Here is a 72089-nt window from a genome sequence, read left to right on the forward strand (position 1 = left end):
AGGTAACAAGCAATACAATACCTGGAATATTCAGTGGACCAAATTTTACGGAGGTAGTCAAAAAGACATCTCCCTGTAGGATGTGGGTGAAGTAACCCTCCTAGGAGGCAATGAGCCAGGTGCAGGAGGAACAGGAATGGTAATCGGTGGAAAGAAGGAGCCAGAAGGATTGAGAGGTGTTACTCAAGTGTTAATCTCTTTGAAAACCTGCAAAATCTTCCAGGTTTCCTCCTCTTACCACACTTCTCCCACCAAGATGAGGTCCAAAAAGGTACATTCATCATGCAGAATGGGACAATTTAGAGCAAAACAATATGGAAGTGATCACAACAATGCCCACAGCACCTACATTGGCACTAGTTATGTTTTTTTTCCATAGCAAGAAAAACACAACTATAAGATGCATCAAAATACAAAAATATATGGCCAAGGCACAGGGTCAAGGATAAGGTATTAGGAAATAATGGCAGCAAGCTACTCATCCAAATCCCAATTAGGGTACAGGAGGAGACAGCAGAAGCATCCTCTCTTGATGGGCACTTTGCTACAGAGATTCAACAGCCATTCCAGTTCTCACTGAAGGATACATATAGTATATGAAAGGTGATGGTTGTGTCCTCATAGGAACAAATGCAGCTTACCTTTATTCGCAAATGAAGTAAAGATGTGATTTTGCCAGTTTCACACATTACTTGTGCCCATTCAAAAATGTTTTGCAGCATGAACTTATTCACTTCTGCAATTACAGCTACAACCTTCAGCTTATAGTTAGTGATATACTTTCTTAAGACCCTCTCCATTGCATGAAAGATGAATATATATATTTTTTTTCCACTTATGGAAGTCACCAATGAGAATTTGCAAGTTTTTAACCAAATGGTAACTGTGGTGTGTCAAACTTAAAAGTAAGACATTGCAAGTTTTTAACCAAATGGTAACTGTGGCAAGTCAAACTTAAAAGTAAGACGGTTACAGTAACTAACATTGGCAAACACCCGCTTCTTGATGAGATTGTGTATGTCAGTACTTGCTGTTGCTTATGCTAGAGCTTTGTATGAAATAGTAAGTGGTTGTTAATTATAAGAAATAGTAAAGAATTACTAAACAAGCCTTAAGAGTATTTATGTGTTTTTGATGCAATAGAAATGACTGATTAAGGGGTGCTACCCATACCCCATGGGGAAGCAAGCTTCAGTCCCAAAATAAAAAAAAAAAAAAATGAAAACTTGAACACAGCTGGCACCAAGGCTTTTGGATAAGAGACTGTCAATCTGTAGTCTATTCTTTCAACTTACAGTGCACAGCACCTTTATTATAAGGTTTATTTTTCAAAGTGATGTACTAAGTTCATAGCCAGTACACTGACTTAACTGGGTTATGTCATGTCACATGCAAGTTTCCAATGTATATTAATGTGAAGACCATTTCACATCAGCAGTCATTTCATTTGCTGTTAATCAATGTTTTCAGGTAAACCTCATAAACTCACATGTGGACTCTATTATATATGGATATTTTATATTAGTTTTATATTGTGAGAAATGAAACAATAAGAATTTTCTGTAACCCAGTCATTATCAATGTTACATCTGAAATTCCCTAAATGTGGCTAAATTATTTCTTGAATCCTTTCTAGCTTGTGGAATATCTGACTACAGCCTGTGCAAAAAAATATTCCTGTTAGACTGACAAGAACTTCAGTCGTTGGCCTGTGCAACTTCACTCTCACTCCTGATGCTAGTCTGAACAGGCAGAGGGTAGCTGTACAAAATTATACTAATTCTAGTCTGAACAGGCCCGAAGGTAGCTGTACAAAATTATACTAATTCTAGTCTGAACAGGCCCAAGAGTAGCTGTACAAAATTATACTAATTCTAGTCTGAACAGGCCAGAGGGTAGCTGTACAAAATTATACTAATTCTAGTCTGAACAGGTCAGAGGGTGGCTTTATAAAATATAATTTTGTGTAAAGATCTAGGTTATTACTGATCTCTTATGAGGAGTTTCAATGATCAAAGCCCATGTACAATTTGGTTTACAAAATAAATATAATAATATAGTTATACTAAATCATTCTTATAAAAAAGGTTAATAATGTTCAAAATTTAGTACTTATGGTGTTTACAATTTCCATACAGCAAGGAATTCTCTAAAAATGTCTAATCAAGTCTTGATTAGGATAAAATTGCATTACCAGAAAATTTCCAAAATCAAGTTCCATACATAATGCTGAAGAAATTAAAACCTAAGCAAGAACAAAAGTCAACAATAAAAAAATATCATGTTGTAAGTTCTTTTCAAAGCAAGTAAATATGATAGGGATAAAGATATTCATACTTCAGATATACCCTCCCTAATGATATTTCCACAAACTGATCCATAACTCAACTAGAAGAGATTCTACTTTTAAATAAAGTACTACAGTATACACACACAGGTTATCAAACATTTTCAATAGGCAATTTTCAAAATACTATGGAGGGTGACCTGATTAGCTTAAAGGATTCCTGATAACCCAAAACAATGCCTACTTCATCTGCAAAATTTCCAAATACTGTATTAGTTCCTAGGCATAAATTAATACGTAATAGAAAGTACACAAGGATTTGATGTGATATGGGTTAAAAAAAGTTATTACAATGAAATTTATACTGGTAGAATTCATTATTTTAACAGAATTTTACTTGTTTTTGCAACTGGATTTCATGCAGATATACTACTATACACAGTAATCAACTCAACCATTATTCATATTTTCAACTTTACCACTACATGATGTGCAACCCTCTACTTGATGCAATGGCTGTATACCTGTATATAATCTTTAGAGGGCAAAAAGCCAGGTTTTCTTACCACATATTAAAGATCAAACAAGCTTCTGTTTTTTTCAAAATGATAACTTGCCTGTAATATCGACAACACTGAAACCTGAAAAAATTATCCTAGATGCTGAAGGCCAATGATCTTTGAGCCTTGATATATATAAAGTATTCTTGTACAGTATTGTATTCACTAAATGAATGCTATTATATTCACTGAATGAATGCTCACTTCTAATTTCAACCAATGCCTTAATTACTTTTCATAAGAATTTATTGTACATATTATGATGCCCAATTATTTGCATTTTACTAGAAGGAGACCCAACGGAAGAGCCAGGATGTTTAACTGGCCTAGGCAGTGGTGTTGACCGAAGATTTGAGTGGCTTCCATGGTAAGGAGGAGAAACATAAGATGGATATTGGCACTGCTTTGCCTCAGGCAGTTGTTGGCCATAAGGCATGAGTGTCATCCTACCAACAGAATTTGCAACAGCTCTGTTGGAAAAAATATAATTATAAAATAAAACATTTGACTTTTCCAGAGGCATGCAACCCCTTTCATTTCATGTCATTTATTAAGCATCCATTGCATTATTGTAATTTATATAAAAAAACTGCTAGATTTTTCATACTGTCAACAAAAAAAATATCAACTGGGCTCTGCTGTATTTAATTCTTCCTTCAAGGCATAAGAAAACTCTTCCTGAGGAAATTAATGAAATTCAATGAACAAAAATTGCCAGAAAAAAATTCTATATAAATCAAGAATAGTTCACTGCATCAAAGAATCACCTATCAAGGGTTTAAAATGAACTTACCCTGTTGGGGAAGGGGTAGAGCTTGGAGCAACACTACTGCTTCGGTAACAACCAGCTCCTGTAAAAATTATGCATAACAGCATACACAGATGGAAAACAAACTAATAAACCCTGAGATGATAAAACAAAGAAACTCCAAGTACCAAAATATTAATATACAGGCAGTCACCGGTTTATGACGGGTCCGGCTTATGACATTCCGAGGTTACGACGCTTTTCAAATATATTCATCAGAAATTATTTTACGGTTTACGACGCATGTTCCGGGATTACAGAAGAAATATGGCTCCAAAACCGCAGATAATCAAAATTTGGAGGTTTTTTGATGAAAAACTCAATAAAAATGCAGTTTACATCGTTTTCAATACACCCAATTCATTAAAAGTAAGGTTTTCTTACGATTTTTGACAACTTTTCGGTTTATGACGATTTTCAGTTTACAACGCGGAGTAAAAACTGAACCCTGTCTTAAACTGGAGACTGCCTGTAATAGAAACTGTGTATGAAGAAAATTATCAAAATAAAAAACCCTTGACCAACACATCAATAAAAGGGCATTGGATACCTGTCCTTTCCTTTCCTTTTATTTAATATCTTAAAAAAAAACTTTACTTTTGACGATTATTAACATTAAATTTACTGTACATACTGTATTTCTTTTCAAATTACATTTTTTACAAAATACATCATACATAATAAGTGAATCTGCCAAGGCCAGGATTCAAACCTGGGTCTTTGGTTTAGATACAGTTATATACAGTCAACCTGACCTTTGTTTATATATAGCCATAAAACTAACAAAGCAAACATAAACAATTATAAGGTCAAAGAGGCAATTAAACGGTTGTTAAGTCATAGATAAATTGCTAGTCAGGTACAAAAATTTGGTAATGGCCAAATCCTAATTCTCAACAAGCTCTGAAGGGGTAGATGATCATTTGGGTGTTGATCTTCATAACTATCCTGTTGAATATGAGCAAGTCTCTGGTCATCATGAGTGCCCAAATCAGGATTCTGCTGCAAATTAACCTCATCCTGAGCCTGTGGATGAGAGATACTGTACAGGAAACCTCAGTACAGTATTTGTAATATGACACAGAATATCACCCCTCTTCATTAAATATTCAGTATTACTGAAGGTCTCTAAACAAATGGGTTAAGCCCCTGTCACTACTCTCCTCCTATAAGTATTGGACTTGCTACAGGCAGTCCCCGGTTAACAGCGGCCTTGGTTAATGGCGATCCGGTTTTATGGGGCTTGTCTAGTGACAAAAATCAGCGCTGATAATTGGGTACTGGCGCCATTAAATACCTAACAGAGGTGCCAATAACCGAAAATCAGTGCTTTTGCCGATAAGCCCGAAAATCACTGAAAAAACGCAGTAAACTGCCGATTTTCGGTTATCATCACACCCTTAGAACAGAACCCCCGCCGATAACCGGGGACTGCCAGTATATACTACTACTGTGCTATTTTTAAAATTCTAGCATTATAACTTAGCATTAAGAATACAGGTAGTGCTCGAGTTATGATAATTCGCTTTTACGATGGGGTTAGCAATTAATATCGATATGACAATATTTTGAAAATACGTATTTTTAAATTTAGATGGGTGACTGGCGCGAGCAACAATGTACAATCAGGCAGCGTCACGATGTATGCGATACCTTGGCCCGAGAGGCTGGAATAGGTACATTAATTCAATGAGCCGACCTCACTTGCTCGTTGTGTCGGAAGTTAAAATGGGTCAGTGTTCATTTGCAATGTTTGTGCATTTGTAAATACAGGTAGTGCACGACGATGGCGATAATTGGTCTCACGATAATTCGAGTTTCTGATGGAGTTAGCAATTAATACCAGTGCAACGATATTTAGAAAATATTTTTAAAATTTCAAGCGGGCACAGGCAACAGCGCACAGTTAAAAAAGTAAGAGAATGATAAAAGTATTGTTAGTAACCTTATACTCTTGCGAAAATGTGTACAGTCATAAACAACCAAGTGAGAAACTGTTGTTTTGCAAATAACGGGATAACAACTGTTTTGCTTGTATTTCAACCATCGTACGGTTAAACAATTACCGTAGTTATATTAAAAATGACGTTAAGTACTGATACATTTTTACACTATACCCTTATCCGCTTTGGAGAAAAGATCGGCAAGGAAATATACTGCTACAGTAAATTTAAGCTGCAAGTTGTAGTGGAAGCTGAGAAAAGAATGTTCAAGCTGCTACTGACTATAAATTATTGTGCATTGGCAACATGGATGAAACTCGACCGCTAGTAAAATTGGAAAGTATTTTAATCAAAACTACTGGGCAAGAAAGAACACATATTACTGCTGTTTTCCCGCCGATAAAAGATAAATAAGAAAAGCTCGTAGTATGATGATGAAATCAAGAGAAAATAGCGAACGGAATCTTGATTTTTTTTTACACAAAACAAACATCCCAAACAGCCAGCCGCCAACGTCATCTATTAACGAAAAAAAAATAGCTAAATTAATTTCACAATGAGCCATTTAAGCTATATTTCGACTTAAAAACACTTCGTATAACGAAAAAATATATATGTCCCTTATAAATAAAGTATCTAGAGATTCATTTACGCTAACTAGAAGCAAGAAATGCCCTCTGAACTGAGTTAAGTTAAATAAGTATATCTTAAATAGACCACTCGCTGATTAACAGCTTCCCAAACCAAAACATTTGATTTATTTTGATCTAGAACCAATAATGCAAAAGCAATATACCTATATTTACAATTGGATATCAGTGTAGTAAAGCATAAATTTCTAAAAGATGCAAATTCATTGTTTTGATGTTTGTATACGACCAACAGAGTGTTATTATGGAACCCGCTCAATACTGAACTCTGAACATGTTAATCTGACCACGTGATTGAACCAAAACATTTGCATAATCGAATTTATAATGCAAACAATATAATTATTTACCATTGGATATAGTGTATAAAGCATAACTTTTAAAAGATCCATGGTGATGCATTATTTTGATGTTTGTATAATGTTGTTATTAGGTGAAAATAGAATAGGTGTATAATGATTACCATAGTGATATACGGCTAGGCCATATTGTTTGTTATTCAATTTTTTTTATACAACAAAATCTGCATGAACCTTTGGAACCTAACTGGCACTAACAATTACTCTAATATATGTATAAAGTATACTGTATGTTGCTACACCATATACTGTTAGAAGATCAACACAGGCTCTTCTATATTCATCTTCGAACAAACATTCAAACAAACTACCAGTTTTTTAACTTATATCTCATTAAAGTTCTGGCACAAAATTATATAAACTTTATCTTTCATTATTGGTCTGTTTACAGCTTAAAACATTTTGAATTTAAAATCAACATATTTCCTAAGGTTACTTAATAGTGTGGGATGTGTGCAAGCTAGCATTTTTTAGAGTCTGTTTCTAATTTTTCCATAGAGCAATAAAATCCTTTCAGCGTTTGGCTGAGCACTTTCAACAAAAAAATTAATTAGGGTGGCCTAACTTTAAGAAAACTTTTAAAATGTTTGATTTATGCATCTATAAATTCCGTGTCAAATTTTAAGTTCTGCTGCACAGTTGCTGTTAAGATTGAGTTTGTTTTAAACTTAAGGAAAAGTTGTGTAGTATGTTTCTGTACTGGTATTTTTTGTGATATACACTAAAAATTTGGTATTTACTTGTCAATCATTGCATCCAAAAAGGCTATTTTACTGTTAGTCTTCCATTTCAATCATAAATTTAAAATAATTGATTACTATAGTGATTTTAACATTTTCTTTTACTATACAGCACAACACATGGTTTTTTATTCTTCTATACAGTACCTATTTTAGAATTTATTACCTTGTTAAAACTGTATAAATTCCACTTTATTCATGTTTTTTGGCAAACATTACCTTAAAAATTTTGCAGAGCAATGGACGTACCATCAATTAATTCCACATTTTGGACCAAGGTTCTGGGATAACATGTGGATGATATTTTTATTATTTACAAGCATGATAATATTTGCCTATGTGCATTTTTAAGATTTTTAGTAAATTCATACACAGCGATAAATTTACAACTGAAATGGAAGAAAACAGTACAGTAATACTATAGTCTTTTTAGATACTGTATAAAGGTCCACCAGGTAAGTACAAAATTTAATTTTCATTTTACCACTTATCACAAAATAACAATATAGAAACTTCTACACTACACAACTCTATTCAAATCAGGTTAAAACACAATGCTACATGTAACTGATTCAGCAGAGATTTTAAAATCTATAACAGTGAACTTACACATTCCTAATTCTAGAGCATAAACTACCTGTTAGAAATAGCAAAATAATATATAGGAAGTCCAATGCCAATAATAAGAGGTTTTAATTAATCTGTTCAAGAGACCCACAGTAAGAAGAGGCTTTAATTAATCTATTGAGAGACTTTCGGGAATACAAAAATGGGATGATACTTTTCTAGTCATTTTATTGCAAATTTGATTTCAAAGCTTGATAAAGATTTAAATACCATTGTGGTCTGCAACAGATTCCTGATGAGGGCACCAATGTTGACCAAGGACTTACACAAATATTCAACTGAACAACAACCAATACCCAAATGACCATCCACCCCTTCCAAGATTGCTGAAGATTTGGAATCAACAGTTACAAATTTCTGTAACTGACCTAGCAACTCATCCATGATGTAACAACCTCTGAATTGTCCTTTTGAACTGTTAACTATTTACATTTTTCATCAATTTTTATGCTTTTGCTTTCTTGACTTATGGCTACTTTACATACTTACAATTTACAGCTGAAGAGGCATTTTTATGGCACTTGGCTAATAATGTCATTTACAAGATTTTTGGTACCGGTAAGCAATTTTCGGCACCGGTAAGCAGTTTATCGGGGTCGGTAGACGGTTTATCAGCATAGATAAGCAATTTTCGGCACCAGTAAGCAGTTTATCAATGCCAGTAAGCCGTTCATCAGCGTTGATAAGTGGTTTATTGGCGCTGACTGGTGCTTATGGCGACATAAATGCCATTTGTTACCACAATTACTGTGATGTTCCGGTTATCGACAATTTTCAGTCATCCGTGCTCAGCCAGGAACGGAACGCACCCCCTTGACTGGGGACTGCCTTACATGTACATAATGTATACACACAGCTGTGGAGCTTCACTTTTAACTCCCCCCCAACACACACACACACACACACACACACAGGAACTGCACTACCACCTCCTGACTGATCACAAGTCTGACGGGAAAACTCCCACCGCTACTGCATCTATGAGCATGCCTAGGTACTTCAACTGCTGACTGGGCATGAGATCTAGCTTCTTCTTGTTTACCATGAACCCCAACTCATGCAAAATATGAGGCAGACCCATCCTAAAGCAACTGCACCTCAGAAGATGCCAGAACTAACCAGTCATCCTAGTTATGCAGCTCTGTATACCTTGCAAATGGGCCCAAGCCAAACCCAAGGTGAAAATCCAGTTGAGCACCTGTGGGAGTGTCACCTAGTCAAAGCAGAGCCTTGACCTGGTAGACAGTCCCACTGTAGAACAGTGGAGGTATTTCCGAGAGTTCTGATGGATGGATACTTGGAAGTATGTCCTTCAGATCTACTGAAAGCATGAGATAGCCCTCTCTGATGGAATATAATTTAGTATAAACCATGCTGTTTACATCTCAAAGCAAGTTTGCAACACAGGCTTGTTCAGAGGCAGGAAGTTGATGACTGGTCTCCAGCCCCGACTGACTCCTCCAAGATCAAGAGGTGACTGAAAAACCCCAAGGACCAATTCTCTATGACTTCTAGAGTGCCCTTCTCCATTATCACCTCCATTTCTGCCAACATGACTAAAGATCTTATACAATCTAGGGGTACAATCATAGCAGGGTTTGAGTAAGGCATGGAGGGTAGAAATGCTTGAAAGGAATACGGTAGCCATCCACAAGAACTGAGGTCTTCGCTCCTGCAGATTTGAGGGCCACTGCATGGTGAATTAGAATGTCAAAGGGTTCTGATCTTCTCCTCTCCAACACTACCTCTACATTACTCTGAGGACAGGGTAATGGGGAACTCAAAGCCAAACTGTTCCTTAGAGCGAGATAACTCAAAATCACACCATGAAGCAGTATTAAAATTTCTCCCTATATATTGAGAAGCTGTTGAATTTATCAGCCCTTGGTGGGGTCTCTGTTGAATGCACAATACATTTTGAGTGTAAACTCCCATGGACCTAGGGGAGTGAGTAGTACCCACAGGAGACAGTGGGACATGAATAGTAGGATCAGTGAGGAATGAACCAGCCAGGCTTGACAGTATCAATGCAGTCATGTTATCCCCAAATGAGGCTGGTATATATTTCAGTTCATACCCTAATTCCTCTTCCTGGTAAACATCTCCATTGAGCATAAGACCAACCAGCTCACTACTTGCAGGGGAAAATACAGGTGAATGATTTCCCCTACAGAAAGATCAATACTTGTGTGAGTCAATGCTTATGGGAGACATGAAGCGCCCACAAGGGTGTCCATGTCACTCACACCGTCTCTGCTCTTTCTTTCTTCTTCACTGCTAAACAGAACAACAAATCAAATCAAACATGCATTAAAAAAACAAATACACAAACTCATCTACATCCAAGACTCAAAGATAGCAGGAATGATCCCCACTCACCCTCCATAGACACCTGTTAACTACCTTGTTGCCAAGTTTAAGGACCATCCTCCAGCTTGCCCTTAACGCTAGTCCTATGTAAAAGACAATGGTTTCTATTTTGTAGAAACAAAAGAAAGCTAAAAATAAAAGAATAAGACATCATCACAGAGCAAATAAGACAAACAACTGCTAAACAGAAGATGCTCAGGCAAATATAATGATGTGTTAGTAATCAAGAACAGATAGATGACGTCCTGCCTGCGATTTTGAAGAAGAATAATATATTTCAAGGTATTAATGTAAGTCCAGATGATATGAAACTAGTATCAACTAGAGAAGCTAAAGATGGTAAATCGTATAATTATACTTTTAAATGTACACCTATCATTAGACGCAGGATATATGAAAATGGAGATATACTTTTCACCAACTTTGGTCGACATAAGGTATGGGATAGTTATCATGTTATAATATGTAACTACTGTCAAGGATATGGTCATTTTGAGTCTAAATGTAGAGTCAAGGCTTCAAATGGATCTCGGATATATGGACGCTGTAACGGAACTGACCATGAGACAAGGCAGTGTCAGTCTGAAAGTTTGAAATGTCATCATTGTGCGCGAATGAACCTCTCCGATAATGAACATGCTGTTTTGACTGGAATTGTCCATCGAATGTTGCTGAGAGGAAGCAAATTGCTCAACAGACTGATCATGGATTCCAGTAATAGAAGAATAAATGTGCCTTACTGAATGCGCAGTCAGTACGCAACAAGACAACAGAATTAAGAGAATTAATCTGGGAACAAGGAATAGATGTGTTTGCTATAACAGAAACATGGCTAAGTGCTACTGATAATTTGAAAATTAATGAACTATTGCTGGACACTCATAAACTTTTTCACGCACCACGTAATTTTGGTCAGGGGAGGTGGGGTTGGCATTGTTTTATCCAAAACATTTACAAACGTTAGAATTAGGGTTGTTGGAGCATTTGTGAGTTTTGAGTATTTAGCCTTGAGTTTAAGGCCTATAATGTACAGTTTTTATTTTTAGTAGTATATCGTCCTCCTCAGCTAAGCAGGGCTACGTTTTTAGAAGACTTTTCTGTATTGTTGGATTGTTTTGAAAAAATGAAAATGTAATGTATATATATGTGAGATTTTAATACGTGGTTAGAGGATTATAGAGATACAAATGTAAAGAAGTTTATTGATATAATGAACAATATGAATTTTTTGTTAATAAGGTGAATGTATCTACCTCTAGGTCAGATCATATTTTAGATGCTGTGTTTTGTTGTGCGGGTGATAATTACTTTTTGAATTTAATAGTGGAGCCAGATTTTTCTATCTCTTTTTACCACAGGCTTATTATGTTTGATATTTTAGTCTTATTACCAAGTAAACTTAGGACTAAAATAACATTTAGGAACAAACAGTTATTGGACTCTACTGTACTGATAGATGTGGGTGTTACTATTGAAAGAAAAATATAATGAACCCTGTGGATGTACTGACTTAAATAGTAGCAGAAATATTTCGGTAGGTGAATGTGTGGTCTGTCTTGTTGCTTTGTATTTTTCTGTATTTTCTAAAGAATATGATAAAATGTGCCCTGTGGTAGAGAAAGATATTGTTATTAAAGACAGCTCCCCATGGTTCAATGCTGCAATTAGGGAAGCTAGGAAAAAACTGAGGTTGGCAGAGTCACGTTGGCATAAGCATAAAACAAAGAGAAATCGAATGTTATATGTGGAAGCTAGGAATGAGGTAAATAGATTATTAACCCCTTCGCCACCGGGACGTACACATGTACGTCTTTTACGGTACAGTAATAAAAGACCGCGACGTACGCCTATACGTCTTTCATCCCTCCTCGAAAAGCAAAGCTGTTTTCTTCAGCTTGGATGGGTTTCAGGCATAGTATTGTGTACGAGAGAGGTGCAGAAGCTCCACCCACTATTCATTCTAGCCAATGAGGTTCCGATGGTCGTCGTGACGTCATATTCATATGGGATATTATAAGGGGTATCGTCCAGCAGCACTTGCCAGTGCGCCTCAAGCTGTTATGAATGAAACATTGTCACGATCTTGTGAGTGAACCATTTGGATTCGAATGCTAAACTTTTTTCCCTTTTGATTGCAGTTATTTTACAGGTTTTTTTATTTTTGAGTATCATGATGTCGGATGATAGTATTTCAGATTCTGGGTCTGAATACCTGCCAGATCTGTCAGATGATTATAGTGATAGTGGTTATAGTTGCTTAGAGGATGACAGCGACACCGAGTATTTAGAAGACATTGAACCCATTGTCGATAAAGGTTGGCGGTTCATAACAGATCCATTTTGCAGACGTGGCGTGGACCCACCTCCCCCCGATTTCACGGAGGGTGACAATGGGATCTCTGTTTGCACACCACTTCACCTGCCCACAAGATGCATTTTGTTTCTTTTTTTGTGATGATGATATTGACAGGCTGTGTGAATGGATGAATGCTCGGGCAGAGGAGTATTTTCGGTCAACAGGAAAGTGTTCTATGTTTTTTGAAAACTTCTTTCATTTTTTTTACACTAACATGTAATTTTTATTATCATTATTTTTTCTACTACAAGTTGTAGTGGTAGTGGTATTACTGTTGAATTTTTTTATTATTATTATTATGATTATTATTATTATTATTATTATTACCAATGCCATAAACATTTATTGATGCATACGCTGTTTCCGCATGAACCTAGACTAACTGTTTCCGTAAGAAAACTAGTATATACTGCTATTACTACTAGTACTATTTTACTAATACTTTACTACTTTTTCTACTACTTTATTTCTATTTCTTTACTGCTATTTCTATTTCTGCAATGACTTTTTCCACTAAATATTCCTCTTTTTTTCTATATATATATATATATATATATATATATATATATATATATATATATATATATATATATATATATATATATATATATATATATATATATATATATATATATATATATATATATATATATATATATATATATATATATATATATATATATATATATATATATATATATATATAGTATATATATATATATATATATATATATATATATATATATATATATATATATATATATATATATATATATATATATATATATATATATATATATATATATATATATATATATATATATATATATATATATATATATATATATATATATATATATATATATATATATATATATATATATATATATATATATATATATATATATATATATATATATATATATATATATATATATATATATATATATATATATATATATATATATATATATATATATATATATATATATATATATATATATATATATATATATATATATATATATATATATATATATATATATATATATATATATATATATATATATATATATATATATATATATATATATATATATATATATATATATATATATATATATATATATATATATATATATATATATATATATATATATATATATATATATATATATATATATATATATATATATATATATATATATATATATATATATATATATATATATATATATATATATATATATATATATATATATATATATATATATATATATATATATATATATATATATATATATATATATATATATATATATGTATATATATATATATATATATATATATATATATATATATATATATATATATATATATATATATATATATATATATATATATATATATATATATATATATATATATATATATATATATATATATATATATATATATATATATATATATATATATATATATATATATATATATATATATATATATATATATATATATATATATATATATATATATATATATATATATATATATATATATATATATATATATATATATATATATATATATATATATACACACATACATATATATACATATATATGTATAATGCCAATGTGGTAAAAAATATTCATTGGTATGTACACAATGTTTTCACATAAGAATATAAACGAAAAATATAAATAACAGAAAGTTTAGTGGGAGCAAATGATGACTGATATACCGCGGTCGACGGGGTCTCATGCGTATGCAAGCGTTATCGGCAGTGCAACAGGCCGGTTAGCGAAGGGTTAAAAAATGTAAAGAAGACATATTATAGTGAAAAAGTAACTGAGGTTGGGTCCAATATCAAAAGGCTGTATTCTGTGTTTGATGAACTTTTAGGAAAATTAAGAGGCATGTTTTACCAGACGGGAGGTCTGAGCTTGAATTGGCAAATGAATTTGCTGAATTCTTTGAGTCAAAGGTTGCCTGTTTACTTTGTAACTTCACAACTGATGTTTCTTGCCCCTATCCTTACTTTCCTGATTTTCCTTTCAAAGTTTTGCAGTTTGAGCCAATTTCACTCGATGCTTACAAAACTATGTTCATTAGTTCTGGCGCTCTTGTTGCAGTAATGATCCTTTTCAATAAATGAGGTCATTGATGCCCCGAACATAGATAGGTTATTGTAAATTGCAGCTTCGAATAGTCAACTTGAGTATTACTAAGAGCTTAGTCCTGTCCTCTGAAAAAAGTTGCTATCATTAAACCATCTCTTAAAGGATCCTTGATCATCAAGAATTGAAATCTTACCGACCAATTTCTAACTTGTCTTTTTGTCAAAATGATCGAGACCTCCGTTTTAGATCAACTCAGTCAGCACTTGAAAGTAATTGGAGCTATTCCTGAAGATCAGGCAACTTATCGGAAATTCCATTCTAATGAAACAGCTCTTTGTGCCGTAATTAATGATTTGTTAGGTTTCTCTGATGACGGTAAATGTACCTTGCTTATTCTCCTAGATCTTAGCGCTGCTTTTGATACAGTGGTTCATGAAGTGTTAATAGAGGATATGACTGCTATTGGGATCAATGGGGATGCTCTTAAATGGTTTAATAACTATTTATCGAACAGATCTTTCAAGGTGAAGGTTAAAGATAGATATTCTGAAAGTAGAAAGCTCACCACGGGTGTTCCACAAGGAAGCGTACTTGGCCCGGTTCTTTTTAGTATTTATACAATCGAGTTGTCTTGGATATTTAAATTACATGGTGTTCAATGTAAAATTTTTGCTGATGACACCCAGTTCTATTTAATAGTGGATGACATGACTGAAGATCAAGCTGTTATTGATAGACTCATGGCAGATGTTTCGAAATGGATGCAAAAGAAAAAGCTGAAACTAAATGAAAATAAAACTGAATGTATTCTAATTGGCACTAAATATAACTTAAGAAGGTTTGATAACGTTAATAGCATCTCCATCAATAAGGAGAATATTTTGTTAACTGATAAAGTCAGAGATCTCGGGGTAGTAGTTGATGGTTCTTTGACATTTGATGAACATATTAGCAATGTGGTTAGGACCGCAAATTATCATCTGAGGAATATCGCACCCATTAGAAAATATCTTAACGAAGATGCCACTAAGCTGCTAATTAATAGTTTGGTAGTTAGTAGAGTAGACTATTGTAACTCATTGTATTACAACTTACCTAATTATCGACTTGAAGAAACTTCAAATGATTTTGAATAGAGCTGCTAGACTAATTGTTGGTATATCCTCATGAGAACATATTACTCCCACCTTAATTAAATTACACTGGTTACCAGTCAAAGCAAAGATTATTTTTAAACTTTGCGTCTTAACATATCAAGCTATTAGCACGGGAGAACCATTGTATCTTAAGGTTGCCTGAAAAGATACGTAGTTGGGCCTGGTGTTCATACACGCCTTTCCATGATGATTTCAGACTTGATGAGCCTCGTGCAACGCCCACTCTGGGTACGAGAACTTTTAAGCACTGTGCTCTAGACTGTATAATCAACTTCCGGTATCAATTAAATGTGCTGAAAATATCTTTCAGTTCAAAAAGCTATTGAAAACCCATTTATTTTCACTCAGCTATAATACTGAGACAAATGCAATTAACCCTCTTTACATTACATAGACTTTTAAACTTTTGTAATTTTAACTAAAAATATAAGTGATTTGGAAATCCCGTCTGAACGCTTAATAGCGAAAGAAGGGATACTGATAAACCGTCAGACATAGACATAGACATAGAAAGCAACTTTGTAAGAGGACTTTGGATTACAGTCAATAAATCTGTAGAGACCAGCATTTTCCACTGGCTGGGGATACTTTCAAGCCCAGATGTACAAACAGGAAGTGTGGATTCTTCTTTTTGCGAGGCAGGTCTGGAAATGTAAACTGACATACATTTAGGCAGTTATACAGTTATAGTTTTTTGAAAAAACAGTGACAGATTTCTTCTTAAAAATAAGAACTTTACACCAATCAGTTCACTAAAGCCATGGACCTCCCATTTTATCCATTACTAGATGACAATTTTCTTACCAGCATAAGCAACATTAAATCTGGTACCTTTCAAGACTTCTTACTGCATGTAAAATAATATCAATGGTGGATGAAGGGAAGTTTAGCACTAAGATCATGTCTTTTCTTTCATTCATTGCAATCAAAAGGGTAACACACTTTCATGCTCTCTTACATTTTTCTGTTCCCTAAGGACAAATCTCAATAAAAGATGCAGAAAATAAACTGAAATAGAGCATAGATCCTCATGGACAAAATTCAAGCCTAAGACAGGTGGTTACTGAGCGTAGTTCCTAGCTGCTCAGGCTGTGTGCTGCATCTGTAATGGCATACTGTACTGCAAAACATGTGCTGAATACTGCTTTTGCCCTTTTCCTTTTTCATTAGTGTAAAAATCACCTCCAGATTCTTTGTTACCAAAGTATCTGAAGATAATTTTCTAGCAAGACAGAAATTCAGAATATAAATGAAATATAAGGATCAAAGAGTGGAACTGGGAGAAAACTCCAGCTGCACCACGAAGTGATGGTTGGATAGCTGGATTGAACATAGGAAGCAGGAGGAGGTTAAGTAAAAGGGTGAAAAGGGGTGTAACAAGGGTCCAATGGGTAGCTGCAAACACCCTTTAGTAATGCCTCCAGTGCACCACATGAATAAGTCTTCTACAAAAGCAAAATGACCTAAGGGAAACTTCTGTAAAGGCCTTCATTTTACAATTAGTTTAATTTTAGAATGTTTTAATATTTGTAGCTGCAGAAGAAGGATCAGGTAAAACAGTTCACCTCCAGTTCTTTCATCTTCTCCTTCACCCAAGAAAAACACAAATCACAAATGCAGTGCCAGCACAGAAATAATGAAAACCAAACTTGAATACGCTTTACTTATCCAGCCCAAGAACAGTTGAAATCTTTGCCTCAGAGGCTTGCTACTATCTTAATTAATTTCCTATCTACAATAAATATTAATCACCTTTACTTCCTTTCACTTCAAATCCTTACTATTCCATGAAGTACAACACTTAATCTCTTTGCTTTTAATATGTGGAAGTCCCTCATGATCTCTATCAAATTCTTAATATTTTAAATACAAATCAGATAAAATGGATTTCAAAGTTTCATTTATATAAACACACGACAATGGAAACAATGGAGCTGAGAGCAATGAAATACTATTTGCACATTTATTTCACACAAGAATTTAACTAGAACTGGCATCTTTGAAACATGAATCACCTATTGCAACAGAAGTGTTAAATCCAATCATACCTGGTGGTGCAGGAGAACACTGTTGAGAGGCATAACCAGAATGAGACTGAACCTGTGGGGGTGTAAAGTAAGTCCCTTGTGTAGTATGAATTAGGTTACCAGACATCCTGGTTTGACCTAGTGTGGAATTAACACCTGATTGAGAGGCCTTCATATTCACTGGACTTTGGACACACCTGGTTCCTTGCCCTGTTTTAACAAGTGTTAGTCTTCCTGGGCTGATTCTTGTACCATCTTTTGATGAAGGACCTTGAATCTGTGATAAAGAGAGGCAGAAGCTGCATTTGGAAAAATGTTCTAATTAGGTATTATACTCTTTTCAAGTTGAAAAGGATGCTATATTCCTACTATGCTTGCCAATTCCTGAACTTTCTGTGCCTGCATAGACAGTGTGTAATATTTGGAAATCCTAAACACTGCAACTTGACAATAATTTAAATATCTCACCTACAGTCTCTACATTGACAGTGCATACTGAAACCTTACAATTTAACTATGTCAAACTGCATAAAATAAAAGTTATTCAGCGTGTCTTCAAACCTCCAAAAATAATGTAAGCTTGTTAATTATTTAAAAATTTGAGATTAATTTTTTTGCCATGGGCCATAATTTTCTAAGTTTGGTAACAATGTAAACCCAATTATGTAGCACCTTTCTTCTCATAGTTCTAAAGATGGCTGTAATGTGGTGCCCCATACCAGTCACAGAGACTTAAACCAAATCAAACCAATCATATGCCCAGTTGACCTATGTCACACCCCACGCCTATTATTTGTTTTAAATCTAACTAATCAGGATGAATCAGAATGATATGATTCATGTAGCCCACATAAAATGCATACTGATCTAGTTTCAGTCTTTCTTTCTATTCCAGCCCCCAAAATGGAAGCACATGACATAAAACCTTTTTCACTGTTTCAATTTCTGATGAATTCAACAGAACTGAAATTCCTATAAACCACCACCTACTTACCTGTAAATTTTACTGTTTGGAATCAGTATATAAAAGAGGTTCTGTGTAAAACTTTGGAGTCTCTGGAAATCAAGAGCAGCCCAATGTCACCTACCGAACATTGTTATCCCGACAAAATAAAACATGACCCACACATAGCATTTCCTTGATCAACTCCTAACACCCAAAGATTTAAAAAAAGTTGGAGCCTGCCGATTTTAGCATCAGCAATTTCATACAGTCAACTGCCCTGTATTCACTGGGTTTAGGGACACAACCACTCACGAATACCAAAAATCTGCTGGGAGTTGGTACCCCCGCCTCTAAAAATGCTTATAAGTAACTGCTTATTTTAATAGTTCAAACACCAAATACTGTAACCTGTATATCTTAAACTAAAATGCTTATAAATGCATATTTTAATCATTCAAACACCAAATATACCTTAAACTATCATCCTAAAACACTATGATATTTCAAAGTCATCTTACAACATTACCCTCAAAAATATATGGCTTACAGCTACGTATGAAAACTAATCAAGTTATCCCTGAGAGAGAGAGAGAGAGAGAGAGAGAGAGAGAGAGAGAGAGAGAGAGAGAGAGAGAGAGAACAAAAATATATATGCCCATTAAAAATATTTAATACACTACTGATTCAAAATGAAGCACGGTTTTTCAAACAACTTTTTTATCAAAGCATGGATAAAGCTGAAATTGGCAAGTGTAAATTTATAACCCTACCTAATTTTTGCAAATTATTTATAGCAAAGTTCGATAGTTTTGATATTTATAGTAAATGATTCAAACTGCGGGACGAGAAAATCACAGACAAGGATTCTAAAACAATTCGTGACGTAAACATATGGCGTCATAGGCTCCCTTCATCCACCAGGTGGCGGTGAATGGATATGTCAAATGAATGATTTAGACAGCTTACAAATTCGATAATGGCCAGCAGGATATGGAATTGTCCCGTGGTTGCAAGACTTTGCAGTGCTGACACCCACTTTGTATTGAAGCAAAGACCTGTGGCAAGATTTACTCTAATGTAATAGGTAATTATTTCTATGGTGATAATTTTTTGGCCGCTGTTTAAAGTGCGGGCAGGAGCTGTTAATAACAATCATTTTGAGGAAATTAGTAAATCGGACATTATCCATGAAACCAGTCATTATTGATCTAAACGAAAATAAAATGAAAATAGTGGATGATGACCTCCTCCTCAAAAAAATCCAAGACATTTTTGTAAATTAATTATGTATAGTGTTAGATGTTTTATTTGTACCTCTAAAAATATCTATTAAAACACAGTGATTATAACAATATGTTCCTCATTCAAACTGATTTCAATATATTTTTCTTTCCATGCATATCAATATAAATCGTGTTACATTTGATTGATATTGAAGCCAAATAATAGTTGAGCTTGCCCTCAAAATCTTGACTCCTACCAGTACCTTTTATTTGCAGCGAGTATAAGGCTGTTTAGGTGTTATATGATATAAATAAAAACCAGAAAAATAACAATGGGTTACATTAACTGAAATAAAACAATGGCGTTGACTTTACAACTCTAACAATTGAGGTGTAATGAGGCATCATTGCTTTTCATTTAAATTCTACTTCTAGTGACCGCTCTGACATGCTGCAAACAGAAGGCTATAGTGTCAAAACCTGAGATAAACAAAATGGATTGTCTTTTTGTATTCCCGCCCTGAATAGATGTAGATCTAACAAATGAGCTATAGACTGGTTCATTATGTGGATGAACTACTTCCACTGAATTATTTGTAAAGTAGAAACAATACGAATATCAAGAAAAATGGAAGGTTCAATCCAAGCTAACAACTTAGTCCTAACAACTGCTGTGGAAGTTGCAATGAAACCTCCACAAAATAATAATAATAATAATAATAATAATAATAATAATAATAATAATAATAATAATAATAATAATAATAAAATTATGAAGAATGATAATGCTATCAAGGGACCCTGACAAACCTGCTCGCCATCATTGAAACTGAAGCCTTGTATGGGTAATAAACAAAACCAAGAGAACAAAAACAATTGGATGTCGTTGCCTCCTGCCTGGAGTAACTGGGCGATGACATAAAAGGTACATGCTCATTGCGGCAATTCACCTGCTGATGCAATGAGGAAGTAGACAAGCTCCACCTACATGGGATATTTGGGGAAAGTGAGCAAACCTTCCCTTTCTCTTGGTCTTGGCTAATATCAATTAGTGAATATGCCATCGCCAAGTGGGCAGAGCCACAGTGAAGAGACGTTTTCCCCATATGTAAACTTCTCTTCACTGTGGGTGGATTTCCATGACGTCATACGTCATTATTGTGTTCAAACCCTTACCTGCGATTTTGATGGCTCTGGCATAGGAAACCCACTTTTACTCTGGTAAGTACCAGAACTATTGAACTTAGGTAATAAATGAAAAAATGGTAAGGTTATAAAATATACATCTTGCCAACTTTCACCTTTATCCGATGCTTTGATAAAAAAAAAGTTGCCGAAAAAACCGTGTTTCATCAGCTCTGAATCCTTAGTGACAGTATGTATTCAATGGTAAATAAAGATTAATTCACAAAACCAGGTTATACAAATATACAGTATCAGTAAACATTAAACTAAAACCAGAGAACAGAGAGTTAAATAAAAAGAGAGAGAGAGAGAGAGAGAGAGAGAGAGAGAGAGACTTTACTTTGCTCAGGTGCTGACCCCTTCACACTGTCAATATGTCAAGATGACTGACAGTTAGGCCTACATCCCTCCCCCTATGTGGAAGACTTTGTAACAGTAAAAGATTGGGAAAAGCAAAGAATTGTGCTAAAATCTTACCTAATTTACTATACTTTCCTTAGTGATATTTTACTGTTTATATATTAATATCAATATTTGAAAATTAGTAAATAATTTTTTATCAAAAAATGTATATTTAGTCACGAAAATAAAATGAAAATAGAGTAATTAGTGAATACTGCTCCACAAAAAAAAATCCACGAATTAGTGAATTTTCACATATTATTGGAGATAGGTTCCACACAAAAATCTGCAATTAGCTGAAGCTTCGAATACTGCACTTCAATATAGCGAGGGTCGACTGTATTATAAAATTAACAAAAGTTTCCTGGTAGAAAGCCACCCTAGAAGTTGAGGAAGAACTAGACAAGCAGAAGATACAGGAGGAAGGAAGAGTAAGTGCTTGTGCTTCCTCTCCAGCCTGTTTTACTCTACTCTGAGGGTGTAACCTTAGTTAATGTAACTGGGGTATCTTCCACAGGAAGGACAACCACAGCAGGAAGCTCAATTGCACTGAGCTCCTGGAGGTTGTATCGACAGCAGACAGCAGCAGTCGACACAGCATCTCTGCCAAGGTAGGGATGTACTCAGGGGAAGAGTAGGGAGTGGTTCGGCATCCAGGAGGTAGTGGCAGACACCTCCTCTAAAAAACTAAACTGCAGTTAAATTTGTTTTTCTTTGTACTAATGGCAGGGATCCATCTAAATGAAGGCAATGAAGGTTCACTAAGCTGGCTAGCGCCCTTCACACTTACATTATCCATGCAAACTCTTTGTAAAATAAACAAAACAATCAGAACAAAAACATAAATGCTTTTCTGACAATGGCTCTAAAAATAATGCTGGGTCCACAGGTGAGTGAGGGTATACCCAACAAACAACAATTATCAATTAACTACCTAGCAGCCTAGTTTCAGCAACTGATGCCACCTTGCACTGCGGAATACCCCTTAGTGATACGCACTGGTCTGCATTTCCATGTGACATACTCATTACTGTATATGCTATTAACTGAGATATATCTACATTAATTATCTAAGAAAAAAAAATATTATGTAATCTTGAAAAAAGATGAAAGATGAATTCATCACCATTGAACGAACTGGTCAAAAAAATGGGTTACATTTCACATCATCATCAAAGTGATACTTAAATATAGGTTTTTAACAAACTTATGATAAGTACATCAAACCATATGCATTAAAACCATTAACATACGTTAAATAAAAAAATTTACTGTAAGAATGACTGACAAATGTGGAGCCAATATATATTTCATTACCAACACAAACACCATCCAAACATTGACCTATAATTTGCAAACTTTACAATGATTGTTAATATAACTTTATAACATATAAAATACAATATATATTATAACTCATTTATGAATTTCACAATAAATAACAAGAAATTCAGGAATTTTATTACCAAAATACACATTAATGTTAATATTAATTAACCCTTTAACGCCGAAGTCCTATTTACAAAAACATCTCCCGTAAACGTTGAATATTTGGTGAGTTAGCGCCGAAGCGGAAAAAGTTTTTCAAAAAATCACAGCACGCTTAGTTTTTAAGATTAAGAGTTCATTTTTAGCTCATTTTTTTGTCATTGACTGAAGTTTAGTATGCAACCATCAGAAATGGGAAAAAATATCATTATCATATATAAATATTGAAATATATGACAGCGCAAAAAATTTTTCATATATAATTTTATACAAATTGCGAGCAAAATTAAAACTAACGGGTTATTTTGTTTTTCTTTTGTATTGTACACTAAATTGCAATGATTTTGGTATATAACAAATTGTAAAACGATCAAAGCAACACAGACAAAATATTATCACAAAATGATGCATGAATTACGTAACCCCCGGACATAAAAAATGTTTTTCAAAAATTCACCATAAATCGAAATATTGTGCTAGAGACTTCCCGTTTGTTGAAAAATGAAGGTAATTGATTGAATATTACTAGACTGTAAGTGTTTTAGCTTTTAATTGCAGTTTTTTTACCATTTCGGTCGAGTTAAAGTTGACCGAAGGTCGAATTTTTTCTATTTATCGTGAATTATATGAAAATATTTCAAAACTGATAAAAGCTACAACCATGGATTATTTTCTGTTGTATTGTACATGACATTGCGCACATTTTCATATATAAAACTTTATGTAACGACTAATATAAAACTGTGCACAAATATTACGACAACGTGACGAAAGAATTTCTGAGATGTTCGGCCGAGTTACCAGCGCGACGTAAGGAAAATGTTTTTTTCAAAAATTCACCATAAATCGAAATATTGTGCTAGAGACTTCCAACTGGTTGCAAAATGAAGGTACATGATTGAATATTACTATAATGTAAGAGTTTTAGCTTACAATTGCATTTTCAACCATTTCGGTCAAGTCAAAGTTGACCAAAGGTTGAAATTTTTTTAACGACGTCGGCAGTGCGTCCACTTGGCACCCAACAGACAATTTTAGTCGACGTTTTGTGATACGTCAGTAGGCGTTTAAGGGTTAAGTTATATTTCGACTTAAAAACACTTCATATAACGAAAAATAACCTTGCCCCATACAAGCAAGAAAAGTGCTCTGAACTGAGTTAAATATGGCGAAATAAACTTACTGCATAATCGATTTCCCAACCAAAACAGTGATCACAATTTCTAATACGAAAACAATATAAGTATATACATTATACAATATTATTGGATACAGTGAAGTAAAGCAGAACATTTTAAAAAATCTATGGAAAAGATGCATAATCATTATGTTGATGTTTGTATAAGATAATATTAATATGTGAATATAGAGTACAGTATAATGTAGGCTAGGCTACCATATATGTATACGATATACCATAGTATAGGCTAAGCTAACTCTTGTTTGTTATTTAATTTCTCTTATATTGAATTATCATAAGCCACTCTGCATGAACCTCCAGAGTTAGCTGATATTAATAATTACTATACTGTGTGTATGTACAGAGTATACTTCATAGTGTAGGCTAGGCTACCATATATGTATGCATGATACTGAATACCCTAGTGTAAGCTAGGCTATATTCGAGGTACGTTTTTTCCAACAAACTATGGGGTTTTTGGAACCTAACCCCATCGTAAGTAGGATAATACCTGTATACGCATTTTAAGTTTTTTTTGTGTTTGAACTATCAAAATAGGCAGTCCTAAGTGTTTTTACAAGGGTTTTTAAGTATTCGTGGATTTTAGCTATTCGCAGAGGGGTGTGGTACACATCCCCCGTGAATACGGGGGGTTTGCTGTATCTCTAAGGCTGAAGACATGATCTTCGCAGATGAGAAGGCAAACCTATGGGCTGAGTCAACAAGACTGGAGAAGTCCCCCTGGAGGAGGCAGCCACTCCAAGGAAGGAGCTTCTCCAGTTGCGTATGACCGAAATCTTCTGGAAGATAAGCAAGAAGGCGGAATACTGAAGGAAGCCTTGCCTTGTCGCCTCTTCTCTGACAACCAGCTGTCTACTTTATACAAGGCCTTCTTAGACGAAGACAAGAGAACCATCTTAGGGAGTCTGTTTGACCTGACTGGCTGATCACTCATCATAAACAAGGAAGCCAGAGAAGCAGGAGGTGCTGGAGCCAAAAAATCTGAAAAATTCTGCAACAAATACCTAAGCAAAGAAGCGCAGGCCGATGGAACTTCATCTTCTCTTCATCCAAAGAAATTAGGGAAAGCGAAGGATCCGCAGGAGCTGCTACTGACAAAAGACAAGCCTTCTGGAGGAGCCCCAAATTGTTGTCCAATTGTCCCTGGAAAAGAGCCTATGAAGGGTCTAGTTCCTTTGAAGTGGGTGGGCCCACAACAACAGACAGGCTAGAAGGGGCCAAGCTACACATAGTCTGTGCCGAGTGCTTGGAGTAAGTTGCCAAACACAACAGGAACTGGCGCCTGGCGATCCGATGCAACTGGGGGTTCAAATGAGGAAGGGAGCTTGGGCGCCAAAGGACTCTAGACAGCTACCTATCAGACACCCAACGTTGTTTAGAAGCCACTGGGCACTCGAACATTACCTGATGCCTAGGTATGCCTGGCCGTTCGGCTACTACTGGGTGCTCTGCAACTACTGGGTGCTCAGCTACTACTGGGTGCTCAGCCACCAATGGGCGCTCGCTCTCTAAAGAGCATCCTGCAAAAGTATGTGGGTGCTCTCGTGAAGAGGCATGCTTAGACAAGAAAGAAGCATGCTTATAAGTCACGGACAGAGTCCAGGCGCCACCAATTGGCACTCCAACTGAGAAAAGTGCTCGGGACTGTCCCAAGCACTGCACAATGGCTGGGGGCTACAGGAAGGCTCTCTATGCCTTTTGCTGGTAGTGGAGGGGACTGATCCTTGAACATGGAACGTCTTTTCAGAGGGCGTTACTTGTCCAAGAAATGCCACTGGCGCCCCATACTAGGACTTGAGTCTCTGGAGCTCGATGAATGATGATGAACCTCCAAGACGCATTTCCAATGGCTGTCTTTTGTTGCCGCCTGGGACACAACAGGTCTGACTGAGGGGGCAACTACCTGTGGGCAGACCCAACCGACCTCCCTTGGGCTTCCGGTACGCCTCCTACCAGGGTTGGGGAGTATGGCAGTGACCTTGGCCTAGGGGAGTCGGTGGGATGGGCAGCCACCTCCTCCACTATCACTCAACTTGCACTTGTTTTCACTAAATTTTACCATGAGGAAACACACTGATTCCCCCATTTGGGACACTGTGTTAGCAAGTATACCAAACTTCTGGTCAAACTTTAACTCAAGGCTGGCGCAGCGGTCCAGATCGGAAGTGTGGGAGCTGAGCAAAGGAGTAGGTGGAATTGGAGGAAGGCTGGAAATGGGAGAGATTAATTTAGCAGGACAAGAGACAACAGGGATGTCAACATTACTAGACGTAAGATTCATACCCTGGCAAGCTAAAGATTTTACTTCAGCTCTATAAGCCACTTTCCTTTTATGGTCTCTCTCTTAACTTTTCTCATCCAACTCTTTACGCTCCTCGCACATCAAATCAATGGAACATACCTGTCCTCTATATGCAGTGCACAAGGTATGCAAGTCATAGCTAGCTTTTGTCAATCAAGGCTGCAATACCAAAAACCGTAAGAGCTAGAGTCTGACATAGTCAGACTAGCAGCACAGTCCAACCTCTTAAATCCAGGGACCTTGGGACCAGGCCACTGCCGAACCACAAAAAATCCCGGAATATAGAATACATCCCTAAAAAATGAAGTCCCTTTGTTAACATAGTCTTGCAAGCTAATTCCACATACAAATAGCCTAGTTGCTGACTTAGCCTACTAGTTGGCTAAGTTCTAACACTGCTTTTTATTATTTTATTACTCATATTTTTTCTCTTGATCATTTATCATTTCATTATTCACACTTTTTCTCTTGATCATTTTATAACTTCATACTGTATAATTTTTAAAAATATGTAGTGTACTTTACTTAACACATTTAGCCTCCACTCCCAAGTTAGCCTAACTGTAAGTCAACTACAGTACTTAACTTTTCTCAGAATCTGCAGAATATTATTGGTGACTTTCATCTCCTAAATTTACTATCCTCATAATTATCAGTACAGTATTAGTTTCTTTGTCATTTATTCTGATTGTAGCGGGTAATGAAATGACAAAAATAAAGAATGAATTTCACCAATCACTCACTGCATTTGAACGTTAAACAAAGCACACCACCATCTATTAAGGAAAATGAACACTAAACATTTGCCGACGGGTGAAACATTTTCTAGCATAGATAAAAATTTATGTTTGTGCTTCTTACCTCTAGCATCATCTGATCTCATGGGTAAACATACAGCTATATGAAAGAAATTATCAAAACCATATCAACTATAAAAACATACACTGCATATAAGAAATTATCAAAACCATATCAACTATAAGTCTTTCAAGCACTCTAAGAGTAAGGAATTTGTGTTGCCAAATGTCTCATTGTTTTGAATAAAAGTTTGATTTGGTAGAGCCTTCTCAAGTAGAATCTTTAAAAAAAATATATTTATTTATTTAAAGTTAATACTGAAAACAAATTTGACTTCACTTATTTCATTACTAACAATTACTGTCATAGAAGCAAAGATATGGCAAATTTTTGCTGTCTGGAAGTTGTGAACGATAAGTGGCACTGCCCTCATGGCCGTGCAATGAACTAATGGTGGCTGATTCAAAATCAAGAAGAACCACGGGAGTTCCCTGACCACAGAATGCCAGTTTTAAGAGGTTCAACTGTACAAGTCAAAATTAGAAGGTCTCCTAAGAGAACTAAAGTCACTATAATGGTTTCACTGAAAACCTATTTAAATAATCAATGCTGACGGCTACCGTATCAAAAATACTTCACTAAAAGGGAAGATCTCAAACAGAATTCAAATTCAGCTGCTATTCTTAACACCGTATGCGGTCTAAGCTGGCAAAAACAAACTGAGCTCTTGGTTGAGTTGTTCCTCTCTTACCCTGAGAGTGGGCGGGGCTAGTCACCTACATAAACAAAAGTGTGTCACTACCGCGAATTTCGAAATTTAAACTGCCACTGAGTAGACAATCTTAGCTAAGTAATTACTGGGTAAGTTACTTATATAAAAATACTATTTCCACTGCAATATTATTCACTCTATACAAACATACATACACAACCACAGATGACACCATGAACTCACCTGAGAAGGACTTTTATGAGTGAGTCCAGCATAAGCATCAGGAACGGGAGAAGAATAGCTGCTGGATGGTAAGCCACCACCACCACCTAAACTGACTTGGTTATTAATTATGTTGCGTAGTTTACTGTTCTCCCTAAAAAGTAACTGAAGTCATTACTAACACTAAAAATGGGGCATTAAAAGATCTTTCCACAATTATCTAATAACACTACACAATAAAAACGGGTAAGGACTATAAGTATGAAAATAAAGTTACTAAGGTGATATTCATCTTGCTTGAAACTTTAGATGATTTCCAGTATTGAAGTGCTGTTAATCTTTATCCTCAAATGTACAGACTGTAGCACTTAACTAACAAATGGCAGAAAAGATAACTAAAAACACTCCACCTAGTATCTGCCTCAAAGAGAATGGACATCTACTGAAAGGCTTCCAATACAGCATCTAAAAAATTACTTTTAAATACTAAGTAGCTATACTAATTACATATTTCATATTTAATTTACCAGAAGCGTATATACTATACTTAGTTAAAATATTAAATATACAGTATAAAAGTCATAGAAAATGTGTAATCTTGAAGATTTATTCTCCCATCAGCAGACTACAATAGACTAGTCAATACACGAATAACAAAATGATGTACATTAATATTATGGTATTTTCATTCTCTTCAAATGACCCTGTCTTTAAGGGAACACTACTAGCTGACAAAAGTACAATTGCAGTATGCTGAAAAAGTTTACCAGTAAATCTTCCTACGTACTGTATAGCAAGACGATTGTAATCAAACACATTTATATTATGCTCGTGATAATTTTATAACATTCGGTGGTAACAATGTACATAATATTTTCACATTTTGAAAATTTGAATGTTTTATCTTATTTATATTATCTGTATTGTATGGATTTTAAGCTTTATTTTGTTTTTACTGTTTTATTTGGGATATGTTTGTGTAGCATTTAAAAAAATGTAACTACAATTTAAAAAAATGTAACTACAATAAAATGTTATTCAATATTTCTTATACAGTATTTCTATTGTACTGTTTTGGTTTCCTTTGTCATTACAATAACCAATATGTTGTATTGGCTGTAGCCAAGTATTTCAGCACTTCAATGCACTGAGACAGTCAAATGTAAGCAGTACCCCTACCATAAAATTATTTTGTTATTTTGCTAATCAAAACTGGGGTGAGGCTTCATGGTCAGAATGTGTTTAACATCACTGAACACAGTAAATATAATGATGGTTCTATAAATCAAAAGCTCAGGAGCATTTGTATCAATTAACTACAGTATTGTATACTTAATTATGCTAAAATTCTCAGCGAAACTTACTTGACCCAATATCTTATCAACACTCGGAAAAAAGCCTGGTGAGGGTGGGGAACTGCCACACTTTTCAACTGTTAACTAAATTTTAGTTATTTGGCAATTTTTTCGAGTACTGTATCAGTGGGCTCAATGGCTCTGACTTTGATTGAGTGCAGAACAATCACATATTTACAGTGTTTGGAGAACAGCAACAGTGTATGCAATATAAGAAGCTGCTGTGACATATGAGCACCCACAACATTATAAATTTCTTTTTTCTCTTTCTTTCTTTACCTTCTCCTTGGTGAGAGCCCCGTAAGTGTTGAGCTTTTCACTGCTGAACCCAGGTTTAACAACCAGGTTCAGCAGCCAATCATGGAGCAGCTTCCTGTCACCTGTTTTTATGTTACACATGTACATCACTTGACCTCAGGTCTCGGTCATACACATCACCATCCTACCTGCAACTGTATTCCCAGCTGCATGGCATATCAAAAGCAAGCTTAAGCCCCCCAAAAAATCAGTTTACAGAACCTTGGTCTGATGCTATGTTCCTACAGCTGAGACCTGCTCTCTCAACCCTCACTTATATTACCATCATGTTTAATAGTACTGACTGAATAGTTTCATTATAAGTACTTTAATCACAATACAGAAGAATAACTAAACATTAAACCATTTCAACAAAATTGTTCCACATTCTTGTATGGTACTTTGGATGAGTGAACTCCAGCTCATATACCTATCAGAAACATTCATTAAAGTAAAACTGAAGTGCATATACTAAAACAATAAATAAAAGCTAATGATGCTATCAAAATATCAAAAAAACAAGTGACTACCTGGTATATCACACACTAAAGTGAAAAAGTGTAAGCAATGAAAATGAATTACAGAAATTGATTATCTGCTGACCATTTACGATTTTCCAAAATAAGGCAAAAGTGGGAAAGCTGCCAATCTACAAAAGAGCTGCCTCACAATCAGTTATCCAATATTATCTAACATGCTACAACCAACAAAAATAATGTGCAAATACTGTATACTGTATTTGCAATGCAGAGGCGTAACAATAGGGTGGCAGAGGTGGCAAACTGCCACGGCCCAGGGCCTATAATGATTAAAGGGCCCATGGACGTAGAGTCACAGAAAGGGAGCCAAGGGACCCAAGGGATACGGGCCCATGGCCGAAATATACCGTTACTGTAGCATAGAATATGATGATAATGGAAAGCCAAAGCCCTACAAATTAATGAGTCTTTTTAGGGTTTCATAAGGTTGAGGGCCAAAGTGGAGCTGCACTATCAGAACAAATTTTGCAAATAATTAAACAAAGAGGACTTTCTATTTCAAGGTGTCGTGGCCAAGAATATGATGGAGCTAGTAACATGTAGGGGATATACAAAAGTGTGTAGAAAAAAATAATTGATGTTGAACCCAGTGCAGTTTATGTTCATTGTGCTGCTCATAATTTAAATTTGGTGATTAATGATGCTGTCAAGGATGTGACAGAAATGGCGCAGTTTTATATTGTTCAAAGAGTCTATGTGTTTTTTGGATTGAGTATCAAGAGATGGGACATATTATCTAGCGTAATTTCTGAATCAGGCACTCACAAAGGGGTAACTATTAAAAGTTAAACCCAACTAGATGGGCTGGACGTTATGATGCGGTATTTGCTCTCAAAGTTCGATTCTGTGATGTGCAGAAAGCTCTAGCACAAATAATATTATGCAGCTCTAAGGCAGACGAACGCAATGAAGCCACTGCACTAAAAGAAATGTCTTGAAAATTTTAATTTTGTATTCCTTTTGACGTTTCAGTCAAAATCTTAGTCAATAAATTTAGTTTCAAAAATGTTGCAATCAAAAGCAGTTGATCTTGCTAAGGCAGCAGACCTCTTAAAGGTTTGCGTGGATGAGATGTGCAGATTAAGAAATCAGTTTGAGGATGTAAAGAAAGAAGCAACAGATATAGCCCAGAAGTGGTCAATCAGACCAGAATTTGAGAAAAGAGACTTCGTGCCGTAAAAAGACATTTTGGCGAGCTTTGTGAAGACCAAAGATTAGAAGATCCAGAGAGTTTGTGTAGAGTAACTGTTTACTATCGTACTCTGGACATCATCACAACTCAGTTGAACTTCCGTTTTACTGGCTTGCATGAAGTTGTCTCATCATTCTCAGTGTTGGAACCAATCTCATTGCAAAATTTATCTGACTCAGAGCTGTACGAAAAAGCATCTAGTTTTGTGAAAAATACCACAACGATGTGTCAGAAACATTCACACAGGAAATTCTCAGCATGAGATCTGCTCTGAAGGGAGAAATAAGCAAAGTTTCTAGTATTAAGGACCTTGCTAATATGTTGATCATAGAAAATCATTCTATTTCAGCCAGTTTCCCTGAGGTTTGCACTGCAATGCTATTGTTTTTAACTATTCCAGTCACAACTGCAAGTGCAGAGCGTTCATTCTCCAAACTAAAGCTTGTTAAAACCTATTTGCAAGTACAATGGCACAGGAAAGATTAGAAGGGCTAGCTCTTCTATCAATTGAACAAGGAACTGCGCGTAAATTGAACTTAAGTAAAGTCATTGACAGATTTGCAGAGATGAAAGCAAGGAAGAAAGAATTCTAGAAGGTATATAAGGTATATTTGTTTATTTAATGATGGTATAAATGTTTTGGACCAAGTTGTGTTTATTTTTCATTTTATAGGCATCGTAATTATGCAATAATGTAACGGCCGCATAGGCCTACATAAGGGGATTCATCTGATTCATTATTGAGAATATGTAATTTAGATGTTTTTCTAAGCTATGTATGTATTAACAATTAGTAATTATATTTCAATGCCTGCATATTATATTTCAATTTCTTATGCCTACCAGTTCCACGATATATCAAATCAATCTCTCTACTCTCTCTCCCATAAAATATATATATATATATATATATATATATATATATATATATATATATATATATATATATATATATATATATATATATATATATATATATATATATGTATATATATGTATATATGTATATATGTATATATATGTATATATGTATACATGTATATATATATATATATATATATATATATATATATACATATATATGTATATAATATATACATGTATACATGTATACATGTATACATATATACATATATACATATATACATATATATATATATATATATATATATATATATATATATATATATATATACATATACATATATACATATATACATATATATATATACATATATACATATATACATATATACATATATACATATATACATATATATATATATATATATATATATATATATATATATATATATATATATATATATATATATATATATATATATATATATATATATATATATATATATATATATATATATATATATATTTTTTTTTTTTTTTTTTTAGGTAATGGGGCCCACTGTAAGAAAATGCCACGGGCCCATTCTCACCTAGTTACGCCCCTGTTGCAATGCAATGATTTGTGCATTGTATAAACACTTTGTTTTAACAAACAATTTATTTTTATACAGTACCGGACATAAAACTACGGTAATACAGTACTAGAATAAAAGTACCATTCATATTTATTATCCTAAAACTTCAACAGACAACCACACATTAAATTTAAAAATCCACAGATATTCATGCAAATCTAGGTACAGTATACCTGTAGACAGGACGGATGTTAAGACGCCAGGAACTTTGATCCATGCACTAAAATTTATAAAAATGAAGAATACAAATAACTGCAACAAAATACTGCTAATACATGATAAGACAACACTGTTAGAATAGATTAAGATCACACACAGTAATTAATTAACTTCCAGAAAAGAGCAAATAACTGCTTACACTTCTAGTTCTTGTATTCTGTTCGAAGAAGCTGAATACTTCTTATCTAGTTCTTGCACGCGGCTTGTAACTGCTGCATACTGCTTTTGTAAATCTTTGTATTTCTGTAACTGATTATTTCCTATTAATTGTTGTGTTGCACTGATACTAACAAACTAAAATAGATCAATCCCAAGTTGGAATATGGAACTCATCTATTGGAACAACAAACAAAAGTAATTTTGACCCTCCTTATAATCAGTCAATCATTTGACCTATGAATATTAATTTTAATTATCTGCATTTATACTTCACACTGATGCAATAAAATTAAAATATGAATTTTCCAATAACATTATTTCAATACTGTACTTATCAATTGTTCATCTAGCTATAACTTTACTGACACCAGCAAAGAAGGAATTTTGTAGTTATACCTGGTTGGGATGGTTTTATGCAACAAGGATAAAATAAAGACAAGGTGGAAAGAATATTATGAACACCCGTTAAATGAAGAAAACCCTAGAACAATCTCTGAAGATGGATTTCAGATCCTTGGTATGACACATACTACTAGCAGGAAGGAGGTAAAGAAGGCATTAAGAAGATGAAAAATGGTAAAGCAATAGGACCAGATGGAATTCCAGCAGAAGTGTGGAAGAGTCAGGGGGAAGAAGGAATAGACATTTTAAGACACAGCAAAGAAAATATACAGTTGGGAAAAGATATAAAAGACTGGAAAGAAAGCTTTATTGTGCCTATCTATTAGGAGAAGGGTGACATCCAGGTTTGTGCAAATTACAGAGGAATAAAACTAATGTCTCACACCATGAAAATCTGGGAAAGAATAATAGATCAAAAGGATTAAGGAAGAAACATCTGTAGGTGAAGAACAGTTTGGTTTCATGCCAGGAAGAGGAATAAAAGATGAAGTTTTGCCCTTCAACAGATGATGGAAAAACACCCGGAAAATCAGAAAAAATTGCACACAGTATTCATAGACCTGGAAAAGGCATATGACAGATTCCCATCCCAAGTGGTTTGGAGGTGTATGTGACTTAAGGGAACACTGGAGAAGTATGTGAGGTTGGTCCATATGTATGAAGGACCAAAAACACAAGTTAGAAGCAGTGTTGGGTTAACTGAATGGATACTAGTAAGAGTTGATTTACATCAGGTATCTCCTGATTATGGATGTGTTGTCTCACAGGATAAGAGATCAATCCCGCAGGTGCATGCTGTTTGCTCATGACACTGTAATATGCAGCACCAACAGAGGGGTACTGGAGTCAAATGTACTTTATTTAACATATTTAGCCTACATTCCTGAGTTAGCCTAACCGCAAGTCAACTACAGTACTTAACTTTTTCAGAATCTCCCTACATTTACTATCTTCATAATTATCGCTATTAGTTTCTTCTTCATTTATTTTGATTGTAGAGGGTAATGAAATGACAAAAATAAAGAATGAATTTTGGCAATCACTCAGTGCATTTGAACGTTGCCGTCAAAACGTAAACAAAGCACACCGCCATCTACTGAGGAAAATGAACAATGAACATTCGCTAACAGATAAAGATTTATGCCTGCACTTCTTACCTCTAGCATCATCTGATCTTATGGGTGGCATATCAAATGAGTAATTATATAGCTATATATAAAAGAAATTACCAAAGCCGTATCAACTACATAAGTCTTTCAAGCACTATATGAGTAAGGAATTCGGGCATTACCAAATGCCCCATTGTTTTGATTAAAAGTTTTGACTTGGTAGAGCCTTCTCAAGTGGAATCTTTAAAAAAATATATTCATTTAAAGTTAATACTGAAAACATATTTGACTTCACTTATTTTCATTCCTAGCAATTATTTTCATAAAAACAAAAGATATGGCAAATTTTTGCTGTCGGGGAGTTGTAAACAATAAGTGGCGTTGCACTCGTGGCTGCGCAACAAACTAATGGCGGCCGATTCAAAATCAAGCAGAACCACGGGAGCTCCCGGACCACACAATGCCGGTTTTAAGAGGTTCAAATGGATAAGTTTTCCCAACACTGGAATTCATATATAAATCTTTTTATCATTTTCATGTCTGACACACAGCAACACTTACGGAACTTACAATTCTTCTGTGAAAGGAGACAAGTCGTGTACGATGTTCTTTCTGGAAATCTAGCAATCGATTGATCTGGGTAAATTGTCTCTTGAGTAATTCCCCTGGTTCTAAAAAGAACACCTCAGCATCAGGTTTCATCTGGAAATGCAAAAAAGGATTTATGCAAAAACTTTTCTTACAAGTTGTAGTAATTAAAATGAACAATCTTTCATACTGGATACATCTAAAAGGCAATTTCCTCACTAAATAAGCTTTCAGAGTGAAGAGAGAAAAAATTAATATAAATACATAAACAGTAATATACAATACTTCACAAAATTCTTTAAACAGTCCATGGCATTTTGCATTATTATCAAGAACTATTCAAACTTATAAGCATTAGCATAAATAGCACTACCAATACAAATGTTCCTGTTTTATATCTGAGCAACTGAAAGACCTATGGTACTGGAAAGTGTAATACTACAGCACTTCAACAAACAGTGAATGCCGATGGTCCCAAAGACCATAGCCTGCTAAAACTGCACTAAATCCAGAAGTAATGGCACCAAACATCATAATAGTATTTTCCTCTTGCAATAAGTTTCAAAATTTGAATTATTCATAGGTATACAAACCAGAACATTTATGCAGGAGTATTCCTTGCACAAACTGGAATTAGTCACTGAAACTGGTAAAAGAGAGAGAGAGAGAGAGAGAGAGAGAGAGAGAGAGAGAGAGAGAGAGAGAGAGAGAGAGAGAGATAAATGGAAAATACAAATTACTCTAAAAATTTGCTATTTGTTCCTACAGAAATTCCAACCATCATTCTCTATGTAGGGGAAACACTCCTTGGCTGGAATATAGTCTCTTTAACTGACTGATAAGTTGAATCTCCAACCGGAAATGCCACATTCCTGGCCAAGAGAGTGAGCAGGGGAGCGATGACTCCTTCAACTTCCTACTGGTCTGGTAGGGATGCCAGAGCATCAGCACCCCTAGCCCACATGAGAAAGGTCTGGATTCTCGCTTATGAAGGAAAATCTTGGGAGAACCAAAAGTGAACCCTACAAGTCCAACGACAGCAAAACTCTGGTTAACAGTAATTCAAGTTGTAGCTCTTACAGCCCCCATTAAAAGTGCATCTAGCTGATGGCTCAACAGCTTGGTAAACCACCCACTCTTACACTTGCTCCACCAACTTACAAGAAGAGAAAAGAAACTTTCATCACTTGATTGCTGACATATGCCACCATATGCTTATCAGCATATGGAATATCCAGCACACAATCATGGAATGCTTGCAGGGATAGCAGCACTACCCACATTTCAAAAATGTTCATGTGCAGATAAGATCTGCACTCTATCCACACTCCTGAGACATACAAGCATGCATCCCATCCCTCCTTCAATATATCAAAGAACAGAACCATCTATGGTGATGGGAGGTTCAAAGGAATCCTACAGAGAGGTTCCTTACATCCAAACACCAAGCAAGGTCCTCCCTTACCTTCCCATTCAAGGGTACGAACTGGGAGGGAAGGTCGTTTGAGGCTGACGAACATTGTTTCAATTGCCATTAATGCGAAGGGAGATAGTCACCAGTACATCTCCTGGGGTGATAGGTGCCAAGGACTACCTTCCTAAGCTGAACTCATTGTTCCTTTCACAACAGAATCTGCGCTGACACCTCCCTGAGCCTGTTGACAAGAAAATTGGAAGGAAAGATTCTCACTGCTGCCCTGTCTATAAGCATGCTCAGTTACTCTCTCTGCTGATTGGGCATGAGATCTGACTTCTCCCAGTTTATCACAATCCCCAGGTTGTGACAAAATGAGGGGAGGCTGTCTTTGTTCTAGAGCAACTGTGCCTCTGAGGATGCCAAAACTAGAGAGAGTGAGAGGTGGGGAGAGGACAGTCAAAGAGGACAGAACTGAAAAGATTCAGCAGTATCGGAGGCAGTGTAATCCCCTTCAAACAATCCAGCAAACATCTTTTGACTTTCCTCTGCTGCTGTGGAACCTCTTGGACAAAGAGGAGTGTAAATGAGACAAGCCTTGAAACTCCTTGCAGGAACTACCAACATAGAACAACAAAACTTTAATACTAACAACAAGGGCAAACAGCAACCAAACACATGCATATGTACTTCACACTTTTTGCTGTTCACTTTTTTTGTTCAAATCCATGTTGACAAAAACACAAAACATCATACATAAAATAAAGAGATAAAAGAAGTTTCAACTTGATGGTCAGTCAGCATGGAGCAAGATGTCTTAAAGTGACTGCAACCAAAGACAAAGTGCTTGGTGATAGCAGGTGAGTGAAGATCCAACCCCACCCAACTACCTTCAGTTACCTAGCTTGTTACCAAGCTTTACCAAGTGATTCCAGCTTGTGCTTAAGAATTCTGCATGCAAGCCTCTGATTTGTATTTCTACAGAAACAAAAAGTTTAAGGAAAAGGCCAAACATGGTCATTTCTGGCAACTGTCTAAACGGTAAATGCCAGTACTACATACACTGCAAGCAACTGTCTGAGCAAAAAATTTGAAAATATAACAAACATCTAATCAAATTTTAATTCGTACATGTTTGTGAACACACACACACAGAAAACTACTGACATTTTTTAAACTTACTAAAAGAAACTGTCATTTATTTGGTATGGTATTGAAAAACTTTGAAATCTTACACCATCCATAACATGCCATAGGCTTCTTGAACTTTAGCAATCTAATGTCACTTGTTTCAATATGTAACGCACTACAGGCAGTCCCCAGTTATTGGTGGGGGTTTCGTTTTTTGTTCCCGACAGTGTGATGATAACCGAAAATTACCGATAACTGAAAATCGACGAATACTGGCACCAATAAGTGGACATTGGTGCCGATAAGTGGGGATTGGTGCCTCTATTAGGTGGGCATCAGCACTGATCTTTGGTTATTGGCGTCAATAAGAGGGTATCGGTGCATATTGGCACCAAAAATCAAGTTAGCGTCACCAAAAATCCATTTATTGTTGTCACTAGACAAGCACTGTAAAAACGGATCACCAATAACCGAGGACGCCGATAACCAGGGACTGCCTGTATATGGTATTTTATAATTGATATAATGATAGTCATCACTTTTATTAAGGGATATTAACTTCATCACCATTTGGAATAAAATAACAATACGTACACAATTCAAGACACTTTGCCTGGTAACGTTCGCAGTTCCTCATTTGAATAAAAAAAAATATAATAAAAATCTTTTTAAAAACATGCTTTTATTAAAGTACAATAAAAAGTGAAAAATAAATTTTTTGAGATGCACCAGGATTTTCTTACAATTAATCATGTCTATAAAAATAAAAGTGTGGGCACCAAAAATGGAAGGAAATGCTACAGGAAAAGAAATATATTTTTTATTTTTTGCAGCATTTCCTTCCATGTCTGGCACCCACACTTTTATTTTTGTAGACATGATTAATTATAAGAAAATCTTGGTGTGTCTCAAAAAATGTATTTTTCCCTTTCTAGTGCATTTTAATAAGTGTTTAAAAAATTTTTGTTCTATATTTTTGTATTTTATACTCTTTTTTTTTGACAAATTGTAACCAATTCATGATTGTAGCTAACAAAATTCATACCCTGTCGAGCCAAAGAAGGTTTGAAAAATCCACAGAGTTATTTACAGAGCCAAAGAAGTTGTGAAAAATCCGAAGAGTTTCATACAAATCCTGAGATACTGGGAGAGGTCACTGTAGGGTCACTAGAGGTCACTGCTGACCTACTGATCATGTAAGGTTGTATTGTCACCACACTGAGTAATCATGCAAAATTTCAAGTCCCTCTGATGAGGGGAACAGGTACAAAATTGAGTTACAAGATTTGACCAAGACAAACTAACAAACAAACAGACAAAAATGCAAGCTAAATAAAAGCGTATAAAACTTCACATTCGGAGGTTTTATTTTTTGGAATTTCAGATAAGGCTATTTAACACTGTGAATGCTGCATCAAAAATGTCTGCATGAGTTGTACAGGAAGCTAGAGGAACAATTAAAAAAATGATACTACTAGGCAGGCAGCTGCAGATAAATTTACAAATCAAGATTAAGAATGCATAATTGTTATTTTATATTTATAACACTGTACTGAATTTTTTAAACCAGCATAAAATTGAAACTACATAAACTGATTCATCATCTGGAAGGGGAATAACTGTACACAGTATACACCCTTAAGCCAGGTACACACTTGTTGCATTTCCATGTATTGTATCATTGTTGCATACCACCCAGTGATACGATACAGTACAACAGGTTTTATTGTATCCACTTGTTGCATATCCGCATGTTGTATCATCATTCCTTGGTGCAACAGTCATTCAGTTTCTTTCTGACTGTGGCAATGTGCAAATGTGCAGTTGGCTGTGGCCACGTATATTTTCATTTGTGAACATATAGTCAGCAAAAGGAAAAAAAGTCATGGCATTCATGGGTTTCTAAACTCTATACAAGTAGGGAGATGTACAATGGAAAAAGTATGGTGGGTGACTTAAATTTCCAGTACAGTGGACTGAGCATAAACTTTACTAGGATGCACCCAACTGATTTTGAGTTTCTGTTGTCTGCAATTGGGTTGAAAACTGCAAAAAAAAACCCAATTGCAAAAAAAGACACTACACTTGCAAAGCAATTCCCGTTCAGGAAAGGCTAGCAGTAACACTACACTTTCTGGCCACCGGCAATTCATACACCAGCCTGCACTACCTCTCCAAAATCTCCAAGCAGGCAGTTAAACATGCCTCTGTACGCGTGGCCGTCCACGACAAGACTGAATGTGCAACTGGACAATGCCACACTCCCTGTCCAAACGAGGGTATGTGAGTTGTGTATCATTCCTTTGATGTGACGGCAAATGACCAAAAAATGGCGGATCAAGCCTGTTGCGCATGTTTGTATCATATTTTCACATGGAACGGTGCAACGCTTTCCCTTCCACACTACTATGCAATGATGACGTATGTGAAAATTCAGCAAAAGTCTGTATGCACCTTTATAGAAGGCAAAGGTACAAAGTAAACTGAGGGTGACCAGTAACAGAAGATGGGCAAAAGAGCATAATTAATCCAAACAAGATCTGAAACAGGTGAAGAAGATGTTTCATTCTCAATTTATTTACAGTAACGTATATACAAACAGTTAAGAATTTGTTTACATTAAGAAGTAAAGATAAAGAAAGTTTTTCTTACAGCACCAACATTGCATAGACAACAAAAGCAATAAAGAGGATTCTTTTTATACTACATCCAGAACGAACAAGTATAAAATTGGGAATGTCTCATGAATCTTGTTTTTCATAAGCCATACTAGAAATATGAGAGAGAGAGAGAGAGAGCAGATTTCACAGAGTGGAAGTAAATTGAGTAAAATATTGAACTGTTTACATTACTTGTACATGATATAACTACATTCTAGATAATTAAATTCCTACCTTGGATGATAACTGCATAAACTGGCACTCCTTCTTGCAGACAATGCATTTTCCTTGAGAGTCAGCTGTAATAAAATGATAATTATAAATAAGACTTAGCAATCATGTTAATTAGAAACAATAACCACACAATATTAGCACAACTCAATTACCTATTCATGTAACTGACTTAAATAAAATTATCCATATTCACCTTCATTTCACTACAAATTTATGGTAATAAATATTTTTACACATTATTCACTATATCAATATGATATTTTTATGATAAAATAAAGTTTTGTACATACTTACCCGGCAGATATATACTTAGCTATAGTCTCCGACGTTCCCGACAGAATTTCAAATCTCGCGGCACACGCGGCAGGTAGGTCAGGTGATCTACCTTACCCACCACTGGGTGGCGGGAATAGGAACCATTCCCGTTTTCTAATCAGATTTTCTCTTCCACCTGTCTCCTGAGGGGAGGCTGGGCGGGCCATTCAACGTATATATCTGCCGGGTAAGTATGTACAAAACTTTATTTTATCATAAAAATATTTTTGTACATGCAACTTACTGGCAGATATATACTTAGCTGATTGGCACCCTTGGAGGAGGGTAAGAGACAGCTAATATCTAAAAAATAGGAAACAACAAATGTTGTAATATATAAAAAACCATGGTTCTTACCTGATTGGGCAGAAGACTTCATGGATACTGTCTATGAGTCTGCTTGCCTCAAGAGCTTCAGCGAGGTTGCGACCTATGACTGACAGCCCTTCTGGATCGTGTCAATGGGGGCTGACCCACTTACATGACAAGAGCCTAAATATGGATCGTGTTAATGGGGCTGACCCACTTACATGACAGAGCCTTTACCTGAATCATATCAATGGGGGCTATCCCTCTTACATGACAGAGCTTTAGGTATCAATAAAACAACAAGGAGCACAACAACCAATCCCGACCACCTGACCAAGCCTAACCTTGTTAGTGTTATGAATTGAAAGGGGGACTATACTCCAACACCCTCTTCCAATCAACTTTAAAACACACATCACAAAGCATTAAAATCAACTAAAATAACTAAACTATAAAGGATTAGCTTCAGCTCCCTGTCCCAGCACCGAATCTGAGGATACGTACGCTCCTAGAGAGAAGCACTTATCATAAGTAACTCTAACATCCCTCAAATAATGAGATGCAAAAGTTGAATTACATCTCCAGTAAGTCGCCTCTACAAGAGCCTAGAGAGACAACGTCTTGTGAAAAGCCAAAGATGTTGCAATGGCTCTCACCTCATGTGCTTTCAATCTAAGGAGCTTTAGGTGCTCATCCTCACAAGACAGATGCGCTTCTTTGATGACATCCTTAATGAAAAAAGCTTGTGCATTCTTCGAAATGGGTCTACGAGGATCCTTGACAGAGCACCAGAGACTCTCGACTGTACCTCCCAGCTGTTTCTTCTTATCAAGGTAGAATTTGAGGCTCCTAACCGGACACAGAGTCCTCTCTAACTCTTGCCCTGTCACTGACGAAAGACCCTTTACCTCAAAACTTCTTGGCCATGGTTTAGAAGGGTTTTCATTCTTCGCCAAGAGGAAGGGTTTGAAGGAGCAAATAGCTGAGTCTTTCTTAAACCCAACCATACCTTCCAAAGCTTGTAGTTTGCTTATTCTCTTAGCAGAAATTTTAAAACCACATCTAAATTCCAACTGGGAGGCTTCGAGGTCTTGGTTTTAGACGTTTCAAAAGACCTAATGAGATCGTGTAGGTCTTTGTTTTCAGAGATATTCAGACCTCTGTGTCTGAATACTGAAGCCAGCATACTTCTGTAACCTTTGATTGTCGGTACAGCGAGGTTGGACTGCTCCCTTAAATAAAGAAGGAAGTCACCGAAGTCTGTCACAGAGGTACTGGAAGAGGATATCTTCTGGGTCTTGCACCATCTTCTAAAAACCTCCCACTTAGACTGGTAGATGCGCAAGGTTGAGGTTCTCCTGGCTCTGGCAATAGCCTTTGCAGCCTTGCGCGAAAATCCCTTCGCTCTGACCAGTCCTTCGATAGTCTGAAGGCAGTCAGATTGAGAGCGGGGAGATTCTTGTGGAATCTGTCGAACTGGGGCTGTCTGAGAAGATCGTTCCTGTGTGGAAGCGATCTGGGAAAATCCATCATCCATTCCAGTACCTCTGTGAACCAATCTTGAGCTGGCCAAAACGGGGCGATCAGGGTCAGTTTCGTGCCTTCTGAAGAAGCGAACTTTCTTACTACTTCCCCCAATATCTTGAATGGGGGAAAGGCATAAGCGTCTATTCCGGACCACTCTAAGGGAAGACCGTCTATGGCAACTGCCCTCGGGTCTGAGACCGGAGAGCAGTAGTTCTCCAATCTTGCGTTCCAATGAGTGGCAAAGAGGTCGATATTCGGCCTTCCCCAAAGGCTCCATAGCTTTTTGCAAACCTCTGCGTGGAGAGTCCACTCCGTGGGTAGGACTTGATCTTTTCTGCTTAGCAGATCGGCCCTCACATTCCTTTCCCCTTGCACGAATATGGTGAGGAGTCTGATCTTTCTCTCCTCCGCCCACAACAACAACGTCCTTGCTGTTTCGTAAAGGGAGAAGGAATGTGTTCCTCCCTGTTTCTTGATGTAAGCCAGGGCTGTAGTGTTGTCTGAGTTTACCTGAATCACATATCCTGTGACTAGTGGCTCGAACTGGATGAGAGCTAGATGCACCGCGGACAGTTCTTTCTTGTTGATGTGCCAGCTCACCTGTTCCCCCTTCCAGGTGCCTGACACTTCTCTCGAGCCGAGTGTTGCTCCCCATCCCGACTCTGAGGCGTCTGAAACCAACACTAGGTGAGGGCTCGGCACCTGAAGAGGCAATCCTCAGCCTAATTTCTGAGGGTCCAACCACCAACGGAGATCCTCCTTTACCCTGTCCGATATCTGGAACAACGACGCTAAGTCCTGAGACTTCTGATCCCATCTCTCCTTCAGGTAGAATTGAAGGGGTCTTAGGTGAAGTCTTCCTAAGGAAACGAACTGTTCCAGAGAGGAAAGGGTCCCCAGCAGACTCATCCATTCCCTCGTGGAACAATGTTCTTTCTTTAGGAAGACAGTCAACTTCTCCAGGCAGCGATCTCTTCTTTCCTGGGATGGATACGCTTTAAAATCCCGAGAATCCATCCGAATCCCCAGGTAGATAATGCTCTGCTGCGGAATCACCTGGGACTTCTCGAGGTTCACTAACAGTCTTAGGGACTGGGTCAAATTTAGAGTGATAGACAAGTACTCCAGACAAAGATCCTTCGATTGTGCTCGAATCAGCCAGTCGTCTAGATACATAGAGATCCTTACTCCCTCTAGATGTAGCCAGCGTGCTACATTCCTCAAAATGCCCGTGAACACTTGGGGGGCTGTCGAAAGTCCGAAGCACAGGGCCCTGAACTGGAAAACTCTTCCCTGAACCACGAACCTTAGGTATTTCCTTGAAGAGGGATGTATGGGTATGTGGAAATAAGCGTCCTGAAGGTCCAGGGAGACCATCCAATCCCCTGGACGAATAGCAGAAAGAACTGAAGAGGTCGTCTCCATGGTGAACTTCGTCCTGATAACAAAGAAGTTCAGGGCGCTTACATCCAGAACCGGCCTCCACACCCCCGAAGATTTCGGCGCCAGAAACAGCAGATTGTAAAAACCTGGGGAATGGAGCTCTTGAACCTGCTCTATGGCTTCCTTCTCCAGCATTTGATCTACTGCTTGTAGAAGGGCCTGGTTCCTGACAGGATCCTTGTACCTGGCCAATAACTCCCTTGGAGTTGTTGTCAAGGGAGGTCTCTCCTTGAAGGGGATGAGATAACCCTTCCTTAGAATAGAGAGGGACCAGTCGTCCGCCCCTCTCTGTGCCCAGACTTCAGCAAATCTCAGTAGTCTGGCACCCACTGTTGTCTGGAGTACTTGAATCTCATTTGGTCTTTTTAATAGGACGTGAGGAAGACCTTCCTCTTCTCTCTAGTCTTCGACTCCTGAACGTGGCTCTTGACGAAGGGCCCCCTCGAAAGGGCTCCTGAAAGGGTACCTTCTCCTTCTTGGTGAACAGAACAGCAGGCCTCATCCTCTTGGAAGACTGAGCCAGAAGATCCTGGGTCGCCTTCTCCGATAAGGAGCGAGAAATCTCCTTAACAGTTTCTTGGGGAAAAAGATGAGACGACAGAGGAGCAAACAACAGAGAGGACCTCTGGAGAGGAGACACAGATTTAGTGAGGAAGGAGCTGAATACCGATCTCTTCTTAAGTATTCCAGCTCCAAACAAGGCAGAGACTTCAGAAGATCTGTCCCTCACCGCTTTGTCTAAACAAGACAAAACGCTGACCAATTCATCCATGTTGAGGAATTCGGGGTCCTGCGTCCTCCTGGCCAATGCCCCAAGAGACCAATCCATAAAGTTGAAAACCTCCATAACACGAAAAAGGCCCTTGAGGAGATGGCCCAGCTCACACATTCCCCAAGTCGTCTTCGCTGCAAGGAGAGAGAGCCTTCTGGAGGAGTCCACCACAGAAGAAAAATCCGAATCTGCCGATGAGGGGAGACTCAACCCCATCGGTTCCTTGGTCTCGTACCATATCCCAGACTTTCCCGAAAGTCTAGAAGGAGGAAAAGAGAAAACAAGTCTTGCCTGCTTCCTTCTTCGACTGCATCCACTCCCCAACGCCCTTAAAAGCCTTCTTCATAGATATCGTAGGGCGCATCTTCACGAAAGAGGAGGGTTTCGAAGACTTGGTGCTAGCCCATAAGGACCCAGGAGAAGGAGGGGCAGCATGACTACGAGTCTCCAAACTCCTGAACCAGTAAAGCAGCCAGCCTCTTATAGTCTGATATACCAGCGTCTTTGGGGGATTCATCCTCTGAAACTTCCTCCAAAGGAGCAGCCAGAGAAGAAGGCTTGAAGGAAGAGGAGCGCCTATCAGGAGAAGTGAGTCTGGACGGAGAAGCACTCCTGTCCATCGAAGAGCGCCTGCTGCCAGACTGGCGCCTGACAGGAGAGGGGCTCTTGTCCATCGAAGAGCGCCTGCTAGGAGAAAGGCGCCTAAAATCAGAAGAGCGCCTGGCAGGAGAATGGTGCTTGCTAGAAGAGAGGAGCTTATCACGAGAGAGGCGCTTGGCAGAAGAAGAGCGCCTGTCAGTAGGAGAAGAGCGTCTGTGAGGAGAAGGAGAGGCGCTTCCTTCCGAAGAAGAGCGCCTGGTAGAAACGCGCCTGCTGGGAGAAGAGCACCTGCTTGGAGAAGAGCGCCTCCTCGAAGAAAAAAGGTTGCTGCTGGAAGGGCGCTTGACGGGAGAAGAGCGTCGGCTTGAAGAAAGACGCTTACTAGAGCTTTTGATAGGAAGAAAATCATCCTTCCTACGAGAAGAATCCTTGGCAAAAGACCCCACAAGAGCTGACAACTGCGCTTGGAGACCGACCAAAATCTGCTTGGTCGACTCCTTGACTCCTACTGGAGAGGACGAGGGGGATCTTCGGGCTCTATTCTTGATAATAGGAGAATCCTCTGGGAAGCGCTCAGGGCTCGAATCTAATGCTTCCCCCCTGGGAGCCTTCCAGGACCTCTTCAGAGGGCGCAACTCCTCAGCCGAACTCCAACCGCGCCTCGGAGAAGACGAGTCAGACACGGAAAAACACTTCCTCAGGATGCCTTTCCTATGGCGATCCAAGGCAGCCTGGGACGCAACAACAGGGTCTGCCGAAGGGACGCCTGACCGTTGGGGATGCTCTACATCCTCCTTGCGGCTTTCGACATTCCTCCTCCACTGGTCCTGGGAGTTTGGAAGAGGTCTAGGCATAGGAGCAATGCGGAGCCGATCAGACTGCACTGGGGACACTGCACACATCACTGTCACTCTTACCTTCTTTCATCGCACACAGTTGCGATTTCATCCTAAGGATCTCCGCCTTCATTGCAGCCATTTCAGAAGACGAATCCGCAGGTTCGGTGAAGGGAGAAGGGCTGAAACCAGAGTATTAGGAGAGTCTACAGTGTTATTATTAACTACTTCAAGCTCATTAGAGCGAGACCTACTAGAGCTTCTGGAGGAAGCCTTCCTACCTCTATCTTTCCCCAGTTTCTTTACATAAGAAGTCAAAGTCTTCCATTCCTTCTCAGACAGAATCTCGCATTCCTTACACCTATTGTCAAAAGAGCAATCATTCCCCCTACACCTCATGCAAACCGTGTGAGGGTCTACCGAAGCTTTCGGCAACCTCACCTTACACTCTTGCCTAACACACACACAAAACACAGGTGCAACGTTAATATCAGACATCTTGATAGAAAAAATCCAAAAGTAAATCCAAAAAACAGTCCATAATAGCATATGCCAAGCCAAAGATCCAATACGTCACCAAAATCCGGCCAAAAAGATCCTCAGCAAGAGAGAAACGAAAATCAAAGCAGGAGGAACCAACAACAGATGTTGCCGGAACCAGCGACAGAGAAAATCTGATTAGAAAACGGGAATGGTTCCTATTCCCGCCGTGGTGATCTACCTGCCGCGTGTGCCGTGAGATTTGAAATTCTGTCGGGAACATCGGAGACTATAGCTAAGTATATATCTGCCGATAAGTTGCATGTACAAAAGTATATTTTTTGGAAATATAGATTTCTCTTTCAATTTCCATTCCCGATATGATTAACCACTAACATGGCTGCCAGCACGATGGCAGTGGCAGTGGCAACAGTAGCAGCCTTGCTAAGCTATGGAGAAGAAAGAGTCTGCCTATTTCCCCAGCTGTGGGCAGTTTGTTAAAAAACAAACCAAGTAGGCAACAACAGCACTGCAAACAACAGAATCTCCATTAAAAAATGATGAGTAGGTTGTCAGAATTTCCATCTCAACTCTCAAAAACTTAAAAGCTTGATATCAATTACCCACCAACTTTATGGGTTTATTAGGCCTCTCTGTGACTTATTGCCACTGACACCCAACTTTATTAGTTTGTTGTAAATTTCAGTAATGTTTGGATTAGCCTAAAACTCAACTATCATCCTTTATCCTGACTTGGAGCTGACATGGAGTGGGGTTGGCTACAGAGGGAGCCATCCATTAGACCATATGTTAATACCAGCTAATATAAATAGGAGCTGGCATTCTGAGCTAGAAAGTGTAAAGTATTTGCTATTACAGTATCATCAACTTCATTCTACTCTAATTAGAGCCTTGGATATCCTCCAGTCTGTTTCCTTATCCTACTGGCCCTGCAAGATGTTGTCTGCTATTCCCTGACCCTTCCTGTACCACAAAAATACCATCTGACTAAGCTCCAATGACTGAACCAGTGGCCCAGTCCCTAATCACAACCAACTGTCTTCATTTTGTCCAATGACAATCAAACCATACTGACACAGATTTGGTGGTCAAAACTGTAAATACAACCTTCTCCAAAGAGAAAAATATATATTATATATACAGCATGCAAAGATAGATAAGCAAAGCCATCTCCCAAAAGAGATCTACAGAAAAGCTTATCTTCCTATAAAACAGAGATCTACTCTGTCCACATCTACCCTGAAGGCCCTTATGCTCTGCCACCAAGCCTCCCTGCTTTATACAGGCAGTCCCCGGTTAATGGCGGGCTCCGTTAACAGCGATCCAGTTTTATGGCGCTTGTCTAGCGACGAAAATCGGCAATTTTCGGCGCCAAAAATCGCCAATTTCTGCTTATCAGCGCTGATAATTGAGTATTGGCGCCGATACATACCTAACAGAGGCGCCGATAACCAAAAATCGGTGCTTTTCGGCACCGATAACCCCTGAAAATCGCCGAATTCACCGATTTTCGGTTATAATCACACCCTCGGAAACGGAACCCTGCCGATAACCAGGGACTGCCTGTACAATGATGCAGTAAATGCCTTGCAAGTGGCCAAGTTACTCTCTTGGAAAAATGAGGATGACATGGACATGATAAACGATCAACTTTCACTTCTCTACAAAGTGACTGCCAGAATGCAGGAAACCATTCTATAGGGTAACAACAATCCACCAATCTCCAACAGACAAGGCAACAACCTGGCACTGGCAGCTGAGCTGGCCTATCGACAAAAGTACCTTTCCAACTGACAAAGAAGAAGGTGGAGTCGCTCATCCACATATATCAATTGTTCTTGGAATTCCTCTAAGGCTAGCAACGCTGCTTGTTTTTCCAATGTGCTAATATGAAGATGAAGATCGTCCTTTGCCTGAAGCAAACTAACTGTTCAAGTGTGCTCCCCAAACTTAATAAAATGCATCTGTGAACAAGGGTTTATGTCATCCAGCCATTAAACATGGTCCTCTGCAATCTATGCTCAAGAACATGAGCTGAGAGGGAAGGTCACTTGGAGTCAACCAGTGCTGATTGAGTTGGTTCTGAAGCAAGCACAGGTGGAGATACCAATGTGGAACAAATTTCTCAAAAGACAACAGGTGACTGAGGATAACCTGCCAAAGCCGAACTGGTTGTTCAAGTTAAGAAAGGAAATGCACAAATACAGTACCTACCTGAGCTTGATCACACAGGAGTTGGAAGGAGGGACTCACTGCTAGTGTATCTATGAGGCTCACCAAGTACTTGGTCTTCTGCTTTGGAATAGGATTACTTTTCTCCAAGTTTACCACAATCCCCTGCTAGTGGCAAAATGAGAGAGAGTAATCTCTTTTCTGAAGCAACTATGTCTCAGAGGATGCCAGAACTAACCAATCATCCAAGCAATAAACCTTGTAAGTGGTTCCTAACCAAAACCAAGATCAACATCCGGATGAACCCATGAGGGGCTGTCACCAGTCTGGAGCAAAGAGCTTTAAAAGAGTATTTGAAAGTGCACATTATTCAGGTCTATCGAAAGCATGAAAGCATGAAGTCCCACACTCATAGAATCTAACACAGAATGTGCTGTTTCCATCCAGAACACACAATGTGCTGTTTCCATCCAGAAATAAGTCTTAGGCAAGGGGTCCAAGACAAGTCTTCATGAAAAGACAACTGTCAAACTTCAGAGGCTTTCTCATCATCAACTCCACCTCTACCAACATGGCTATGGAGACTGGAGAATCTAGAGATAGATCTGAAACAGTACAGGTTGATGGGTAAGGGGAAGATAGCAAACCTTGATGGTGATAAGGCAGCCATTCTGAAGAACTACAACTACTTAGGGCTCAAGCCCATCTCTGCCACATTTCCCAATGGCACAAAAGGCATCCCCTATTTGTGACAGCAAAAGAGGAGGACTGCCAGTCTAAGCATCCTCCTTTCTTCTTCCCATTCCCTCCCTTCCTAGACATGGTTGGCATAGGAGGAAGAAAGAGGGTGGCAAGGCTCCCTGCCCTTTCTCAATGAAAAAGACTGGGCTATTGGTCTGGGTCTGGAAGGAACAGGCTTCCTCCCTACCCCACACACTGGAGGTTTGGCCATATTCAAAGGTTGTCCTTAAAGCCCAGGGGGTTTGAAAGGCACTGACTGGTGGAAGAAGTATCAACAACTATGAAGCCAAACTTTTCCGAAGGAGACTACTCTCCAATAAAACTTGCCTCGAGAAGAGCGATGAAACCACATCCTGTCTCCTGAGAACATAGTTAAGCCACAAGTTGGTACTCTACTGTCAGAGTAGGCAGTGTTCCCTCCTGACACCAGCAACCAACATTGCAACCTCCAGCACTTTGTCATTTGTAACAACAGTTTACCAATGCATTCAAAGGGTTGAGCCACTTGGCAACCTAGAAAAAAGCCACAACAGATGACTCCATGCCTACTGACTCTGGGGTTGAGAAAGTGGTACCTTCTTGCTGGAATCTTTCCAGTGGGAGATTACTTACCATTGCACAGACAGACAAGTGTGCTGTAACTACAAGGGAGTAGTCTTAGCATCTCTGATGTATCAACACTAAAGAAAGGTCTTTCCCAATGTGCTGGACAACATGGATGTGTGGTCCCGAGATCAGACTGTTGACCTAGCCCAAAAAACCATGTGCAAGCTGAGACCACAGCAATCTACCCAATAGTCTCCCTTATGAAGTGCATCTGGGGATGAGCTCTATTGATGAGATCTTGGCTAACTCCCAAACATTATTACACACATGTACTGTAAATGCACAAAAAAATCTTAAAAGTTCCATTCCAACTCAGCTTGATGAGGTTCAGGAGGCAAGGGGTCATCTTGTTCTTCACATTTTCAACAGCACACGGAGGATCCTCTCCCATGAGAGAGGCACAGGCACTTGTCTGTTCCTGTACCTGTTCTTGGGTATCACGAGTACCATGGGAAACCTCGTGAGCCAAAGTTAACCAACCTGTACAACTCCCTGTATTCGCTGCTGGCCAAATTAATACAGAGCACAGGTGAATGAACATGTGCACTTTCAGGCAAGACCAGTGGCAAACCACAAATTGACCAGTGGCAAACAATCAAAGAACAGAATTGAGCAAGCAAGTAGTGCTGGTTCAACCAGGTACAGCAAAACACATTTGGAAGAGCCAGAAGCAGTCCTCAGGTTAATAATCAAATATATCAGGAATGGGTACTGAGCATGCTCAGTGAGGCACGTGCCAGTCCAGCAAGCAACTGAATGCACACCCACAGGTGTTTGAAATCTGCTACCTCCCCCCACCCCACCAACAAGGAATAGGAAGAGGATTCACTAGAAGCCCTGAAGGACTTCTTGAGAGAAGCTTTCTTGGATTTCCCCTTCTTCTTCCTCATACAAGAGAAAGAAGAAAATGAGGAGGAGGAGGTTGATGGGCAGAGCTTGTGCTTCTTCCCCTTAGTAGCTCAACTAGCTCAACTCAAACATTGCAAGACTGGTTGAGGAAGGATATGTCATCATGGCTACTGCTGAAGGAGAAGGGTTCTTAACAGGATGCACTACTGATACATAAGGGTCAACTTCCTAAGCAGTCAGAGAAGCAGCAGCAACAACAGTAACAAGAGAACTTTCCTTCCTGGCTGTAGGTAAGTTGTTGAGAAACACTAAAAAGGAAAGGGCTTACGAGATCTTTAACAATGGACAAATCTTCCAGATTTGAGCGACCAACGACAATTATACACGTGGAACCTGATATATTGAAAATATTAACAGGAGTTGTCAGAAGCAAGCTGGGTACACAGGTCGAGGTCCTGCTAAGGAAGAACCTGGCCATGGTATCCAAACCACCACCTGAGAACAGCGTGTGGTAGGTAATGCCCAATCTCCAAATATCGTCACCTCTGAGACCAAGAGTACGCAGTACAAGAGGGGGTAGATGAAGAGGTACACCAGACAAACAAAGAAAAAAACTGAAGAGGTTCACAGAGTTAACGGAGGAGCATTCCCTCCATTGAAGACTGACGAATACTTCATATCCTTTCTACTATACCTTTCCCACCGTGAGGGAGACCAATCAGTGCATTCCTTCCAGGGGGAAAAGTGAGTTCACAACTTGCCCTACAGAAACTACAAAACATATGTGGATCAGTACCCTTTGGAGACATGAAGTGCTAACATATCACTCTCACCTGTCACAATGCCTTTGTCCTCCATTTTCTCCGTGCTAATGAAAAAAGAAACAATGCGACTACAATCACATGAAAACTAATAGTATTTAAGTTCAACTGTGGCCTACCATAGAGTGTAGCACAATGTCTGCTTGAAGACCACCAGAGAAAAAGTGCAGGACGATGGACTAACCCCTTACCAATAAATTAATCCACTTTGTTACCAGGTTCAATGACCATTTCCAGTTCATGTTTAAGGGTACTTCTATATAAAAGGTGATAATATTTCCACAGGAACAAACAAATGTTGTACATTGCATTAGTGTACATAGCATTATTTCTTACCTTGCATCAAGCAAACATCACAAAATATATGTCCACAGCTGCTGAGCACAAATTTCCTCTCCCTCTCATCTCCTGGTTGCCTACAGCACGTATTGCAATTGATCCAGTCCATTGTAGGTAATTCGTTGTTGTAAAGAATGAACTCTGAGGAAAACAGAAAGATAAATAAACATACACTCAGGGATGAAACAAAACATTTAATGCATACATTAATACAAAATAAAAGTATCGTACTATATTAACTTTTCTAACAAATCAAAACCCAGTAAAATACACAACATTTTCAAAGTAATTTTTTCCCTGGTATGTGAATCAAAGCATTTTATGTAAGAGTGCTTAATTGCACATAAGCAGGTGAGTTTTTTGGGAGGTTGCCCCACTCACCTACCATAAACTAGAACTTTTTCCTTTGCTATCAGATTTGTTCCCACAGAAATACAAATACAGTAATCGCTTTTTAAACAGGAGACTAGCTCCTTAGGTATGAGGATTCCATAATCTCTCAACTGATTGGCAAGTTGAACCTCCACCCAGAAATCCCATGCTCCCAGTCACGAACGTCAGCAGAGGAGCAATGACTCCTGTAACCTCCTATTCTACCTGGCAAAGACATGCAAGATTGATAGAGCCCTGAGCAATGGTGAAATGTGTCTGAACTCTAAATCTAAGAAAAATTCAGTCAACTGCTGCTCTTATGACTATAAATACAGTACTGAAGCATAAATGAGAAATAAGAGCAGAGGGTGTCACACCTCATGATCAAAGCACATACTCATCCTCACTGCTACCTTGCAGAGGAATGAAGAATGGAGAGAGAGCCAGTAGTTCACCCATTTCTCTTGTATCTTCACACCATCCAAATACCTTAGGTGGGAAGCTTTTTTACCTGAGAGGAGCTTGAAGACTACACAACAGGTCTTAAGGATAAAGTATCCAAGGACTTGTGTGCAATGTCCCTGAGGTAAAATGAGGCAAAGGCAATCTGGCGCCACCTAACACCTACCCTCATTACCTGTGAAACCAAAAGTTTATCCAATCAACTGGGGATGGGGTAATGGCCCAGGCATCATGAGCCAGCCTGGATTGGACAATTGTCCTCCTTGTAAGACAAACTGTGTGTAAGCTTGATTGCTTCATGAAACCTGAAAGAAACACCTCCTCCTTGTGCCTGTTCAAACTATAAAGATACCCTGAAACCCTGGCCTAACGAGGTCTGTTTCTCATTATTGGAGGGAGGGAACCAAAATATTCTCAAATCACTAGTTCTTCGTTGGAGGTGTCGGTAGAGTTCTCCACTAGCACTCTGCTAGGCCTGAGTTCGAGTGAATGACACAGATGTATTCAAACAATGCTACTGCCACTGCATGTTCTGGTTCTGATTCTGATTAAGGTAAGGTTTATTGGACATTTGGTTGTTTGGTAAATTTTTCCTATAAAACAATCATATTCAGGAGCTGAAAATATGATTTTCCATTTTATTGTACATTTTTTAATGTTTCTAACACTCATTCTGGTAGCAAATTTGTATGCTATGACTAGTTTTAGATAATGGACCCTTCTTATATCCTACAATAAGGGGGGACCACATGGAAAACCTGGGTTTTTGGGTGGGGGAAAATAGAAAAGTGAAATACACAGATGTATTCTAATAGCCACACGATATTTCAGCAATTTCTGATTGCGTTATTGTACGATTTTGTTATCGTAAGATTTTTTATGAAGATTTTTAGTGATATCATGCAATAGTTAAGGGCCAAGCAACCTAGGTTTATGTTATTAGGGGGGGTGGGGGCCTGGTAAGGACCTGGTGCCTTAGATTAGGTTAGGTTAGATCACAACCCTTCTTATTTCAATTTAGTATCTTAGGGAAGGTTATGTGGGGGTCCAGGGGGGAGGGGGGGAATTTCCCCTGCCCAGGCAAGAACCTGGCACCCTAGGTTAGGTAAGGTTAAGGTAGGCTGCAAGCCTAACGCTAAATTTACAGGGCCCTAGGTTAGATTAGGTTAAGTTTGGTTGCAAGCCTATTGTTTAATTTATGGTGCCCTAGGTTTGGTTAGGTGGGGAGGTTCCAGGAAATGAAATGCCCAGAAACCTCACTCCCTTGCTTTGATGTCCCATAATTGTAGGATGAAAGGGAGTCCGCTATCTTTAAAACATCTGCTAACAAAACAAATTTCAGAAATGTTCAGAGCACATAGTAAAACACAGAAGTCATATTTTTAACTCCACACCGTGATTTGGGCTTTAAGTAAAACTTTACAATATACCTAACCTGTACTAATCAACTAAGTTTTGCTTATAGGTTTTGTGAGTCAAAAATGTCTTACAGAAACCCAACCTGTTACAAGCATATTTTTAGTGGAAAAAAAAGCTGTTGGAAAACTAAATATTACACAAGACAACAGTTGGTAACATCAAAGATTTATTTAAACTAGAACTCATTAGTTTTTGTTCTCTGGCAAATGGAAGTAGTATTATGTGTCATTTACCAGTTTCTGCATTTTTTAAAGAATAATATCTCATATGTTGGGTTGAGATAATATATATAGCCTAATGAATGTTTGCACCAAGAGCAATGGTCAAAAATGAAAAATAAAATGTTATATGTCTGACAACAAACTAATTTATCCAGTTATTACCATCTGACAACAAACTAATTTATCCAATTATTATTATTCAGTTTGTTGCTCTTTTTCTACTTTAAACCATTATTGCACTTTGTTCTTGAACATATCATTGTCCTATGTTTTAATACATGCTTTGAACATTTCTAACATTATATCCCACAATTTGGGGCACCAAACTGAAAGAGTGGGACTTTTTGGAGGGGAAAAACTTGAACTGAGTGAAATACAAGGACATTAATCCTACTCATAGTTCTCATTCACATTAAGGTAAGCTTATGGGGTAATCCTACACTTTAGGGGTTCGAATTCACTGCTCCCTTGTGTGTGTTCAACTTTTCTTTCCTATTTTCAATTTCTTCTTTCGAAATATCTGCAAACTGAAGTATATTTTCTAAAAAATTAGCAGTTTATCCACTTTCAGAAGCAGAGATTGTATAAAAAAAAAAAGGGAATTAAAGCTCTGCAACTCATGTGAAATGTGTAGTAAGCCCACAACTGTGTTTGGTGGGGTGAGTGCTTTGGAACCAGGAACCAGGTAGGAACCAGGCACAGGCTCTTGCTCTTCTGCAGCCACTTTTTGATAAATCTGAAAAAATGAGCAGTGTATCTGCTTACATAAGTAGAGATTTACAATTTTCTAAAAATTCTATGGGTCTGTATTCTCTTAAGACATATTTCTGTTTATTTACATTCCCCTTTATTCCCTTTGTTTTTTTACAATCTCTGCTCCTGTAAGCAGATAAACTGCTATTTTTTTCGCTCTTTTCCAATGATTCAATAAATATCTGATAAATCTGTGTGCTGATCTTGACTTTACTTAATGCAGTGAATTTGGACCCCTAAACTGTAGGATTACCAGAATGTTTTCAAACTAATGGCATGCATTAGGGTATGGATCTGGTATCCTTAGTTAGGTTAGGTGTGGTCAGTTAGGTCATTTGCTAACAAAACAAAAGTTGGAAACATTTACAAAACACTTTAAAAATAGGAGAACAATACCTAGGCCTATTCTGATATTAGGAATTCTGATATTAGGCTAAGACCAAAATGGAATGGCATGGAATATCAGGGACCTTGGCCTATGAGGTCATTCAACACCAAAGGGAAACTTAAGAAAAACTGGTTGTATTGGTGTAAAGGAGGTACAGGAAAGGAAAGACGGGTTGCAGTTAGGGGCAAAAGGGACGCTGCAAAGAACCTGGATGTAATGCCTACAGTGTAAGAGGTGAGGCCCTCTGACGGCACTATTCCACCTACAGAAAAGACCAATAATGGTTCAAGAGGAATATTACCATTCCCTTCTCCACTAATCTATCATAACTTGTCTGGCTTATCCCGATAGGCCTAAACTTTCAAATTAGCCTAGCCCATGATACGAAAGTAAAAACGTGGTGTTAGCTAAGCATATAACAAAGTATAATCTACATTTTCCATACAGAAAACGAGCTTTCGCTGCATATTTTAAATAACAAAGACGTAAAAAGCTCTAAATCGGCAAAGAAACTCACCCGCCCTTCTCACTCGCAATTTACAAAGCAGAAACTGGGAACTGGATGGCCCCCTCCATTGTGAGAATTTCAGATTTGATTTGTGCTTTTCATCTTCGTTTCCTAATATGACACCAGACTGGGACGACATTAACCCACAGGGAATTCTGAAATGGCAACTATCATCTCACAAAATTCTAAGGGGACGATTGCTACAGTTTAATAAGTTTGCGTGAATTCAGCGCGGACTTTATGGAACGTGGGTGTACACAAATTGAGGCACCAAGGACACCTAACCTGAGGTCACTCATCGCATAAAGTGGGGTAATGTTTTGCAAACTTTCAATATGCAAGTCTTGGAATGCAATAATTGTTTTGTGCATTATTGTTGTTCATTTACCGTATTTTGCAGCGTTGAAGACGCCATCTTTTCCTGAAATAAGTTTCGGAAATTTACAATGCGTCCGAGAAGGCGAAGTTCAAGTTTTTAAAGGGCAATTCTGCTTCAGATAAAGGTTACTAAACATTAATCAGAATTGCTGTATATAATCTTCGAATGAAGTGTCATAAAAGTAAGTGATAACTATGGGAATAATTACTGAAGTTTTATGTTTTTCCATAATGTTGACACGGATAACTGCGAAACAAAACGTCGAGTGCACCAAGATTAAAGACACCTAATCTGAGGTAATTTTTGACACAATCTAAGGCTACGTTTTGCAACCTTGCAATGTGCAAGCCTTGAAGGGTGATAATGGCTTTGTGCATTATTGCTTGCTGTTTACCGTATTTTGCGGCGTTGAACACACCATTTTTTCCTAAAATAAGTTTCGGAATTTACAATGCGTCCGAGAGGCCGAAGCAAGTTTTTAAAGGCCTATTCTTAAAATAATCTGAGGTAATTTTTTACACAGTCTGAAGCAATGTTTTGCAACTTTTAGTATGCAAGCCTTGAAGGGCAATAATGGCTTCGTGCATTATTGATGGCTATTTACCGTATTTTGAGGCGTTGAAGACGTTATTTTTAACCTAAATATGTCTCGAAAATTTACAATGCGTCCAAGAGGCCGGTTAAGTTTATTTTTAAAGGCCTATCCTTGCTAAACATAATCAGAAATACTGCATATGACCTTTGAATGAAGTGCATAAATTATTCTTAAAAATAATAAATAAACAAAAGTATCATAAAAACAGGAAAATATTGTACCCTTGTCACAAGATTCATTCCCATATTGGCAGATTATGGTAGACGAGTCAGTGGGCAACAGTAACTTACGAGTTGCATATCAATATAATATTATTTTCACTCTACTCAAACAACTCTGACACGGAAATCTTATATCATAGGCACCTACCTGTTGGCTATGTGTAAACTTTGGGTGTAAACATATCAACATGCTGTAAAACAAAAATGCACTGTATGTGGGTAAAATTATCTACATGCCGCTAAGCCACTCGAAAAAGGCTTGGTAAGGTAAGTGAAAGTCGTGTGAGCTTATTCATACGCTTGCATTTTTTTTTTATTTTGATAGTCAAAAATAGTGTGCGTCTTCGAGCCCGGAGCCTTCCTCGACCCGTAAAATACGGTAAATATCGCAGACGTCTGATTCGGTGAAAACATTACTATAAAATGTTTGGCCATTCTTCCGATGCCTGGGCTCCATTATTTCACGTAGCCTGCTTTAAGCCATTCGGAAATGATGAATCAAATCTAAACTGGAACTCTGTGCCAATGATTGGGTAGGAAGTGCTTGTTGCACTAATACGTTTTGATTATTGTTGTACATGTGCATGTAAATAGTGACACATGCGGGGTAAATTTAAATTTAAACTTTATATTGACAGCTATAAGAACAAGTCGTGTGTGGGCTATACGGTTATTCTGTTACTTACTGTTTCCACTTTGGTTTTATGTACAGCCCTCCACAGGGATAATTCCCTCTCTGGTGGGCCCTTGTACTTTTTCAAAATAAGGTGCTTCTTATATTTTATAATTGTCTTCCAGTGTTTTCTCATCAGCATCGTAGCTCCTGCAGGATAGGAGAGTCTTTAGTTCTTTTTTAAATTTGCTTTCTTCTTGTATTAAATTGCATAGAAGATTATTATTCAAAGCCATGATCCGTATTATTTGTCACCTTTGACACATGCTCTTTATATACTGTGCACTTATTGCCATCGTATGTTTTATGGCCTTTCTTTACACAAGATGTTGCTAGCACATTCATCTGACTCGTGATTTTCACTACATCTAAGGAAAGCTTGGTCATTCCTACAATTTGGTGCGCGGTGACCGTGACCAAATTCCTGACATTTATAGCATTGATAGGACATGTAAAAAGTTAAGTAGCCTATATCTTAGTTTAATTTGAGCTGATTAACAGCTCTCCTAGGGCTGGCCTGAAGGACAGATTTATTTTACGTGGCTAAGAACCAACTGGTTACCTAGCAACGGGACCTACAGCTTATTGTTCCGAACCACATTATGACGAGAAATTAATTTATATCACCAGAAATAAATTCCTCTAATTCTTCATTGGCCGGTCGGAGAGTCGAGCGCTGAGCCAACAGCGTACTAGCCGAGAGCTCTACCCACCCTCCAGTGAAGAACTGATAGGAAATGTAAAGTCGTATACTTTGCAACGGCTGTACAGTGTACACAATCTGGCACCTCTACCATAGATAGCCTTTCGTATTTATGGTGTGCATTTGATGATACAGTTTTTATATTTGTCATCTTTGGCTGTCAATCCTTTACAATTTTCAGGTCGTCATTTTCAGAAATGAGGCTACCTATCCATGAATTTTTCTCTACAATGTTATCAACAATGTCATCTTCATCCTTTGGGACATAGACTACTTTTATTTTTGGTTTAAGTTTACCCTTCTCATTTACTGATATATTGCTGATTTTTAAAACTCCATTTTTATCTTTTCTAAGTTTTCCTGTCTGGAAATCTTACAAATAAATGTCCATCTCTTGTTGTTTTAACCTGTTCAACTGGCACCGTTATTTTACTCATAATTTGTCTCTTTTCATTTGTTGCTGTGCTCTCTTCGTTTGTAGATTTGATCAGAAGCACTTTTTTTGGCCTTTAGTGATTCAGTATAAGTTTTGTCCATGTTTGTCATAGTATTTACATCTTTATCAACATTGTCAATTTTGTTTTGGATTTCACCTATGTTGATCACTACGTCACTAGTTTTCTGAGCCGAATCCTGAATCAGCTTTGTTAATATCTCTGTGTTTTCTTTTATTTCTTCAAGTTCATCTTCAATGAGTTTTTTGTGTGCTCTTTGTTCAGGCCTCTTGCAATTATTACAGATGTACAATATGTTATCACTACGAAGTATGGGTGTGTATCTGACTTCGATACCTGAACATTCATAGTGGAACCATGCGTCACACATTTCACAGCAAGTTCCTTCATTGTCAACTTCCCCAGAGCAATGTCCGCAGGTTGCTGACTCTCTCTCGATTTGGGTTGACCCATCCTCCTCCAGTATTTTCTTTAGTGTTCCATCTTTACATGCTGCTTCAGTAATTATGAGATAATGTTCGTATGATAGTTTGATCTTCCCTTTACTTGATTTAATTTCTATAGTATTTATTTTATCTCTTCCTCTTCTTTGTAGTCACTTTGAACATCGCTCAAGTCAGGCACTTTTCACAGAGCACTTCACAGACACGTCCTACCCGCACAAAAGCTACCCAGCTAACTTAACTCCTGTACCTAAAATAAATCAGTCTCTATGAAAAGGGTTTTGCTTTTATCCACTTGTTCAAATGCAGGGCAGCCTGAACCAATAAGCCATCAAAGTTTTAAATTGTCAGGAACAAAGCACCATATTAGGTCTCATATTAACCTAATGTTATAAGTCTTGACCTTTAACCGAAAATCTTGTAGTTTTTTAACTTAATAGTATTTCCTCAAGCACTGCCTCGCGATGTGAGTGATGATTTCCATTTGTCTTTACAAAATACAAATGGGCTTTTTTGTAGGTAAAGTAAAAAAGGCTTTTAATTTTGTTTTGTTTTTGACACTTTAATGTTTGAAATATGTGCAATGACTCATCAGGCTATCAAGACCAAAATATTTTAATCTTTCTGCGCAATATACCACCAACGGATCATCACAAGATTAGTAGCAGATAGTTTCAAACTATCTGAGCCAAGATGCACTTCGAAAGTTGGTTCTAGAGCCTCTAAATTTGGAACCCCAAGACTAAAATCAGATTATACTTGATATCAGGAGGACTGAAAATATCAGGTCATTAAAAATGAACTGAAGACACTCTCATTTTCCTCGGTGCTCTGAAAGTGTGGGTTTGACAGTTAATATGGAGCACGCCGTATAAATATCAGAATGTTTCTGCACTTTTGTGTATATAACAAATGAACTTACAGGTCTCAAAGATCGCCATCGGTGGAGTTGGACCGGAAAAAAGAGGACATGCAGTAAACTGCAGCTGTCTTGTACATTAGGGTTGGCAGAACATGAGGAAGGCAGTTGAAATAGAATAAATAAGAAGGTAGAAAAAAGAAAAATTCAAGTTTGATGTATCCTGTTTATACTATTATTTGATTATCTTTTGAGTTGTACCTTGTACATTCAGTATAAATTCTTGTATGTTAAGGAGTGAATATCATGGATATCTTTTATGAACCTAATGACCTAAAGGACAGTCGTTCTGTAGGACTTACTAACTAAATTATAAACAGCAGATGTGGTTGTTGTTTTTGTTGTAATAGATTTAGAAGAAAAATATAAATTTCCCGGCTAAACAAGAGGAGAGTATTTCGACGTGCGACATTCCGCCGACATCCTTTCCTACTAGCGTTTGTCCCGAGGACCGGAATGCTAATGAAGACGTCAGCCACGTGGTAGAAGTGAGAGTTTTATTAAGAGAGAGTGGCTGCTTCCGGGAGGAGTCGACAAAGAAGTGGGTGGGTCGGGTGCTGGAGGGGAGGGAGTAGTCTACTGGGCGTTGGGAGAGAAGTGGGCTGCGGCTCGTAAGTAGAAGAGGAGAGTCTGATCTTCAGAACCAGTATTCCAAAGGTTTTTGCCACTTAATCTGTCCCCCTTTTATTTATTTTTTTTTTTTTTGTGGGCTTTCTCGAAGAGCAAGATTCCTGTGCTGGTATGAGGCCAATTTGTTCTAGCAATGATGATATTGTAACACATTTGATTTTGGTATTTCAAAGGACTGCTTACTGAAGATTATTTAGACTTATGCACATCCTGATCTATTCTCTCACATCCTGAAGACGTGGTGAATGCTGTCTTCCTATTTAGCTGAATGTAAAGTTACCAATACAAGCGTAGTAACTAACTCTACGATTGACGATAGGGGTCGCAACATCATTTTACAAAAATGAAAATAGATCTATCAGTATGGTTGTCTGTCACTATCTAACCATTTTCCTCGTTGTTGAGTCATCTACTCGATTGCGTATAGTTCTTTTTCATAAGATATATTCAAGACTTTCTATTTTGGCAGCTGATATAGACGATATTCCTCAGTCATTCTCTTTCTAATACTTTCTTCAAAACGCTAGCAAATGTTACTCTAAGACTAGAGCTTTCAATATTCGACGAGTATTGAATTACTTCTTTGATCCGCAACTTAGCTGTAAGAACCTGAAATAAATTAATCTGCGTTTTTCATTGCTTTTTCATCTTTTCTACAAGACCATGATAAAAAATTCATTGATAAAACTGCCGGAATCCTTTCAGAGATGACGAAAAGTATGCTAATGAAGATATTTCAAGTGAAATTTAGAAGATTGTCAATTTGTTTATTCTTGTTGGAAATCCTGAATGTTCCTTATCGAAAATGCCCTTTTATCCCTTAATTCATATGATAACACACTGATCAGTGAAGTCGTACTCCAGCAGGCTATTGTTTCTTAAAATAAAAAAAAAAACAAGAGTGTGTTCTGTCAAGTATTATGAGTGTGTGTGTGTGAAGGGAGAGAGAGAGAGAGAGAGACATTGGTTGTAATACAAGGAAAGTGACGTGAATCAGCTAAAGCAAAAAAGAAAAGAAAACTCATGAACTATATATATATATATATATATATATATATATATATATATATATATATATATATATAATTATATATAAATATACATATATATATGTATGTATATATATATATATATATATATATATATATATATATATATATATATATATATATGTGTGTGTGTGTGTGTGTGTGTGTGTGTGTGTGTGAGTGTGTGTATGTGGATTTAGATGTGTTTCCCTAGTAAGGCATGAAAACAATTGAATTTTGAAAAATTCTTAAATCCTTTAAAACTTCAATAATTCCAGCTTAAGCAACAGCCTCAAACAGGACAAGAAAACTATTATTTTACTGAAAGTTTATTAATATGAACGTATTAACAATGAAAAATGTACATGCACGCAGACATACATACTTACATACATACACACAGGGTTTTAAATTGGAGCACTGAGACGATAATGGTATGAATGACAAAATACTTAAAAGTAAATTTACAGAACAATGATATTTTCATTCCAATTATTTCAAAGATTTTAATATTAAACATCACTGTATAGTACTTTGTCTCTCTGGATACGACTCACACTGGCATCTACTGATAAAAAGAGTCCACTGTATTATCTATTCATTATATACAGTAAATGGTAACACTACAAAATATACTCAGAGGAGCTATGAAAAATAACGCAAATGAAGTTATAAGAGATTGATCTGTAAATATCCTAACCTAAATTTGTGTTTATGTCTATAGTCACAGGATTAGTAATAATGATCATAATGTCTTGTGTCAACAAAGTAGGATGGATCACCTATGATGGGACTCTTTATGGAAAGATTCGTGTCGCCTATTTTGTGGACTTTTTTGTAAGATCAGCCAGAAGATAAATATCAAAACCATGGGTCACCAGTGCCCCACCGGCCCTGGTTGGGCCGTATCCATACCCTGTGCTTCCTTGATCATAATGAGGAGTCTCAGCGTATGAACTTCTGATCCTGGGAGTGTTTCCTGGGTGACGTCTGACGAGGAGCCGTATCTGATTCTCTTCTGTTTCTCTTCTTCTTTTCAAGGTCTGGGGGGTTTCTGTGCAGGCACAGTGCGAGAGTTTTGCACCTGTTTTCTTAAACTTTCAAGAACACTTGGGTGGGAAGCCCATTGAGTATTGATGTAAGCGATGGTCTCTGTGGTTCAACTTTTGTGACTACCCTGATGGGAATGTTTCTATTGGTTCTCAATATTGGCTCCAGAATCAGACCTCCTGTTGCTGTTGTGAGACTCCAAAACCCTCCTGTCTGATCTGATATCGGCTTAGAAAGGATTCTATCTCTTCTCAGCAATGGCCCAGGATCTAGCCTCTGGGCAGCCTGCTTAGAAATTTTATCAACTCTCAGAATTGGGCCAGAGTCAGATCTGGCAGCAGCTACAGGTTGCTGGGTGGCAGCCTGAGCCTTTGCTCCTGGAGGGATAAAAATAGGAACATTATTAGCCTGTAGCTGAAGGGTCCTCTGGATAAGAGGAGAAAGTGCTTGCAATGAAGAAGGGTATGTCTACTCTAAGAGAAGAGATCTGGGATGCTGTAGTGGTTTCTGGTTGTGGTGATGGCGTAGGTCAAGTGAATAGCCTTTGGCAGAGAATTGTAAACATCCCAAAATGTGTATCTAATGAATTTGGTGCTTGTTATGTAGCACTAGTTTTGAACTCTTCTTCCTCTGGTGTTTTCTCTACTATCTGAGGTACAACTTCAGTTTGCTGAGTTGTAGGTTGACCTACTAAACTGGAGAGGAGATTAGACAGGGTGGCACCAATGCCTCCTGAGGAAGAAAATTGGGATGTTGGCTGTGTCACTGCTTGAACAATAGGTTGAACTATAGGTTGCACAACTGGCTGCACCAGTCTTTGTATCAGTGGCTGAACTATAGGCCGTGGAGTCGTAGTTTTTGTGTTTGATGATTCACAGCCTGAAGGAGAGATGTTCTAAACGCATTAATACCAACAGGATCATCTGGTGTTTTGAATATGGTGCAGTGGCTCGGACTGGTCTTGGAAGTATGGCAACAGGTAAGAAATTTTCAACACCAGCCAAATATGATAGTAGTTCATGTCCTCTATTAGGTGGTTTCTCTGTTGGCTTTTCCTGTTTTTCTGAATTCTCGTCTTTCACTGGTTCTGTAGCACCTGGCTTTGCAGGTGAGTTTGCTTTTTCTGCAATTGAAATAATTTTCTGAATATCAAGTTTAAAAGGGTGATCAGGATTAGGTGTGATGTGAATATTTCCATGTTCATCTGTTTTGACAACAGAACCATCAATAAACAAAGGAGCACGTGTTACAGGTTCCTCTTCTGCCTCATCTTGCTTGCCAGGATAAATCTTTTGTCGACAGTAACAGAGCCTGGGTGGGCTAGCACCCGCAGGTTTCCATGTTCATCAGCACTTACGGATGGAGGAGGGATTTTTTCTCTCTAGGTTTTCAGGCTGCTCGTTGTGCTGTCAGAAGGTACTATAATTGATTTTGAGCTTGGGTTGTCAAGCGTAGTTGGTTTAGGAACTGGTGTGTTGTAGTAGTTGATTTGGGAGCTGGAGGTGATTCAGTAGTTGTTTTAGGAGGTGGTGCTGTGGCAATGTTTGAAGTAACTACCGGTTTTGATGCGCTGTTCAGTGATGAAGAGGCACTGCAGCTGGTACTGCAGCATCTTCAAAAAGCAGTGAATGCAAACTATCATCATCCAGCTGTGACAGGGAAGAAATTATATTGTCTAAAGTTACAAGCTGTATATTTCCATGCTCATCTTAACGGCATATACTTCCTCCTCTTCATTCTTAGAAGCAGAGGTAGGACCTCTGACGTGCAGGTCACCTACTTCCTCAGGAACTAAATTTTGGGTGCCTAACACCACAGGTACATTTCACTCCTGCAACAATGAAATTAGTGTATCTGTTCACGTGAGTATGAATCTGACCTTTCATTAGCAGATGGATTCAGTATTAGATTAGTTAATGTCCGTTCATCTAGGGTGGCTTAGAGAGGAGAAGAATATCTTGAAGAACTATTTGCTGGTTACCGTGCTCATCTGTAATCAAACTATGCTGCTGTCAGGTGAAACTGGCTCAACAGAAGGTGTTGTGTGGATTTTGTTGGTTTCTTCAGAGGCTAGAATTTATGGCCTGGGTATCTTGGTTGAGCAGGGCATTGGTCCCCGCAGGTCCTCAATGATATGGTTGTCGTGGTCTCAAAAACAGTTTCAATTAAGATGGCCGTCTCGTTGTAGACTCTCTCGAGGGCCTGCTCCCGTCACTCTGATCATTGCGAACTGATCTCTGAACAGATGATAAAAAGTCAAGGGTACGACGCTCAGCCGTTTGGTTAACTCCATTTGCTTCTTTTTCCACTTTTGGCGGCGGCTCGTAGTTTTCGTCCTCTGTATCGACATACTCGTACTCAGGATTTTCAAAGAACGAATCGTCGTACCTGTAATGGTAGTCGTAATCATAATCTGAAGCATATTCATCTTCCGCCTTCTAAATCCTGGTGCTGGTAGTAACTCTGTTTGCGCTTAAAGGAATAGGATGCTGGCACGGTCGTCTCTATGGGTCTAGGAGGCTCACCACCAAGAATTTCTGCCCGTCAACCCTTTACTCTCTCTGTCTAGGTCCTCGGTGTTCGCTGTCAGAGCCACAACCGATCAACAGCAACTTGAACCACCGCATCTGCAAGAAAAAAAAACAGAAAGACAGCATTTCAGTCAACGCAAATTCATTGGAAAAATACAGTGAAACAACACATTAGGCTACTGCACTTGGTTCTGAACATAATGGAAGCTCAAAAAATAAAATATGAATGAAACATCTCCAATTTGTGAAAGGCAATTTTTTTTAAAGCAACACGTTAAACACCTTTTGAAACAGCAATAAAAAGTATGTAGTGTTCTTATAGTTTGTAAAATTATTGGTAGACGATAATGCACTCTATAAGCAACAGCAGGTTACTGTCCTCTTTAAATTTAACACATGCATTCACTAACGCATACAAACACATGCTCTCTCTCTCTCTCTCTCTCTGATGGAACAAGTGGCTGCCACTGTCATCCTTCAGCCATTAAATCACGGATAATCCCCAAAAGAAGGAATCTTCCCAGTGCCTGGCTTCTGCCATCATTCCTCTTCCCATGATCCTTCCTTCTATGAGGAACGGATCTGACGTCACTCATGAATACAGTTACTGCTCTCTGTTAGCATTTCACGTGTCGAGTCAGATCTGACTCGTTTCACCTCGCTCCAGTTCCTTCTGTACAATCGGTCGCTGTTGGTTGGGCAGAGACCATAGTCCCACACCAGGCCTCTTATTCCGTTCACAAGGACAAGGGCAAAGGTAGTATAAGGCGGGCTTAATCTAGACCAACAGCCAAGTACAGTTGTAAATAATAATATCCCTGACATTCTTAATCACACATTTTTAGTTTTCTGCAAAAGATAACTGTTGTGCCGAATTTGTCTGTCCGTCTGCACTTTATTCTGTCCGCACTTTTTCTGTCCGCACCTTTTCTGTCCAACCTTCTTAGCCACGTAAAATAAGTCTAATCCTTCGGGCCAGCCCTAGGAGAGCTGTTAATCAGCTCAGTGGTCTGGTGAAACTAAGCTATACTTAACTTTAACTCAGATCTTAAAAACTACTGAGGCTAGAGGGCTGCAAATTCGTAAGCTGATCATCCACCCTCCAATAATCAAACATACCAAATTGCAGCCCTCTAGCGTCAGTAGTTTTTCTTTTTTTTAAGGTTAAAGTTAGCCATAATCGTGCTTCTGGCAACGCTATAGGATAGGCCACCACTGGGCCGTGGTTAAAGTTTCATGGGCAGCGGCTCATACAACATTATACCAAGACCACCGAAAAATAGATCTACTTTCGGTGTCCTTAATTATACGCCGTAGCGGCTGTACAGAAAACTCGATTGCGCCGAAGAAACTTCGGCGCATTTTTTACCTGTTAAAGTATATGAAGGCGTCAAAGACCTTTGATGCTGTAATACCAGTTTACGATGTAAGTCACTTGATCGATCGATACTCATTTCCAAGCCGTGGTGGAAGCAGAGGAGAATTTAGGACGTAAATATTGAATAAAATGCAAAGAGAAAGCGCCACAAGGTTACCAAGTTCAATAACAGCCAACAGCAACAACGTTCGTATGCCATGTGTGTGTGTGTGTGTGTGTTATACATCTTTTACATTTCGTTAACATGTGTATACTTATTATTCCCAGCGGACTCGTGTACAAAATGCAACAAAGGAAATCGCTTTGGAAAGTTAAAGGGCGTTTTGTCGGAAAGGAAGACAGTTAAATAAACAAACACTAATATACAAAACTCCTCTTTATGGTTCGTTTCGCCATAGCTAGAAGGGGAAGTAAGAGGCGTAACAACGATTTTCCAGTATTTATTTTTCTCCAGAAATTCTGCAGCTTTCAAGCCACGTAAAGCCTGAAGCCACATCTTGAAGTCTGTTTTACCTGATTCGGCCTCTGAACAATTGCCACATTTTAAACTAAGAAATAAGTCTTAAGTTTTCAAAGTTTACACTTCCTGCAGTTTATACGTCTGTGTTTTCTCTTACTTTCTTTCTTGTGTGTGTGTGTTTTTTTTTGTTTTTTCTGTGGTCGTTAACGTTTTCGAGTTATGCTAGTGAATGGAAAATCGTTGACTTTAAACTGGAAGAGATAAGTCGCAAACATACAACAAAAATATTTGCGCATATATTGTACATGCAAACACGCCCACACGAACATACATATAGTATATGCATATATATATACATATATATATATATATATATATATATATATATATATATATATATATATATATATATATATATATATATATATATATATATATGTGTGTGTGTGTGTGTGTGTGTGTGTATGTATGTATATATCAAGATATCTATATATAGATATATGTAGTATTATAATCTATATATATATATAGTATTATACATATATATATATATATATATATATATATATTATTGTATTTAGCCAAAGGAAACATATAATTATCTTTTCATAAAAATGAAAAATCGCTCTTTCCATGTAATGACAGGAAATTTTCCATCTTTACCTTTCTAGTGGTGTTTCAACTTTTGTTGTTGTTGATCTTCCTCAACGTATTACAACCTGACATGATATTCCGCTTCCAATTTTTGTCTCTTTTATAAAGTAAAGTGTCGCGTTACATTAGAAATTCTGTATTTCATCTCCACGTCGTAAGAATAGCCCGATGGACGATGCCGTGAAGAAATTAAATTTCAATCTAATAAACTGTTACTAAGTAAAATGTTACCTCTACATAAGAGAGAGAGAGAGAGAGAGAGAGAGAGAGAGAGAGAGAGAGAGAGAACAAACTAGCATGATATACACCATAAAAAGAATGAAATCTGAAGTGTTGCACACCAGAAGTTATTTGCTTTAAAATGGAGAGAGAGAGAGAGAGAGAGAGAGAGAGAGAGAGAGAGAGAGAGAGAGAACAAACTAGCATAATATACACCATAAGAAGAATGAAATCTGAAGTGTTGCACGCAAGTTATTTGCTTTTAAAATGGAGAGAGAGAGAGAGAGAGAGAGAGAGAGAGAGAGAGAGAGAGAGAGAGAGAGAGAGAGAGAGCAAACTAGCATAATATCACCCATAAAAAGAATAATATCTGAAGTACTTCAATGCAAGTTATTTGCTTTCAAAATGGGAGACGACAAACTCGCATAATATCCGCTATGAAAAGAAAGTACATTGTCCGCCCAACCGCCCCGGGCCATACTATGCCGTGTGATCAAGCGGCCACTCCCTGCGCACAATTCGTATCATCTAGTCAAACCGCCTGTCATGCAAATGGATGAAATGGGGATCTCTGAGATCCTGAGAGAAGATACATTCCCTGGGATGTATCATTTAATGGCGTGTGTTCTGTATCTCGCAAGTGTTTGAACCGTTTAACTAGTTCCTATTTCTAAGTTGTGAGCACAGTCTGAAATCGCTCTTTAAAATGTATGCTACCTGGGGTTCACTTTTGAGTATACATGAATATTAAAGTTGGTCATAATAATCATTTTGTAATTTTAATTAGATGGCCAGTCTAAAGTTATAAAGTTGGTGGTTAGTTTTAGTTAATTTAAAGTCAGCCAGCTTATGCCAGCATTGGCCTTTGCCCAAAAGGTGGCCAATAGGCAGTAAGTGTTAAAGAAAATGTGGCCTGTGTGGATATCTGAACTCGGAACAACCACTGAAACGAGATATGCAAGTGTCTTACAGTTAAGTTTCACTTACTGTTGTCATTAAGGTACTGAACTACTGAGAGCTGTATTTCAGGTGATGTTCTGTTGTATTGTATTCATGTTCTATTAAAAGAATTTTTGCCTTGGAGGTACCTCTGTGCTCTTTATCCATTTGCCTTTGCCACCTTTGGAGGGCTTAGTGTTGCCAAATGGATTTCAGTTTATACCCTAAATCTGCCCGGTGGATTTTTTTCTTTCTCTTTTTGATATATTCTATTATACTATGGTCAGATTTCCTAAATTTCGTACACTGTAATTATTTTTGTATAAAACAGCAAAATTCATCTCAATCTAACGTCTTTACCTCGAAGTAGTTGAGGCGAAAAGTCATTAAGTCATTAGATCTCAGGCCAAGGGTTTATTGGTCCTAAGAATTCCTCACACGTCATGGCGTTATGATTGGTTGATTGACCTCTGGATCTGGTGTTGTGTTAGAAAAAAAAAGTATTGTACAATGTCATCGACTTCAGATCCATTGGTAAACTCAGCGGGATATCGACACAAATTGTTTCTTGGCCGAACAACATGTTAAAGTCTTAAGGTCAACAGCCCAGACGGAGAAAATCGTGATCATTCTTTAGACCTTGATCGTGGTGACCTTTGAACTAACCCTTTGTCTTAATGAAACGTCTAGAACGTTCGCAATGCCTCAGAGAAAATTGTTAGGATTTGAAGGTCACCGACCCGGTTCGATGACCTATTGTTGGTTTTTCCGCGTTAAGTACTCTGAAAATTAGTCTGATCAAGGGGATTAGTGTATAGCCTTTTGCATCAAACTGGATTCACCACTGCCGGGATGTTTGTAAGGTTATCCATGATAAAAGACTTTAATTTTCAGAACTTTTAAACCTTGTACTGTTTACAAAAATAGGAAAGTATTGGCCAGTGCGTACACCCTCTGCTTCATTTTTGAATGACTGCCTTTTTACGTTTGTTTAATTATGGCTTATGTTAAAAAAAATTGGTACTTGTTCGAGGTGTCTGAAGATGCAAGTAACCTTGACTTTTCTTTTTAAGAATCCAGGCTATCTCGTTGATCCTTAAATAAATTTGTTTCAAAACTCATAAACTACATAAATACTGGCGTATTTATTTAAGAAAGACACACAATTATACACACACACATGAATATATGTATGTATGTATATATATATATATATATATATATATATATATATATATATATATATATTAAATAAAATGTGTGTGTATGATATAAATCATAGAAACTGCTTAAATATATAAAAATATATATAAAGTGTGTTTAGGTGCCGTCAAGCACGGAAACTCAGTACCCTGACTGTGGAAGACCAATGTACAGAAGCTGAGGCATAACCCATGACTTGGGGAACAAGGCTATATGGTCTCCATCCGGCGTTTGAAAACCGAATAAGGCATCCGAGACTCACCAGTATCCACAAATAGCTGCAAAGGTTCAGCATGAGCGTTATCTCCGGATTTACTTTTCTCGAACATAAAATCACAGTGCATTCATTTGCGATTAAGAGTGTATATTTG

General features: G+C 37.6%; 1 protein-coding gene across 3 annotated transcripts; it reads right to left on the reverse strand.

The window, feature by feature from the left end:
- Positions 1 to 2104: 2104 nt before the first annotated feature.
- LOC136850170 (probable E3 SUMO-protein ligase RNF212) lies at positions 2105 to 57524 on the reverse strand. Of its 3 annotated transcripts, none has more exons than XM_067123794.1 (9): positions 57248 to 57524; positions 53113 to 53256; positions 41285 to 41349; positions 35828 to 35959; positions 33727 to 33836; positions 28508 to 28640; positions 18029 to 18284; positions 3641 to 3698; positions 2105 to 3317 (listed from the first exon to the last, which is right to left on the reverse strand). In XM_067123794.1, the coding sequence occupies exons 1-9, from the start codon at positions 57375 to 57377 to the stop codon at positions 3083 to 3085; spliced, it is 1263 nt and encodes a 420-aa protein (XP_066979895.1). In that variant the 5' UTR covers positions 57378 to 57524; the 3' UTR covers positions 2105 to 3082. The 3 variants fall into 3 exon arrangements, with proteins under 3 accessions (XP_066979895.1, XP_066979894.1, XP_066979896.1); XM_067123793.1 differs by having other exon boundaries at positions 35819 to 35959; XM_067123795.1 differs by lacking the exon at positions 33727 to 33836 and having other exon boundaries at positions 28508 to 28651.
- Positions 57525 to 72089: the final 14565 nt, after the last annotated feature.

Source organism: Macrobrachium rosenbergii, chromosome 21 (genome assembly GCF_040412425.1).
Source record: "Macrobrachium rosenbergii isolate ZJJX-2024 chromosome 21, ASM4041242v1, whole genome shotgun sequence".
NCBI lineage: Eukaryota > Metazoa > Arthropoda > Malacostraca > Decapoda > Palaemonidae > Macrobrachium > Macrobrachium rosenbergii.

What these genes read in the sequence shown, in the direction of transcription:
- LOC136850170 (XM_067123793.1), bottom strand. Translation starts at nt 57,377, where the DNA reads ATGTCGTCCCAGTCTGGTGTCATATTAGGAAACGAAGATGAAAAGCAC. An exon ending in GTGTTCTCCTGCACCACCAG is followed by an intron (nt 3,699 to 18,028) that starts GTATGATTGGAT and finishes TAATTTTTACAG; the next exon opens with GAGCTGGTTGTTACCGAAGC. An exon ending in TCTACCCCTTCCCCAACAGG is followed by an intron (nt 3,318 to 3,640) that starts GTAAGTTCATTT and finishes TTTTTCCAACAG; the next exon opens with AGCTGTTGCAAATTCTGTTG.